This window comes from Eulemur rufifrons, chromosome 16 (assembly GCF_041146395.1).
Source record: "Eulemur rufifrons isolate Redbay chromosome 16, OSU_ERuf_1, whole genome shotgun sequence".
NCBI lineage: Eukaryota > Metazoa > Chordata > Mammalia > Primates > Lemuridae > Eulemur > Eulemur rufifrons.
In genome coordinates this window covers 9094079-9160383 of record NC_090998.1, presented here as the reverse complement: position 1 = coordinate 9160383, position 66305 = coordinate 9094079, and the positions used below count along the sequence as shown (strand labels likewise).

Here is a 66305-nt window from a genome sequence, read left to right as displayed (position 1 = left end):
GTTAAAGTAAATTAAAATGGAGACCAGGCCTGAAGAACCCCCGAGCAGCAAAAGCAGTTAGGTTTCAGAAGTGCTTGGTTTGGAAACAAAATTGAAACTTAACTGGAGCTGTTTCTTGCAACAGCCTATATTAAAAGAAAACAGAACTTAAGCTCAACCAATCAGAAGAAGCCAACAACGCAAGGACGTTCCAATGGAATAAAATAAGACAATCAATCAAATAATTTTTCTTTTGCTTCCACATTTACCCCATAAATACTTGCTCCTGTAGAGTGAAACATTAAACCTCTTTCAGTTTGGTATTTCCCAATCCATGAACTGTTTCTTACTCAAATAAAGTTTTAAAAATTGTATTGTGCCTCAGGTTTTTCTTTAACAAGGTACGTAATAAATCTATGTACTCTACCAATTATACTGATTCATAATTCAACCAAAAACATCTGAGTCCAAACAGGAGATAAACTTGGTATTCATTTTTAAATCAAACATTGTACTTTGATATAATTGTAAAGCCTCATACAATTTTAAGAAATAATACCTGGGACATCTGCAGGAGCAGTCTGGACAGATTTTCTAGAATTACACAGCCAGGGTGGATAGATGGCATTTATTTACTTATTGTATTGATTTTTTTTATTTCAAAATATTAAGGGGGTACAGATGTTACATGGATACACTGTGTAATGCTGAAGTCAGAGGCTTTCAATGTAAGGGATGGGCAAATTTTAAATAGATTCTGATTATAGAATACAAAGAGCTACCAGCAGTATCTTATGAAAATAGTGGCACATCTAGTTTAAAGACAAGTCTCCTCAAGAAAGTTGGGGTATTTATGTTTCACAAAAATAAGGGGACTCAGGCCAGTTTCAAATGGATCCCTATCTTCCAATTTAAAATACCAAGATTTCTTGAGGTCATAGCTTTCACGAGTCTCCACCTTCGGCAGGGCAGATGAGTTGGTGCAGTGGGATGGGGGGACAGCGGGTGAGTGGCCCTGCACCAGCACACGGGGACCAGGACCCGGGGAAAAGCCAGTTTCCTTCTCTAGGCTTTTCCAAAAGCCCTCGAGCCACAGACCAAAAGGAATCTCCCACTCGCACCCCTCAAAGTTCTGCAAACTTTGATGAAGCGGGCAGGTCACATGCCCGTGACATCTGTCGAAGGCAGATTTTTCTTTCTAATGGCCTGGCGTGGACAGATACTCACCCCTAGGAAGGCCTCCGTGTGGTCGCCCTGTGGGTGGCTCGCGGAGAAGCTGCTTCCTCTTTGGCGTTTTCGGTTCCCCAGGTGACGGCTCCTCCTTCACGCCGACCCGGGAGCGCAGGGGAAGGCGGAGGGGCGCGGACCGGGAGGCCCGGAGCTGCCGGACCCTCGGCTCCTCCTAGAACTGCGCCCTCCGCGCAGCCCGCCCCGGCCGCTCCGCGTCCCTACGGTCCAAACCCTGCCGAGCAGCGTCAGAGCCCGCAGTCACACTGGCAGGAGATCGAAGCCGCGCCACGCAGAGATCAACCTTCACTGCGGCCGCCCGCGCTGGCTTTGACTCTTTGTTTCTCTTCCAGGGGGTTTTGGCGGAGCAGTTGGCGCCAAGACCGTTAAAGGCGGGAGGGGATTCACTGGCTTCTTCCCCACGTCTGGCGGAGAGGCGCCCCCCCGCATCGTGGGGAGGTGGTGGACCCCTTATCCTGCCATAAGGACCCCGTGGACGCCCTTATCCCGTGTCCCCGTTCGGGGGCAGAGCCCAGGGCATTCAGGGGAACCAAGGGGGGAACTAGACCCCCGCCAGACTCCCAAACTGGTGGGCCCCGGGGCTGGGCGTGTGGCGGCGAGTAGGCGGCGCACAGGGACTTTTAGGCTGGAAAACCATTGTGTATTGATACTGTAATGGTGGATACGTGTGGTTGAACATTTGCCAAACCTGTTACCGACAACTCGGCCACTTTTCCAGGAAGCCGAACCTGAAGAACCAGGACAAGCGCTTTGGGGAGGAAGGAAAGAGACATTTTTATTCCTTTGCCGGCGAAGGGAGGAAAAATGAAGACTATGGTCTCACAATCCAAATTTTTCCTCAACATAGGCAGAAATACAGAGCTTTTAAAGTAAAGGTTCTCTCTCACCTTCAGGCAATTACTGCGGTTAACTGTGCTAATCTCCCATCTGTCCCAGAGACAAAGCCTGTGAACTCTGCCAGCTGCCTACCTGGGGGCGCTGGCGCCACCTGGGAGTTTTAACAAAAGACTTTAACAAAAGACTTTAACAAAAGACTTTAACAAAAGACTTAACCTGGGGTTGCGGGCCAGAATGCAGGTCCCAAAAAGAGTGGGGGAAGTTTTAAAGAGACAGAATTTTTTTTTTTTTTCCTGGCCAGTCCCTGTTACAAACCCATAGAATATACAACATAAAGAATGTACCCTAAAAGATGGGCCTTAGTTAATAATAATGTATCAATTTTTGTTCAGTTGTAAAATTGCAGTACACCAAATGAGAGATGTTAATAGGAGTGTCAACAGAAAAGAAGCCAAACTCTGTAAAATAATTTAAAGAGGTTTATTCTGAGCCAAATTTGAGGACCATGGCCCAGAGCCACACCCAAGAAAACTTGAGGAAGTGGACTGCTGTGGGTGGGTTACAGTTTGGTTTCATACATTTTAGGGAGAGAGGAATTACAGGTAAAGTCATAAATCAATACATGGAAGGCATACATAGGTTTGGCCCAGAAGTGGGACATCTCAAAGGGGGGAGGAGGCTTACAGGTTATAGGTGGATTTAAAGACTCTTTGACTTGTAATTGGTTAAAAAAATGAAGCTTTGTCTAAAGGCGTGGAATATTTTAAGATAAGGAAGTCTGTTAGTCAGTGACAAGTTATCAGCCATATATTTGTTGTGTAATTTGAGGACCTGCAGGTTTGTCTTACATAACCTTAGCCTGTTAAATGAGTTAAAAAGGATGTCTCTAAGAAGGGAGGGGGGCATGATGAGGCATGTCTGACCTCCCTTCTCCTGGCTAATAACTCAGTTTTAGGGTATCCCCTTGGCCAAGAGGGGGTCCTTTCAGTCAGCTGGCAAGGGAAGAGGGTGCTTAAGATTTTATTTTAGTTCACAGGGGAAATTGTGTGGGAGGAAGAAAAGGTAAATGGGAACTCTGTACTTGACACTCAATTTTTCCATAACCCTAAAACTCTAAAATATAAAGTCTATTCATTTTTTTTAAAAAAAGCAGATGACTTTTAGTCAGTATTATAGTTGTTTTTAGCTCAGTGACATAGAAACCTATATTCATCCTCCATTTTAAACTTATAATTTGTTGCTGCTTATAAATTTAAAAATATGTCCTCTGCTACAGGGTACAGTGATGTTGAGCATTTTTTTCATATATTTTTTGGATATTTGTATGTCTTCTTTTGAGAAATGTCTGTTCAGATCATTTGCCCATTTTTAAATTTGGATTGTTTGTTTTTTGCCATTGAGATATTTCAGCTCCTTTTGTATTCTGGATATTCATACCCTGTTGGTTGAGCAGTTTGCTAATATTTTGTCCTTCTGTAGGTTGTATTTTCATTCTGTTTATTGTTTCCTTTGCTGTGCAGAAGCTTTTTAGTTTGACATAATCCCATTTGTTTATATTTGCTTTTGCTGCGTAAACTTTTGAAGTCTTAGTCATGAAATCTTTTCCCAGACCAATGTCCTGAAACATTTCCCCTGTGCTTTTTCTAGTAGTTTTATATAATAGATTCAGGTCTTACATGTAGGTCTTTGATCCATTTTGAGTTGATTTTTGTATAGGGTGAGAGATGGGAGTCTAGTTTCATTCTTCTGCATATGGATATCCAGTGTTCCCAGCATCATTTGTTGAAGAGACTATCCTTTCCCAATGAGTGAGTGTTCTTCTCACCTTTGTCAAAAATCTGTTGGCTGTAAATATGTGGTTAATTTCTGGGTTCTCTATTCTATGTGTCTGTTTTTATGCCAGTACTGTGCTGTTTTGGTTACTATAGCTCAGTAATATATTTTGAGGTCTGGTAGGGTGATGCCTAAAGCTTTAGTCTTTTTGGTCAAGGTTGCTTTTACTATTTAGGGTCTTTAGGGTCAAGGTTCTATACAGATTTTAGGATTTTTTTTTTTGTATCTCTGTGAAGAATGTGAGTAGTAGTGTCATTGTATCAATATTAATTCTTCCGATCCATGAATATGGGTGTCTTTCCATTTGTTTGTATTCTTTTCAATTTCTTTCACCAGTGTTTTATAGTTTTCCTTGAAATGTCTTTCACCTCCTTGGATAAATTTATTTCTAGGTATTTTTTTTTTTTTGGTAGCTATTGTAAATGGTATTGCCTTCTTGATTTATTTTTTAGCTAGTTCAGTCTACATTTATAAAAGCAGTACTAATTTTTGTATTTTAATTTTGTATCCTACAAATTTTACTTATTTTGTTTATCAGTTCTAAGAGTTTTTTTGGAGTCTTTAGGTTTTTCTGTATATAAGATCATGTCATCAGCAAACAGGAACAATCTGACTTTCTCCTTTCCAATTTCGATGCTCTTTAATATTTTCTCTTGCCAATTGCTCTGGCTAGGACCTCCAGTACTATGGTGAATAAAAGTGGTAAGCATGGGCATCATTGTCTTGTTCCAGTTCTTAGAGAAAAAGCTTTCAGCTTTGCCCTGTTCAGTAAGATGTTAGCTATGGGTTTGTCATATATGGCCTTTATTATGTTGAGATACTTTCCTTCTATAGCTAATTTATTGAGAGTTTTTTTATCATGAAGGGATGTTGAGTTTTCTTAAATGCTATTTTTGTACCTATTGAGATGATCACATGGTTTTTGTCCTTCAGTCTACTGATGTGATATACCACGTTTATTGATTTTCATATACTGGACCATCCTTATATTCCTGGGATGAATCTGAGTTGATCATGGTTTATTAACTTTTTTATGTGGTGTTGTATTTGGTTTGCTAGTATTTTCTTGAAAATTGTGTCTGTGTTCATCAAGGATGTTGGCATATAGCTGTCCTTTTTTTGTTCTGTTATTGTCTGGTTTTTGGTATCATAGTTAGGCTAGCCTCATAAAATGAGTTAGGAACAATTCTCTCTGCTTTATATTTTTTGAATAGTTTGGGAATTGGTATTAATTTTTCTTAAAAGGTGGAATTCATCAGTGAAGACATGTAATCCTGGACTTTTCTTTGTTGGGAGGCATTTTGTTACTGATTCAATCTCATTACTTATTATTGGTGTGTTCAGGTTTTCTATTTCTTCTTGGTTCAATCTTGGTAGCTTGTCAGTGTCCAGAAATTTATGCATTTCCTCTAGGTTTTCAAATTTATTGGCATACAGCTGTTCATAGCAGTATCTAATGGTCTCTTGTATTTCTGGGGTATTCATCGTGACATCTCCTTTTTTCTGATTTTATTTATTTGGGTCTTCTCTCTTTTTTTCTTAGCCTAGCTAGTGGTTTGCCGCTTTTATTTATCTTTTCAAACAACCAAACATTTTGTTCCATTGATTTTCTGTATGTTTTTTAGTCTCAATTTTGTTTATTTCTACTCTGATGTTTATTGTTTCTTTCCTTTTACTAATTTTGGGTTTGTTTTTTTCTTGCTTTTCTGATTTCTTGAGGTGCATAGTTAGGTTGTTTTTTTGAAATCATTCTAGTTTTGACGCAGGCATTCATTGCTATAAACTTGCCTCTTAATTCTGCTTTTGTTCTGTCCCATAGGTTTTGGTATGTTGTATTTCTATTTTCACTTGTTTCAAGGAATTTTTACATTTCATTCTTAATTTCTTCCTTCACCCATTGGTCATTCAGGCACATGTTATTTGACTACCATGTATTTGTACAGTTTTGAATGTTCCTCTTGTTATTGATTCTAGTTTTATTCCATTGTGGTCTGATAAGATACTTGATATGATTTTGATTTTTTTTAATTATTTGAGACTCATTTCTTATCCTAACATATGGTCAATCCTGGAGAATATTCCATGTGCTGATCAAAAGAATGTATATTCTGTAGCTACTAAAATAAATGTTCTATAAATGTCTGTTAGATCCATTTGGTCTATAGTGCAGTTTAAATCCAATGTTTCTTTGTTGATTTTCAGTCTAGATGGTCTGTCCAATGTTGAAAGTAGGTATTAAGGTCCCCAACTATTATTGTATTAAGGTCTATCTCTTCCTGTAAATATAATAATATTTTCTTTATATATCTAGGTGCTCTGGTGTTATGTGCATATATATTAATATTTACAATTGTTGTATTCTCTTGTTGAATTAATTCTTTTACTATTATATAATGTCTTTGTCTCTTTTTACAGCTTTTGAGTTGAAGTCTGTTTTGTCTGATATATGTCTAGCTACTCTTGCTCACTTTTTGTTTCTGTTTGCATGGAATATCTTTTTCCATCCCTTCATTTTCAGTCTGTCTTTATAGATGAGGTTAGTTTCTTCTAGGCAGCATATAGTTGGATTTTGTTTTTTTGTCCATTCAGCCAGTTTATAGCTTTCAAATAGGAAATTTAAACCATTTGCATTCAAAGTTATTGTTGATAGGTGAGGACTTACTCTTATCATTTCATTGATTGATCTCTGGGTTTTTTTTGTCTTATTCTTTGTAACTTACCACCTGCCTTATTGTTTATTTTGTGATTTGGTGGCTTTCTGTAGTGATAAGGTTTGATTCCTTTCTCTGTCTCCTTTGTGTATCAGCTCTATGGGTGAGTTTTATAGTTTTTTATATTTTTGTGAGATGGTTATTATATTTTCGCTTCCAGATGCAAGACTCCTTTGAATATTTCTTGAAAGGCCAGTCTAGTGGTGATCAAATCCCTTAGTTTTTGCTTGTCTGTGAAAGACTTTATTTCCCTTTCATTTCCGAAGGACAGTTTGTTGGATATAATATTCTTTATTGGCAGTTTTTTATTTTTAGTGTGTTAAATTTATAATCCCATTCTGCTGAGAAATTCTGTGTTAGTCCAGTGGGTAGTCCCTTATATGTGACTTGACACTTTTCTCTTGCTATTTTTAGAATTTTTTTTCGTTGATTTTTGACTATTTGACTATAATGTATTTCAGAGAGGACCTATTTGGGTTGAGTCCATTTGCTGTTCTTTAAGCTTCCTGGACCTGGATGTCCATCTCTCTCCCAAGAGTTGGGAAGTGTTCTGCTATTATTTCATTAAATATGTTTTCCTCATCTTTTCTCATCTCTTCTCCTTCTGGAATACCTGTAGTAGTATGAATATTTATTTGCTTAATGGTGTCCCATAAATCCTGTGGGCTTTCTTCATTCTTTTTTATTTTTTCACTCTCCTTTTTATTTTATTTTATTTTATTTTTTTGGTCTGTCTGTGTCATTTCAAAAGATTTGTCTTGGAAGACAAGTCCAGAAATTACTTCTACTTACTCTAGTCTGTTGTTGAAGCTCTTGATGAATTTCGTTCATTTTCAAATTTTCATTCCTCTCAATAAATGAATTTCATTCATTTAATTCTTCAGCTGTAGGATTGCTGGTTGATTCTTTTTTATGATATCTATTTCCTTGTTGAATTTTTCATTCAAATCATGAATTGTTTTCCTGATTTCATTGAATTTTCTATCTGTATTCTCTTGTATCTCACTGAGTTTTCTTAAGGTTATTATTTTGAATTCTTTTTACATCATCTCATATATTTCCTTATTATTGAGGTCTGTCACTGGAGATTTATTGTTTTCCTTTGGAAGTGTCATATTTCCTTGCCTTTTCATGGTTGTTTTGTCCCTACATTGGTTTCTACACGTCCAGTGGAAAAGTCTCCTCTTCCAATTTTATGGATTGGGTTTTTTAGGGAGAACTCTATTTTCATAAATGGGTCTTGGGGTATCAATTCAGTGGGGTGCATTGGTCTCGGTTCTAGGTAGATGCAGTAGTGTAGTTTCTTCAGCTGTATCCACATTAGTTGCACCTGTGAGTTTCTCACTGGGCTCAGCTGCAAGGGTTTGTGATGACAGTGATGCAGCTTTGCTGGGGTTGACTCACTGAGCTGTTTCTCAGGGTGGGGTTGCATGCTTGCACACAGTGGGTCAGCCAACTTGGGGTCTGGCTCACTGATTTGTTACTCCGACTGGGAGAATGGAGAATTACCACACAGTTGCTCAGCTGGCCTGGGGGGATGCTTTCCCGAAGTGACCCATGGGACTATTTCTCAGGCCAGGGATGCAGGTGCAAGCCTGCTTGGCTGGCCTGGGGGGTGTCTGCTGGAAGAGGCCCATAGGGCTGTTTTTAAGTCTGGAACACAGGTACAAGACTGCTCAGCTGGCTCAGGAGTGCGACTGCCAGGGGCACCCATTGGGCTGTGTCTGAGGCCCAGTATGCAGGTACATTACTGCTTGGGAGGCCTGGGGCTTCCCCCCCCCCCCTCCTCAGGGTGATTTCTCAGGTCCTGGACATGGGCTCTTCATTGCTTGGTCTGCTTGGGGGCATGCCTGCCAGGGGCTGCCTGCAGGACTGTTTTCCAGGCTCTTATTGAGGGAACAGAGCCATTGGGCAGGACAGAGGTGTGTCTGCAAGGGGCAGGAGCACAGAATAGCTGTTTTTCAGGTCCTGAGCATGGGCACACAGCCACTCTGCTGGCCCAGAGGCTTATGAGCTGCTTAGAAGCTTGGAGGCCTCTCCCACTTGAGGGATGCTGCATAACTGTTTGGCTGCCTAAAAGGTGAGTTTGCCCTTGGGCGGGGCACTCTCAGACTGTTCCTGTGGCTAGAAGTGAGATGGAGGGGGAAATTGGTTTCCCTACTGACTGGTATTAGTGTCATAGCTGATCCTAGGCCCAGGCTTTGCACTGCTGGGGTTGTGGTATTCAGCCACCCATGGGGGCTTAGTGTAATGAAGATGGAACTTCAGTGCCCTGCAGAAGAGGGCCCACTCCAGTGGTGGCTCTGGTCTCAAGATGGCATTGCACTGTAGCAGCTTGGTTCACAGGGGCCTGGTGAGGGGTGAGGAGTGCACACCTTGTGTTCCTAATCTGGGCAATGCAGCTGCATGAATTCCTGGAAACTCTCCAAACTGGGCTCCGGGCTTGTGAGGACTTGTGATTCTCCTGTGTTAAGGACTATAGGTGTTTGCAGTGGCAATGGGGGCTGGTGAAGATCTTCTGCTTACCTTTTCCACACAATGGGAAGTCCCTCCTGACTCTGGGCAGATCCAATCCAGGTGGCAGAGACAAGACTGCAGAGGACAAGTGCCTCCATGCTGCCCTCTTGGACTTCCAGTCACCACAGGTGTATCTGCACTCCAGCAAGCTGCATCACTGTCACCGCAAACCCTTGCAGCTGAGGCCACTGAGAAACTCACAGGTGCAACTAATGTGGATTACAGCTTAAGAAACTACACTACTGCACGCCACTGCTCTCCCTTCAAAACTCCAGTCAAATCTTAGCTGTTTATTCATTGCTTTGGTCATTTTTGGACTAGAGCACTAGGTGTCTCTAGTCAGTCATCTTGCTGACATCAGTTACAATTTTAGAATGGCAAAGTTCAGAATGTAATAGTGATTTTCTATGACAGTTATCTATAAGCACAAAGTTTTTATAATTCTTTCCTTATTTCCTATATTATACTTACTCTGATTATATTAATTGTCATATAATTTTATGACTGTGGAATCTAATTTTAAAATGTGCTTGTATTTGTATGTCTTTTCTTTTTAATTTATTTCTATAGTAATTATTTTTATTGTATTTTACAAAAATATCAGCCTCTGATGGATTGAGGATAATACAGATATTTTATTACATATTGAAATGTAACAGTGCTTCATTTAGTGTTCATCATAGTATTCTTATCTCTTATTTAATTCTCACATGATTCCCATTTCATTAAAGAGAAATTGATGCTTGACATAATAAGTTTAATAACCTTCTCATCATTACATAGATAACTGTGGCAGGGCTGTGGACCAAACCTAGGTCTGACTATAAAGCATATATATTCACCATTACGATGTGATTCACCAACAATACCACAAATGGAGTTGTACATTTCCCTTTAGTTTCAGTCCAGTACAGCAGGTTTCAAACAAATTCAGGGAGAGTGGAGTTCCCCTGGAAGCTGTGGAGCTTTTGCAAAGCAAAACTCTCTGTTTAATAGCATGGATCACTCTCGTTAAAAAAATCAACTCTTGTTAACGAAATCTAGATATCTATAAGAATTTTACCACTAAGCTGAAATATATCAAACATTCACAGGACAAATTATTAATGTACTACCTTATACCTCAGCAGACAGTGTTATCATTGCATTGCTTGGAAATGCATGCAATCTTTTATTCGGTGAGTATTTACTGTGTGTCTTCTAGGCTCTGGGCACTAAAGGGCTGTGAAGAAAAGTGTTTGCTGTTGTAGACCTCTCATGTTAGCAGGTTTGAGAGAGGTAATGAATAAATAGGCAATAAAGTGAAAGTAATTTCAGATAGTGTTAAGCATTATGAAGGTTGATGGGTTGGAGTATCTGGGAAGCTACTTAGAGTGAGTCATCAGGGAAAGCTGCCTTGAGAATGTGAAGATCTGAAGAATGAGGATTCCACACCTTGAGACTAGCAGGAACAAAGGGCCTAAGGAAGGAAAAACTGGCCTGTGTTAGGAACAGAAAGTTTTCGTGGCTCTAATATGATCAACATGGCAGCAGAGGCGGAGAAGGATGAGTGCTCAGACTTGAGGTTGGAGACACATAAAGGTGCAGGATCCTATTGGACCTGGTAAAACAGTGGCGGGAGTTTGGGTATTTTTTTCCTCTAACTGCAATAGGGAGCTATTTAAGAGTTTTAAGTAGAGGAACATGCTTTTTTCATTTTTATATTTTAGAACATAACTCTGGCTGCTAGGTGGAAATGGTTTGTAGAAGGGTAATGGCGGAAGCCACAATGACAACTGTTAGTCTAAGATGAATGTGTAAATACAGCAGTGAAGAAAGCCTAAAATAAAATCTTAAAGTACTTTGACATTTAGAGGAAAACAGATAAAAATTGAGCAAATGAGTAACTGTGGCCCTTGAAATAGGAAGGAAAGTAGAATAATGTGCTGCTTTGGGGAAGACATTGAACAGGGGCTACTTTGTTTATAGGGTGGTTCTTCTGCAGTTTCCAGTAGAGGGAAAAATATCTAAATCTCCCAGTTATTATTTTCTAGTAATGAGCCATAAAGAATGCCAGTAGCTCATACAATAATGTGATTGTTATTTGTGTCATGGCAGGCCATTATGAAAGAAAAATTGTACTGGGCAGAGTTAAACAGGCAAGGAAGACTTTACGCAAGATTGTTGCAGTAGCGATCGGGCCTATTCCTATAGGGGAGAGAGACTGAATTCAACTCTGCTAAACTAAAGGCAGGAGAGTTTGTAAGCACTCCTGGGCTGTGGAGGGGAGGTGGGTCCACATGATTAGACTCCTACCCTCCCACAAAGATGGGGAGACGGGAAGTATCTTGATGATTATATTTCAACGAGATGGCCCCAAGGTCCTCAAGAAAGATATTCCTGGGTTGTAAAACTGGTAAGAAGCTACAGAAAGACTTAAATCTCAATGGGAAGAGAGAAAGAACTTACAATGGCTAGTTTTCTAAAGTAAATGCTCTAAGAGAGGTCAAAAAGCTATAGTCAGGAAGAAATCTATTTAAAGTTTAGTCAAGCTGAGGGGAAATTAGTTGTCCTGATCATCATATGCATGTATACAATCTTGTTCACAGGTACCTTGATACTAACTCACTTTCAAAATTTTTAATAAAAGACATAACAGAATAGAGTACTGAAGTTTGCAAAATCTAAACAGTATGGTTTACATTTTGTGTTACAAGCAGCTAAAAGACCCTTAGCAAAGCAACACAATAAATACTGGTTTAATCTACTAGAATTTACTCAGACTACTTAACCAAGAGCAGAGCTACCTTTTTAAGTATCAGGCCCAGCCACAGGAAATACTTTGCTTTAGTTCTTCTTTCTGAATATGTCTTGGTATTTCTGGAATTATAACAGCAACCAGTGATACTGTAGGTTGTGAAAGGAGCCTAGACTTTGTAGTTTGGAAACAGAAGTTCAATCTTGCTCTTACTCACCTATAAAGCCAACAAAATAATACCTGGAAAATGTAGGTATTGGTGCATCAAGTGAAATAATGTGGATTTAAACATTTTACCACTAACTTTAACTTTCTGGCTTCAGTGTGTAGAAATTGTGTGGACAGAAAAGTATTGCAGCGCCCTCTGTTGGGAATTGTTGGTAAATTAATTTGGAGAGGTGAGAATACGGATTTTTGGAGTGTCTACAAAAGAAAATTTCACTGTAGGAATAAGTACTCCATTTCTCTCTATATAAATACCTTCAAATGTGTGAATAAACATCAAATACAAACTCTTAATGATCAACACCAATATTTATCTCCTCCTTCTCTCCCCTAACCCATGCACCCATGTAGGCAGCCAGGGGGACCTTGGAATGAAAACCTGAAAATAGTTTATCAGGGAGCTGTGTCATTCACATTGGTGGTTCTAAAACTTTAATACACATAGGACTCACCTGGAGCTCCTGTTAAGCTACACATTTGTATTCACTGGGTCTGAGATTCTACATTTCTAACAATCTCCCAGGGGAGGCCTTCACTGCTAGTAGCATGACCTTCCAGAAACTTCTAGTCCTGGCATTCAGACAGAAATACCCACTGCCAGGTTGGGAAAGGGGGCCAGTTCCTACAGTTCATGGGAGAGTCACTTTTCAGCATGGTGGGGAGATCAGTAGACATTTTCTTTGGGTAAGAAAAGAGTACAGCACAGTATAAAGGGGGAAACCCACCCCCAGGAGCAGACAGCCTACGTTTTCAGTTCCTCTCACCCTCCCCAACCACCAATGCCTGGAGGTTGGACTGTGGAAAACCCAGCCCCAAGAAGGGTCTCAGACCACTGACCTGGGACAGATTTAAGAATCTCCCCTCAGACTTCTTTAAAACCCAAGGAATTTGTCTTCCTATGGAGCAGCTAACTGGCTTTGAAGGTGACTGAAACATGGGAAGGAAATTCCCTGATTTGGAAAGCAATATTTTTAGGAAAGTGGATTAGGTGAGGAGGGATGGTTTGCTGTTCTGGGTACTTCCCTCCTGCCTCTGGTGTAGCTGGTGGGTGGAAGAAGAAAAATTCACTTCAAGAGTAGGTGGAGGGAATTAGGAGTTCATGGAATGGTATTCAATGGACGTTGTCTCCAGGGAGCAGGTTACAGGAGAAGGTAGGAGTTTTAGTGGCCAGAATAATGTGTCTATTTAACTACCTGACTCTATATCATACAGATAGAAATCAAGTTCTTGACAGCTCAGACCCTTATGCTCTGTGATAAATTTTAGTGCTTCCTATGCAAAACTGAAAGTAAGAACCTTTTCAAGGTCAAAAATCTGATATTTGGAATAATAACTTTCCACACTACTTCACAAATTACTTAAAATAAATAATCCTTTTTGAATGACTAAAGTGTGCCACTATACTTTGTACATATAATTTATTTTTTATTTTATAGTGACCATCTAAAATAGTATAGCTAATATATATTGAGCTTACCAGGAGTTAGCAAAGCTCTCTTAAGCCTACTACATAGATTATCTCAGTCCCAACCAGGCACTATTACCTCTAGATTATTCTGATTAAGAAACAAATTTAAAGAATTTAAATATCTTGTCCAAGGTAAGAGAATAAGTAAGTAGGAAAGTGCATACTGAAATACTTAACTATCACATACTGACAGTCGATGTGGTAGTTTACCATATCTTATAAACATTTGTTTCTGTGGAGAGTTTTGTGGTAAGTATTTCCTATGCAACTGACCTAATTTTGTTTGCAGTGGAAATTTCTGAACTTTGAACATCAAAAACTTTTATGCAGTATCTTTTTCTCATCATAATTTTGAAAAATCTTGTGAATATTGGTATAATCTATTGTGGAACAAGTTTTAGAAAGTGCACTTACTATTCGAAATAGTTTGTATTTGATGTTTTATATTAATCAGTAGTTTTGGGTTTTAAAAATCATGAAATTTGTCGTATGATCTGCTATATTAACTATAAATTCAGTTATAATGCCAAACCACACACACACACACACACACACACACAAAATCATCTTTTGCAGACAAATATAACCATTAGCCTGGATTAAATGTGGAAAATTCATTAGGATGTTATGGACTGAATGGCCCCCCACCCCCAATTGATAGGTTGAAGTTCTAACGTTCACTGCCTCAGAATGTCAGAATGTGTCTGTATTAGAGATGGGGTCTTTTAAGAGGTAATTAAGTTAAAATTATGTCATTAGAGTTAGCCTTAATCCAACATGATAGCATTGTTATAAGAAGAGATTAGTACAAAGACACATACAGAGAGAAGACCATGTGAAGACAGAAGATGGCCATCTACAATCCAAAGAGAGAGGGCTCAAAAGAAAGCAACAATACCAACACCCTGATCTCAGACTTCTAGACTCTAGAACTCTTGAGAAAATCCGCTTGTATTCTTTAAGCCACCCAATCTGTGGCAGTCCATATGGAAGCCCTAACCAACTAATACAGGGGGCTGTACATCCCAGATCTATATGCCAGTGCAAATGTGAAGCATAAGATAAGCACAATAAGTACATCACATATTCATTTTTCCTTCAATATACATTCACATATTCATTCTCTGGCATTATAAAAATAGTCACAATTCAAGGGAAAATTTCCATTTCACAGCAGAAATAGGAATAAATTGATATTACCACATTCAAATATATTATAAATATGTTTTATGCACAAAATCTGTAGAAACACAGGCACAAGCATACAAGGTACCTATTTTTATAGAACACTGAAGAATTAAGACTTAAAAAAAATGAAACTTAAGTAATACAACTGGACTCTAATAAATGAAAAGGCCTAGCAAAGAGATGAGTTCCTTCTGTGGTTGGAATTTATCTACTTTAATTACCGGAAACCATACCTAGTCCTCTTAATATTTTAAAATTTTCTTAGACATCAATAAGTATTTTTGTTTAAATTTAGCAAGAATAATTTTGTTCATAATTCTGTGTTTGAGTGAGCTAGTTATGGTTCACACAGGCTCATGTGTCAGTGACAGATGAAGTGGAACAGAGTGGAGTGGTACTGCTACACACTCTTTAATCCTTAGAGGCTTTTACTCACTCTCCCATCCTCATTGTCTTACTGAATTTCTCCAGTGATTGACCATTTTCCAATTATGTGGGTGGGGAGAGAGAAGATACTTTATTGAAAACACTGTCCTTACATCTTCAACCTTTTCAGATACTATGCCTCTCTTCCCTTATTTGTCATCCTTGAACATTCGATCTTCCCTGGTTACAAAACTTCTCTTTCCTTTTTTATTGTGGTAAAAACCATTTAACATAAAATGTATCAGCATAACCATTTTTAAATGTACAGTTTACTAGTATTAAATATATTGACATTGTTTTAAAACAGTTCTCCAGAACTATTTTCATCTCGCAAAATTGCATCTGTGTACACTTTAAACAATATTCCTACCGCCCCCCTTCTCCCAGACCCTGGTAACCACCATTCTATATTTTGTCTCTATGAATTTGACTTCCCTGGGTACCTCATATAAGTGGAATCATACAGTATTTGTCTTTTTGTAATTAGCTTATTTCGCTTGGCATAATGTTCTCAAGGTTCCTCCATGTTGTAGCATGTGTCAGGATTTCCTTCCTCTTTCAGGCTGGATAATATCTCCATATTTCCTTGTATGCATAGACCAGGTTTTAGCCCTATGCCTGCCAATGGAAACTTGTGATGTTTTTACCTTTTGGCTTTTGTGAATACTACTGCTATGAACGTGGGTGTGCACATATCTCTCTGAAACTGACTTAGTCCATTTGTGCTGCTATAACAAAATACTCAAGACTGGACAGTTTACAAAGAACAGAAATTTATTTCTTATAGATCTGGAAAGTGGAAAGTCCAAGATCAAGGCACTGGCATTTGGTGTATAATAAGGATCTTTTTGCTGCATCTTTACGTGGCAGAAGGGGCAAAAAGGGCAAAAGAGATGAGTGCTGTGTCCTCCCCAGCTGGAAGGCAGAAGAGTAAAAAGGGTCTTAGCTAGTTCCCTTCAATCCTTATGTAAAAGCACTAATTCATTCACAAGGATGGAGCCCTCATGATTTAATCAGTTCACAAAAAGCCTCACCTCTTAATACTCCTAAAATGCGAATTAAGCTTCAACATGAATTTGGAGGGATCATATTCAAACCAAAGGAGAGAACCCACTCTCAATTTTTAAGAAAAATATCCAGAAGTGAGATTACTGGATCATATGGTAGGTATATGTTAAGTTTTTTTGAGAAACCTTCATACAGTGATAGCACCATTTTATAATCCCACCAATAATGCACAAGGGTTCCAATTTTTCACATCCTTGCCAACATTTATTTTTTGTTTTGTTTTATTTTGTTTTGTTTGATAGTAGCCATCCTAATGGGTTTGCGGTGATACATCATTGTGGTTTTAATTCTAACATCTCTTTCATGTCTAGTTCTGATGCTTGCTCTGTTTGTTTCTTCAAATTTTACTTTTTGTCTTTTGAAATACCTTGCAATTTTTTCTTGATAGCCAGGCTTGATATACCAAGAAAAAAGGAACTGCTACAATTAGACCTTTAGTAATGTGATGGTGAGGTGTGAGGAGAGGGGAAGTATGATTAGATCTCAATTCTTTAGTGAGACTATGCCTCTGGACTGTGAAATTCACAAGCATTTTCTAATTTTTTTTCTCTCCCCTTAGGTGATAGAGGATGGCTAGTATAGGCTGCAGCTGGGTATTTCATTTCACCAACATTTAAGGTTAGAGTAGGCTGAAGTTGAGTATTTTCCTTCTCCCATGTGGAAGGCTAGAGCTGACAGTAGTTGGTATTGCCCTTCTTCCAAGCCAGTTAGGCTCTAATAATACCCCAGTAGATTAAGTCCTGGTTTACTAGTTTCTTCTGAGGGAATACTTTGTTAAAAGGAACAGAGTGTTCTGGCATATTTCAAAATTATTCCTGTTGCTTCCAGCAAGAGAGGATTCTTCTCTGATGTATGAATCTGGTGAAGCTCCTGGAGGGAAATCTCACAAAACTCTGGGGATCTCCTTATGACTGGGTCCCCCTGGAGTTTTTAGCTCTCAAAGTTGTCCACACTGAGCCTCTAGCACCCCAACAATTACAGTTTAGGTTTTCCTATACTGGCATTGGCTGCCATGGTGAATTCCTCTGCTGAGTCTCTATATTTGTCTCTTTCTCCAATCCTAGGGACAATGGTTTCTCATTTCTTCATTTCTCCTCCTCCATATCCTAGAAGAGTTGTTGATTTTTTCAGTCTGTTCAGCTTTTTACTTGTTGTTAGGATGAGGTGGCAACTTCCAAGCCCCTTACATAGGGAACTGGAAATTAGAAGTCTTTCCTCATTTTGGTTTTGATTTGAATTTCTATGATGATTAGTGATGTTGGGCAACTTTTCATATGCTTGTTGGCCATCTGTACATTATCTTTGGAGAAATGTTTATTCGAGTCCTATGCCTGTTTTTTCTATTAGGTTATTTGATTTTTGATGTTGAGTTGTCAGAGTTCTTTATATATTCTGGATATTAATCTCTTATCAGATATATGACCTACAAATCTTTTTTCCTATTCCATAGGTTGCCTTTTCACTCTGTTTATTGTGTCCTTTGTTGCATGAAAGTTTTTAAGATTCACGTAGTCTCTTTTGTCTATTTTTGCTTTTGTTGCCTGTGCTTTGGGTGTCTTATCTAAGAAATCATTGCCAAGTGCAATGTTATGAAGTTTTCTCTATATGTTTTCTTATAGGAATGTTATAATTTTAGGTCTTATGTTTAGGTCTTTAATCCATTTGAGTTAATTTTTGTATATGGTGTAAGATAAGTGTCTAAATTCATTCTTTTGCATGTAGCTATCTAGTTTTTCCAATACAATTTGTTGAAAAGACTGTTTTTCCCCATTGAGTGGTCTTAGAATCCTTGTCAAAGATCGTTTTACCACATGTGTAAAAATTTATTTATGGGCTCTGTATTCTATTCAATTAATCTATTTTTCTGTCTTTATGCCAGTTCTACATTGTTTTGATTACTGTAGATTTGTAATATACTTCAAAATCAGGAAATGTAAGTCCTCCAACTTTGTACTTTTTCAAAATTGTTTTGACTGAATACTGAGAGTCTCTTGAGATTCCACATGAATTTTAGGAAAATTGTTTTTTACTTCTTCAAAAGATTCCATAAGGGTTTTGATAGCAATTGCACTGAATCAGTGGATAACCTTGGATAGGATGGACATCTTAACACTATTATTTCCTTCATCCATGAACATGAGATACCTTTTACTTATTAATGTCTGCTCTAATTACGTTGAGCAATGTTTTGTAGTTTTCAGTGTACAAGTCCTTCATTTCCTTGATTAGGTTTATTCTTTAGCATTTTGTTCTTTTTGATGATATTGTAAATAGAATTATTTTCTTAATTTCCTTTTTATACTGCTAATTGTTAGTGTATAGAAATGCAACTGATTTCTATATGTTGATTTTGTATCCTGAAACTTTGCTGAATTCATTGATTAGTTCTAACAGGTTTTATTGTGTGTGGACTCTTTAGGGTTTTCTACATATAAGATTATGAACAGAGGACATTTTGCTTCTTCATTTCCAATATGGATGCATTTTATTTGTTTTTCTTGCCTAATTATTTTTGCTAGGATTTTCAGTACTATGTTGAATGTGGTGAAAGTAGGCTCCTTGCCTTGTTTCTAATCTTAAAGAAAAAGCTTTCAGTCTTTTCACATTGAGTATGATGTTATCTGTAGATTTTTCATAAATGGTATTCATTGTGTTCATGAATGACCTTCTTTTCCTCATCATGAAAGGGTGTTTAGTCTTGTCAAATGATGTTTCCGCATCAACAGAGATGATCCTGTGATTTTTGTCCTAGTCTGTTAATGTGGTGTATAACATTGACTTTCATATGCTGAACCATACTTATATGACAGGAGTAAATCCCACTTGGTCATAGTATACAATCCTTTTAATTTGCTATTGAATTTGGTTTGGTAGTATTTTGGTAAGGATTTTTACATCCACATTTATCAGAGATTTTGATCTATACTATCTATGCTTTTCTTTCTTTGTAGAGTCTTTGGCTAGCTATTGTATCAGGGTAATTTTGGCCTGATAGAATGAACTTGGAGTTCTCATCTCTTCAATTTTGTGGAAGAGTTTCAGGAGGATTGGTGTTAATTCTTTTTTAGAGTTTGGTAGAATTGTCCAAAGAAGCCTTCTGGTCCAGGGCTTTGTTTTTTGAGAGGCTTTTGATTATTGCTTCAATCTCTATGCTAGTTACTGATCTGTTCATATTTTCTATATCTTTGTAATTCAGTCTTGGTAGGTTGTATGCTTCTAGGAATTTGTACATTTCTTTTAGGTTATTCAATTTGTTGACATACAATTGTTCATTATATTCTCTTATGAACCTTTTTATTTCTGTGATATCAACTGTAATATCTCTTTTTTCATTTTTGATTTTAGCTATGTAAGTCATCTCTTTTTCATAGTTAATCTAGCTAAGGGTTTATCAATTTTGTTGATGTTTTCAAAACATCAACTCTCAATTTTTGTTGATTTTTTCTATTATTGTTATTTTCTATTTTGTTTTTCTCTGCTCTAATCTTTATTTTCCTCTTTCTACTAAATTTGAGTTTAGTTTGTTCTTATTTTTTAGTTTCTTGAAGTATAAAGTTAGGTTGTTGTTTGAGATATTTCTTCTTTTTTAGTCTATGCATTTATAACTATAAAATTTCCTTAGCACTGCTTTTGTTGCATCCACAAGTTTTGGTATGTTGTGTTTTCATTTTCATTTGTCTCCAGGTATTCTCTGCTTTCTATTGTGAGTTATTTCTTAATCCACTGGTTGTTTAAGAGTTGTTTAATTTCCACATATTTGTTGATTTTCCAGTTTCCCTTGTGTTATGATTTCTAGTTCACTCGATTGTGATTGGAAAGGACACTTTTTAAGATTTCAGTGTTTTTGAATTTGTTAAGACTTGTTTTGTGCATTAACATGCAGTCTATCCTGGAGAATATTCCGTATCCACTTGAAAAGAATGTATATTCTGTTGCTGTTGGTTGGAATATTTTGTATAGGCCTGTCAGGTTCAATTGGTCTGCCATGTTGTTCAAGTCCTCCATTTCCCTGTTGATCTTCTGTTTGGTTCCTGTGTCAACTATTAAATGTAGGGTATTGAAGTCTCCTCCTATTATTTTGTTGTTGTCTATTTCTCCCTTTAATTCTTTCAAAGCTTGTTTTATAAATTTGGAAGCTCTTAGGTTAGGTGCATAAATATTCATAATTGTTATTGGTGACTTGACCGTTTTTTCACTATATGATGTCCTCCTTTTTCTCTTATAACAGTTTTTAATTTAAAGTCTATTTTTTCTGATATTACTATAGTCATCCCTGCTCTCTTATGGTTACTATTGGCATGGAATAAATTTTTCCATTCTTTCATTTTTAGCTTATGTTCATTCTTAGATAAGGAAAGATTTGCTTTACCATTTTGTTATTTGTTGTATGTCTTGTATGTGTCCTTCATTTCTTACTGAGTTCCTTTGTGTTTCATTGATTTTGGGGGTAATCATGTACTTTGATTCTCTTCTTATTTCCTTTTTTCTATATTCTATTCATATTTTCTTTTTGCTCACCATTGCAATTACTTAAAGTATCTTAATGTTATAGCATTCTATTTTAAATGAATAACAACTTCAGTCTTATACAAACATTCTACTACTTTGTAACTCTATTCCCCCAACACATTATGTTATTGATGCCACAAATTATATCGTTACATATTGGATACACATTAACATAAAATTATACTACTTTGTTGTATGTTTTATCATTTAAAATGTATGCAACAAAATTACAATAATATAGATTTACCATATCTATTCCTGTATTTACCTTTATTGAAGAACTTTCTATTTTCTTACAGCTATATTTTGCACTCTACTATCCTTCTGTTGCAACTTGACCATTCCTTGTGGAGCATGTCTAGTGATAATGAATTACTATCCTTTTGTTGTAACTTTACCATTCCTTGTAAAGCACATCTAATGGTAATGAACTCCGTTGGCTTTTTTGTATCTGGGAAAGTTTTAATTTCATGTCCATTTTTGAAGGATAGTTTTGCTAGATGCAGTATTCTTGGTTGATAGGTTTTTTTTCCCCCCCAGCACTTTACATCATCCTACTCCCTTCTAGCCTGCAAGGTTTCTGCTGAGAAATCCACCAGTTATTTCATGAAAGCTTCATTTCATATGATGAATCACTTTTATTTTGTTGTTTTCAAGATCCTCACTTAAAAGTCTCTGATTTCAGATAATTTGATTATAATATGTCATGAGGTGATTCTCTTCAGATTTATTCTAGCTGGAGTTCTTTTAGGTTGCTGAATATGTATATTCATTTCTTTCCTCAAATTTAGGAAGTTTTAGGGACTTTTCCTTTACATAAAATATCTGCCTCTTTCTCTCTCTCCTTTCTTTCTGAGATTCCCAGAGTATCTATATTGGTCTGTCTGATAGGACCTGATAAGTCCCCTAGGCTATCTTTGCTTTTCTTCATTTTTAAAATTTTTGCTCCTCTGATTCAATGATTTCAAATGACCTGTCTTCAAGTTCACTGATTCTTTCTTCTGTTTGATCAAGTCTTCTATTTAATCCCTCTAATAATCTTTTCAGTTTAGTTATTGTATTTTTCACTCCAGATTTGTTTATTTGTTTTAATAGTTTCTATGTCATTTTACATAACTTCATTTTGTTCATGCCTCATTTTAAAATTTTCCTTTAGTTCTCTGTGCTGTCTTTTAGTTTATTAAGCATCTTTGTGACAATTTTTAATTTTTTTTGTCGAGCAACTCATAGATCTGTGTTGCTTTACAGTAGGTTTTATTTTGTTCTTTTGATTGGGCCATGTTTCTCTGTTACTTTGTATGCCTTGTAATTTTTTTTTTTTTTTTTTTTTGCTGGGATTTGGTCATTTGAAAAGACAATCATCTCTCTTAGCCTTTGAATGCTCTCTTTCTGCAGGGAAAATCTTCACTAATCAGCCCAGTTTGAGGTGATGAAACCTCTCAAATCTTTTCTCATGTCCTGTTCTCCATGGTGTCTGCCAGTGAAACTACAACTCTGATGTTCTCCTTGCCTCTGCTTTCAGTGGCTTCTGAACTCTGCCACCAGTCCCATCACCACTCTGAGTCAGGCAAGACAGAAACCAGTTCCTCAGGAAGCCCTCAGACAAGCCAGAACATTGGATACACAGTCCACTCTTTTGTTTCCTTGAGGAGCAAGGAGCCCTGTGTGGGTTGTTTCCTCCTGGTTGCTTCACAGTATGATGCATAAGGAAGGGACATGAATGAGCATGCCAAATGTCACAAATTTTGCTACCCTTTCCTTGTGATTCCATCTTGGCTTTACAATGGGCTGATGCTACAGCTTCCCAACTAGTCTCTAGAGTTGTCACTGGGTACTCTGGTCTGTAATTTTTGAATGCAATGTGTCATGGAAGAAGGAGGTCCTGTAGTTTCTTACTCTACCATCTTGTTGATGTCACCTCTTTCATAAAGTTGGAGTGGATTCTCTCTTAGCTCATGATTAGCACTTGCTGACTCTTATATTTTCACCTTCTTGCAGAAAATTATTCTCTTATCAGTTCTTTTTGTAGCCATCTTCTGGTCTCTATTGTGCTTCCTCACATTTCAGAGTAGCACTGTTTTTATTTTACTCTATTTTCTTATCTATCTCAACTTCTACTATTCACTTGGCAAAGTTCAATGTCAAAAATAGTTGATCTAGTCAAGAACCTGTCTTTATTGTTCCTTTATCTACTCAATATTACCACTACTATTACTATATTCTAAATCTCAGAGTTACTTATAATCATTCACCATTTGAATTATTTAGCTTTAATGTTATACTGTGTGCGTGTGTGTGTGCAATCTCTCTCTCTCTCTGTCTCTCCATTTTTTAGTGATACATTATCCTTGAATTCTGATAGGTCTCATTTAGGTGATTAGATGATCAAATGAATACATTAGCACAACTATAAAAATTTTTCAAGTGTGTATTTTCTTGAGAGTTTATATATATATATGTATATATACATATATATATATAGTAATGATTGTATAATAAGGATCTTTTGTAATGGAAGATAATTGTGCAGGTGGTTGGTTGTTGCTCTCCATACTTATATAAGCAAAATATGTTTTGTGCTACATATAGACAAGTGAAGACTCCACTTGATATTTCTATCTAGTTTATACTTTTCCAGCTTGTAAGATTTTGCAAGCATCTGTTTGAAGGGAGTATCTTACCTTAAATCAGTTATTTTTGATGTGGCCATTATGTATTCCTAGCAGTCACAGTCATGCTTCAGGACGTGGAGTTAAACTTCAGGGCAGTAAAGCACTCTTTTAATATCCTGATTACATCATCAGACTTCTATTCATTCCACTGACCTTTCCAAGATATCCCCACACTTTTTACTTCCTTCATGATTGTTCTAATGTGGTCCATGAACCATATGAAATACCTGGAATGATTTTTGGCACATTTCTCACCTCAAGCTAACTGTGTTTTGAGGGGAAAAAGGATTTATGTTGCAGGAATCTGCATTATTAACAAGTTTTCAGATGATTCTTATGTATACTAAAGCTTGAGATCCTTATGGGCACTAAAGCCTATATATATGAAACCTTGAGAATAGTTCTATAAGTATATAGAATTATTCTATTTAGGTGACCCAGGGTACTGATTGATAATTCTGGTAGGTGTGTGTATCCTAAAAATTTAGATAAGGCATGTGGCAGAACCAAATATCCTAGCACCAATAAAATGACTGCTAACTATCAGATAGTTGGAGAACACTTCAATTGAATCACTAAACAGTGGATTGTGTAGCTCTCACAAATGGATCCATCTCACTTCATAATTATCAGTGATCTTTAGGGAATAAGTGTGTGCTCCCATGACAGATACATGAAAATGTAAATTTTCTTCCATGAATAAGCACTTCCTATTTTTTGGGTTCAAAGCCAGGAGACTGGTCAGGCACCATGGCTCATGCCTGTAATCCTAGCACTCTGGGAGGCCGAGGCAGAAGGATAGCTTGAGGCCAGGAGTTCAAGACCAGCCTCAGCAAGACCCTGTCTCTACCAAAAAATATAAAGATTAGCCAGGTGTGGTGGTGCGTGCCTGTAGTCCCAGCTGCTCAGGAGTCTGAGGCAGGAGGATCCCTTGAGCCCAAGAGGTGCAGTAAGCTACGATGACCCCACTGTACTCTATCCTGGGCAACAGAGCAAGACCCTGTCTCAAAAAAAAAAAAGAAGAAGAAGAAGAAGCAGCAGCAGCAGCAGAAGAAGAAGAAGAAAGAAAAAAAACAGCCAAGAGACTGCTTCCACTGTCAAGTAATTTTGAGCATCTGGTACTATATACTCCAATCATAGAACGTGACTTTTAGAAAGTTCCTCATTTTGCAATTTTTTCACGTATAATGTGAGTATGTCAGACTTGATGGCATCTGAGGTCCTGCTCTAAGGTTCTACTGAAAATCCTTGAAAGAAATAGGAAATTCCAAGGCCTTCACTTTCTATAATTCTGCAGATTTAAAATTCTTCTAATTTTGTGGAGACTCTATTATATCCATGAGCACCTACAGAACTAAGCTAAGAGTAATCTATAAATCTTTAGCTCATTGTTTTTTCAGTTATATAATTCAGTGGCCTTTCTTACATTTATGCTCTGATTTTTCACATTTTATAACTTTCTCTGGAGCACAGGTATTTCAGGACAATTTTAGAGTTTTTGAATAGCATCATGGACTTTTTTGCATTAATTTTTATTTTCTCAACATTGTATTAAATATTACTTATCTTAATTACTGGGTTGTTTGGGGCTCTTAAATTTGAACCCCTAGGTGAGTGTTTCATTTGCTTCACCCTGATCCTGGCCCTGAGATAGAAGCTCAGAAGGGATGGTCAAGAGGAACAAGAACAAACAAATCCTTCCAGAATTTTGTCAAAAACAGATCAATTGAGAAAAATAGATATTACATATTGAAGTATAATGGACACATAATAAGTGGATCATCTCAATAATTGGTGGAGAAACCCCGCAACTAGAAGTGTGGGAGGGTGGGGACAAAAGAGAGACAACAAAGCATTTCAGGCAGGACACTTCCTTTCGCTGATTTTGCCTCATAGAATTGGGGGTTTGTTCTTATACACAAGTTTAATGTCACCTTCTCCTGTCTACAATGGACAGACAAGTGATATATGCTGATTTAAAAGTATCCACGTATTCAGGTCCTGAAAGTTCATCACCCTCATCTCTTCCTCGGGGTAAGTGGCTTTAATTTTCCTTTTGGCATTTGTATATCTTCCAGAATTAGATTTTCCTCTTATATTTATGGCTTTAAATCATTGCTTTGAAGATAAGCAGCAATTCTATATTAATGTTTAATTTTAGGTGTAACATAGCTTGACTGTGGATAATCACAACTTTGGAGAAAAATTAAAAACTTCATAAATTTATTTTTTATCAAGATAGCATGGAAAGTGAACATCACTTCTCTTACTGAACCTTGGTTAAAAGACTCCAAAGAAACGTTTTACCTATATGAACAAAAGTATATTTTCAGAGACACATTGCAAACTTACTGTAGTAGCAACTTACCTTATTCCAAATCCCTCCACAAAATGTCAATACTATGATTAAATTCCAGTGCATTTGCCTCCATAACATTCATTTCAGAATACAAAGTGTAGACTTAATGATTAGCATCCTCCACTCTCCAAAGTGAGGGGAAAATTTTCTGGGAGATAATCATATTCAAGATCAAAGACTTGAGTATAATTACAACCTGATAGTTTCTAATTTGAAAAGTATCACAGTTTAGAAGGAGATACATACAACTATTGTGTACCCAGAATTAAAAGTTAAAATTTTTTTTAAAAAGGAGGAGATAAGAAACTGGACCATATCAGTAATGAACCTCTTTGACATTTGTTGAAATTGGCACTTTTCAGTGTGTCAGAGGAGTTAGTATTCTGAGTCAAAGGAATGGGGAACACCAATGTGAGGTAGTATGTGATGGATAGCACAGCTTGGGGATGAATAAGAGACCGGAGACTGAGGCAGAAAATAAGTATGAAATTATTATGACATAGTATTACCTCCTGAAATCTAACTGAATTTACTGACATTGATAACATTATTTAATACAATTGTTTCCAATCTGATATTCGTTCCATATTGTGCCAAGTATGTGAGTTGTGCTTTTTAGGGCCATTTGTTATACATTTCAAACTTTTAAATTATCAAAGTTTTAGGTCAGGAAGAAAGTCTTAGGGTTGTCAAAAAATTTTCACTATAATCTTCATATAGTGGCCAGAGGAAATTGGAAGATTTTGATAACTACAGGGAGGATTTGGTTGAGCCACTTATTCTTTCTTTTTAAATGGAATAAGGCTAGTCTTTTTTTTCCTCTGTTCAGATCTAGCAGAAATATGTGGGGGTGGGTGTTGAAAGGTGTCAGAAAATGAACATACAGAGAGATAAAGTTTCCCCAAATGCAACTACCTACAATCCCAAATCAATGTATCCAGAAAATTTGTCTACTTGGATTATAACCATTATCCTACAGAATATCACCTTAAAAGTAAATCTAAAAGAAAAATAATAGAATAAAGCCAGAGCAAAATATGCCACTAGAGAACACTGATGTGGTATTACGATGACTGTGAAACCACTACTGGACTCTTTGGCTAAGACATTCAGGCTGTGGTAACTATGTGGCACAGTGATTGTATCTAAGGCAGCAGCAAAACCAGAAAGAGAGATGTGAGTGATAACGTTAATTTTGTTTATGTCCAAATGGCCAAGGATTTGGTCTGCTAGAAAAGTGGATAAAGTGTTTGCAAAATGCTTCTACAGTTTATTCATTCATTCAAAAATAAGCACTTACTATGTGCCAAGCATGCTGAAAATATAGCAGTAAATAAAATAGAGAAAATGTTTTTGCTTCATAGAGTTTATATTACCATGGAGGCATACAAGCAATGGAGTAAATAAATAACTAAGTATGTATAAAAGATTAGATGGTTCTGGTGCTATCAAGAAAGAATTTAGCCTGAATTCTTTTTAAAACAAGAAAGAATTTAAAAAAAAAAAAAAACAGGAACAAATTACTTCTTATTAGAACACATTATCCTCTATTAATTATTAAGTGTTTATTTTCCAAGCAACCTCACCTAGTTCTAAGAACTATTCACATTGTCTTTTAAATCTTTGTTTCTACTTGTAAGTTTTTTCCAAAACATTAATCTTTAGCCAAATGATGTTAAACTTTTATAATCCTCCACATTCTCCATTAGTCAATTCTCTAAGTCAAATTAAAATGTATTTAAACTAATTTTTCTTGTATTTCATTCAAAAGTTAAAGTGCAATTATATGAGAGAAAAAAAAAAAAAGAAAGAATTTAGGCCAGGTGCGGTGGTTCACACCTGTAATTCTAGCATTCTGGGAGGTCAAGGTGGGAGGATCTCTTGAGCTCAGAAGTTTGAGACCAGCTTGACCAAGAGTGAGACACCATCTGTACTAAAAATAGAAAAATTATCCAGGTGTGGTGGCACACACCTGTAGTCCCAGATACTAGGGAGGCTGAGGTGGGAGAATTGCTTGAGCCCAGGAGTTTGAGGTTGCTGTGAGCTATGATGATGACACTGTACTCTAGCTGAGGTGACAGAGTGAGACTCTGTCTCAAAAAAAAAAAAAAAAATTTAAAATGGAATTGAAATTTAGCTTTGAGGGAGAGTTGGTACCATATCAAACAGAATAATAATGGAAGGCCTCCCTGAGAAAATGATGTGTGAGTCAAGTCCTGAAAGAAGTGAGGGACAAAGGCATGATCTCTGAGAAAAGAACCTTCTAGGAAGTTGGACCAGCAAGTGCAAAAATCTTGAGATGAGCACATCCTGCCATGTTGTGGAAGGAGTATGCATGCAGAGTGCACGCATGGAGACCAGGTGGAGATGAAAGCAGAGAAGTAACAGGGAGCCAGATTGAACAGGAATTTGTAAACCATTTCATAGACTATGATTTGCACGAAGGAAAGCTATTGAAAGGTTTAGAGCAATGAAGTGAGATGATTTAACACCCTGTTTATACCCAATCAACAGCCCTAAGTAGGTATGTCCAGGTCATTAAAGTTCACCTGACCTCTTCAGTGATCTATTGTTAACTCCATTAATTGTAATCTCATGCAGTGCAGCTGAAAACAGTTAGTACAGGAGAGCATCCCACCTCCCCAGGTGCAGAGCAATGCTCCACTCAATTCCTTACATTTTAGCATGAATGAATAACAATTTTTAGAAGTCACCAAATTGCCTTTTATCTATAGTTTAATAAACACTTTAAAAAAACAAAAACAAAAACTACTATTTATCGAACAGTTATGTACCAGACACTATGCCCAACATTTAGGAGAATTGTTTCATATAATCCTCTCCAAAACCTTATAGAGTAAGGTTTTATGAAGGTTGGACATATTGCCCCAAAATAACTTGTTCAAACCCAAATCTGCTCAATTCGAAAGGCTGTTCCACTGATGCATGTCCTCAGTAGTATCTGATGATAATCCACATGTCACTACCTTGACTCTAATGTATTACATATTTCCCACAATCTTTTAACACATTTAGCTATACTAAATTATATCTTCTCAGCAACATTTCAAGGAGAGATAACTCACTTATATGAATGTCAGCATCCTAATGCTAGAGACCATTATATCTGTGAACTGGCTTGCACAACTTAATTCTCAAATGTAATGCACACACAAAAAAAGTCGAAATGGCTTTATAGACATTCTGGAACATATAATGAAAATAAAAGACAGTATTGTAATCATTTATATTGAGAAATATTAGAAAAAATTTAAAAAGGAATAGATAATATAAATAAATCAATAGCTGCAGATAAATTAGAAAACCTTTACTTATAATAAAAGCCCTTGGCTTTTTTTTTTTTTTTTTTTTTGAGACAGAGTCTCACTCTGTTGCCCAGGCTAGAGTGAGTGCCGTGGCGTCAGCCTAGCTCACAGCAACCTCAAACTCCTGAGCTCAAGCGGTCCTCCTGTCTCAGCCTCCCGAGTAGCTGGTACTACAGGCATGCACCACCATGCCCGGCTAATTTTTTCTATATATATTTTTAGCTGTCCATATAATTTCTTTCTATTTTTAGTAGAGATGGGTTCTCGCTCTTGCTCAGGCTGGTCTCGAACTCCTGAGCTCAAATGATCCACCCACCTCGGCCTCCCAGAGTGCTAGGATTACAGGCGTGAGCCACGGCGCCCGGCCAATCCCTTGGCTTAATACTAAAATTTAGACAATAATTTATAATTGTGATATATCTAACATGTTATAAAACAAATGGGAACAAAAGGGGTCTTATTATTAAATCAGAAATATAGGAGCTGTCTAAACACAAATTCAAGCAGTGTAACTGAGACATATCCTACCAGAGTAATTTCCTGCCAGAACTTATTTAATTTTGGAAGCTGTAGCCCAGTGTTTCTACAGAATATTTTTATAAATAAATCCCTTAATTGTTTTCCCTATGAAATTCATGTTTTAAAGCAAACTATGTAATTATATAGTTTATATAGTTCATAACCTCTGATGAGCATGATATATACATTATATAGTAATTACTATGATTACAGAGAAAAGCAAAGATAGCTGACATTTTGTTTAGACTATGCAATGTTGTAGACATAAATGCATGTTATGTTTTACTAGTTTAGTACTGAAAATAATATGCAGTCTGACAAAACATTCTTCCTTGAATGCCATATATTTGGTCCAAGTTGGAGATGATTATTTTAGATAACAGTAAAGCAGAGTATTCTGTGTCCAAGAATAGAAAATAGAAATGTTTTATGTCACCAGTCTTTAACATGGTGCTTGGCACAAAATAGAGACATAAAATATCTTGAATAAATGAAGATCTTCCTTCTTAGACAAAATGTCTTAACTTCCTGTAGTAGGGCATGCACTTCATTTCTGTATAGCACTTGGCAATTTTCAAAACGTCTTCTCATCTACCTCATTTGATTTTTATCCTTTGTATACAAGACATGCATAAATATTCCTATTTTACCAATCAGCAGACTCTCAGCTGTATCTGAAAATCTGTCTTGTGGGACTCTACTTTTAAGCTGTCTGGTAAAGGTTCTTCCCTCCCTGCAGCCTCTAAGCTGAATCTCATTGTCCATATGTTATCCAAACCACCTTTGATTTCTGTACCAGATTTACTCAACTGAGTTCATTGAGTAGTTTTTTTTTAACATCTCAGACATCTGTCAGGGTCCACGCTGGCATCAATTTGCTCTGAAACTTGGCTGTGCTGGAGTTACTCTTCTTGTCTTAGCTGTGATCGGGTTGACTATTACAGGTAAGTAAGGCAAGATCATTTGTTTGGGAATATTTACTCATCATAAACATCAGAGAATCTTAACATAATCTGGCCACCCCAAACCTAGTGAAAGACAAATGAAATAAAAAGTTAGAAAATATTGCTTCTGACAGTCAGCTCATACTCACTTTGAAAAGCTTTAGCCTTTCACATTTATCTTCCTAATTGCTCTGAGAGTCCGCTATGTATGTACTCTAAGAACTTTTAAAAAAAAAAAAAAAAAAACTATTGTGAAAAAAAATGACAATAACAAAGAAAAGTAAAAATTCCAGTTATTTACAGTTTATCAAGTACCTACTAAATTCCATATTGCAATAGACCATGTCCCCCTTGGAATAGGCATAAATACACTCATGCTGAAGATCAGAGAGTTCAGACAAGAGTGTGAGCAATTTAAAAGTTTAAGTAATGCCCTTAGGTTGATTTATCTACTAGATAATAGGTAAGCTAATATCTGTGTGAGTCTACTTGTTACTTTTTGTCTTATTTATGTCTGCAGCCTCTTGACTAGACCTTTTGTTACCACGTTGCTATCCTTCTGTCCACAGTCAAGCTTGTTGAAATAACTTAGTTTCCTAAACTGATAAATATAACCTGTCCACTCTGCCACATATTTCAGCATTTAATCTTCTTAATGGTGTTTCCTTATTTATAGTAATGTTCTTAATACAAAAACCATCAATAGAAAAAAGCAGTGTGGATGTTCAACAGAACAGGAGTGAAACAACAGGTAATTCTGTGGCTTGAATTTCTTAAGAATAATAGTTAATATTTGATAAATAGCATGCATGGCCTTAAAGTTCACAACAAACTGTATGTTTAAATACTGTTATCACTGTACTTTTAAATTTGAGAAAACCGAGGCATAAAAAGGTTAAGCAACTTGCTGAGGGCCACACAAGCAGTAAGTGATGACGCCAGGAATTGTACTTGGGTGGTCTGACTTCAGAGCCTAAGACTTTAACCGTCTTAGGCAGCAGGGCATGCTGCCTCATGAGAAGCCTCTGCTGGGATATTTGATTGTAAATAGCCAAATATCCAGTTAAAAAGTAAAATATACCTTTAAGTGAAATATTTGATTATTTTAATGAACATGTCAAACAGTTAAGTTTGGTCTCAAGTTAATTAATAGAACTCAAAACATAGAATGAATTCTTTACTATTTATTATACTTCCTCAGTATGTAGCAACATTAATCTTGTTCCAGTGTGTGTGTTAATAAAGACGACTATTGGGGCCCTCTCTGGTGGGCCCACCCTCCGCCTGCCCCGGGGTCTCTGTCCACCTTCCCCCTTCTTCTTCTCCATCCCCCTTAAAAAAAGGGGACTATTGTTGAGTAACTGTAGTAGAATGTGATCTGTTCGCACATTCTCACAGAACAGAAAGTTAAAGACGCTTGGAAAATCTGTCTGGAAAATACTATCCAATAAATCAAATGGGCAAATTGTCATTTGGCAATTGCAAATTTTCTTATGATTTTTTTATTTGCAGTACTTATTAATTTCGTGAAAAGAATTATTATTTCCTTTGCATTTTGCATGTTGTTTAAAGTCAGCATTTTTTAGATGAGTTTGATATTGCTGTCTGTGTGGTGGAATAAGCCCTGGTGGTGAATTTAAGGAAACAGAAATAGTCTTTTTTGGTTTTTTATTTTTTTAGTTTGTGGCAAATTTATTATTTCATGATTCATCCCCAGTGTCTTTCTGGTGGCTGTATTTAAAATCTTCGGTTGAGAAATAGTCTTGACTCTATCACCCATCAAATCCATTGGGTGGATTTGAGCAAGTTATTCTGTCTCTCAGTGTTTTCAAATGTAAGATGTGTCTGTTTAAATTATTTTGATGGTATCTTCCTATTTTAATATTCTATGATTTCATTTATGCTCAGTATAACTGGCCACTAATTTCCAATTCTTGGTTTCCAGAATAAACAGGTCTCATAAACCTCAAAATTATAATAAATTCATTGTTCTCACAGTGATAATCAAAGACTTTCAAACATTTATAATGATGTGTGTATGTTATTGCGTGGTGTGGTGGGGACAGGTTAGAAATATAACACATTTATTTCTTCTTTCTGTTTCTTATTTTAGAGAGCCCGGGTTTGTCAGAGTGCCCAGAACCTTGGCAGTCACTCCAAAAGAAATGCTTGCTTTTTTCCCAAGATGTCAACCCTTGGAATTACAGTCTATCCTACTGTTCCACAAAAGAATCCAGTTTGCTTCTTATTCAAGATCAGGAAGAATTGGTAAATCTTTAAATAAAATACCTTAGTAAAACTTAGCATTTCCTTTAAAGCATATTGAGATCTCTGGGCTTTAGCCCAAAGCTTTTATGCAACAGAAGTGGGGACTTTCAATTCAAGATGCTCACAATTTGAGAGATTAAACAGACATGTAAACAAGTAATTAAATAGAAGGTGATGAATAAAACAAAATAAATAAAAATATGTAAGGAGAAATATCACTCTATATAATTACAGAGAAGCAACACTCAACTCTGATGAGTCATCAGCAAAGACTTCAGTGAGGGGGTGATGCTTGAACTAGGTTTCAGGGAATGAGGAGAAGAATACAAAACATGAATAGATAAGCAGATTCAATATTCTGTCATTTCTTCTGTCCCATTTATAGATACTCATACAGAAAGAGATAAAGGATAGAGGAATTAACTTTTGGATTGGATTACATTTTGCATTACCAGAGAAGAATTGGAAGTGGATTAATGGCTCTTTTTTAAATTCTGCTATGTGAGTATTAGATGAGCCAATTTTAATATTTAATTCACATCACATTTACATTATAATGTAGTAACATTGTTGAAGATTGAGTTTTGTAATTTTGATGTGGTTTAGAAATTCTCAAGAGGTTCAGAATAGGCTGGGAAGATGGATGATTCTGAAGTTGGTAGAACAGTTCCATGTATGAAAAGACATCAGCCCTTTATAAGAATATATGTTTTTATCTGCTGTAGAGTTTTACGTGACAAGGAATAGACTAAATCCTTTGGGGAGGGCATGTGAAATTTTAAAAAATGTCTAGCTGGAGGCTATTGGCACACAGAATTTCTTAAGTAGTGTTTTTCAAACTGTGGGAAAATATATCTTAGTGGACCATGAAACTACTTTAAAAAATTGAAAGGATGACTATAAATATCAGAACATGGAACTGAAACACTGGAGGTTCTACCCACATTATGACAAATGTTGCAGCATATTTTAACCAGTGGTGTGAAAGAGACATTTTTGAGAGGCTGTGATGACTACGTGGTTAAGCCTCAAAAAAGCCATTTGCTGTTTTCTCTTTAGTGTTTCATTATTATTTCTTGTGTAATATGGTTCAGATAACCATAAATGTAAGAAGAGGCTTGATGCCACACAATTACATGTCATATTTTAGCAGATTTCATAGTTGATTGTACAAGAAAGGGCAGGGTGTTGTTTCCCCTTGCAAGCCAAAGTGTGCAGGCATTCAATTAAGATTCTGTTGAGAACTTTCAATGAGTTTTTCAAAAGAGATGATAGTGAGAGTAGCATTTAATGAGTCTGTGAATGAGTTAATCAAATTTGCATAATTCACACTTAAAATGTATTTTTTATCATTCAAAAACAAGAAAACAAGAGGTTGAAATTTAAAACACAGGAGCATGTTCAATTTTATCTAAAATATAGGGACAATTTATTAAATATGGAAAAGTGTTAAACACTGAAAGAAATGTTGGCTTAATTAGAAAATTTTGACATTATTTGAGCCATATTCTAAAACATTTTTAAGTGTGAGAATTCAAAATGAAGATTATTTAAAAATAAGTGTTTTGGACAGAATTAATTTATGAAAAAGCAAACATAGCCATTTTGTTTAATAACATCATTACTAATTTTCTATAATACTTTCTGGAGATTATTTTCTATATTTTACTTATAAATAAAAATCTATTTGATATTAACTTACTTTTATCTTTTCATACATAGTAAGGGTTAATTTGTTTACTAAATATAGTATGTGTGTGTTTCTCAATTTGGCCATCATATAAAATGTTTATTTTATTATGGTTTATACTAAAAATAAAATTGGAAAACATTGAAGTGTCTATGAGCAGAAATATGTGTAATATGAATGGATTAAATTCAGCTGAACCTCCCATTTTATTCTGAGGAGAAAAATGATGCTTAAGACAGTAGTAATCAGATAAACCTGGAAGGTATGTTATGGTGAAAAGGGCACCAGTTAGACCCTGCCTTTATTTGAACTCTCTGAGCCGTGGTTTTTAGGCACAGAAAAAGGGAAGGTAATAATGTGTTTCACAGGATTTTTTGAGTATTAAAGGATACAATGTTAGAGAACTGGCCAGATATATCAGCAAGGAAGGTCAGGGAAGCCATTGAGGGCCTTTTGGAAAGGCAGTCGTTGATTTGATCAAATTGGCATTAAAAAAAATTAGCCTGAAAATTGAAGAAAGAATTAGAAGAGTGAAAAAGATAAAATGTAGGGGCGTTTTGCAATAGCCCAGTTGAGGGAAGTTGATGGTTGGACTGGAATATTGGGCAGTAGGAAGAAATCAGACTAGCAGCTCAAGCCCAAGAAGCTTCATGAAAAAATAAAAGAAAGGGAAAAAGAGAGGCTGTGATGGAGCCCTGCCCACTGTCACCAGCTCATCTTCCCTTTGAGACTATTAGGTGAGTGTTGAACTCACCCTATCCTTGCAACCCAACCCTAATACTGCCCATCCATCACTTGAATTCTAGCTCTATTTCCACCTGCAGTGAACCACAGGATTCATGCTTGTTTGAAACAAGTATGTTGAAGCAGACACCCACTGACATCTGTTTGGAATGAGGATAAAAGGGGGCTCTGACTACATATCCCAGGAACTGAGCCTCTTTTCCTCACTGCTTCCAAATTCTACAGACCCTGTATATCCACCACTCCTCAATACACTTATTACATGAGCACATACTTTGTTTGAGCATTGCCACACTTTCATATGGATCGTCTTAACACCTTCCCCAAATATTAGGTGGTTATACCCTATATTTGGTGAAGGTAGGAAACTTTTCACATTAAAGTAGTAAAATAAGGAGATTTAATTCCCAGTTGCCAAAGCTTCTTTTTTAAAATATCACTATGAAGTTTCTTGTTAAAAGGATTCTTTTCCAGTGAAGATGAATGGAAAGTTCCAGAGGTTTATATTATTTTTATCTTAAAAGTACTTACCTTTATATTTATGACTGTGTACTTACAATGCTTAATAACTTAGCCTTCCCCTATTTTCTAAAAGACCTAAGAAATAATGGCTAAATGATGATAATTATTAGAAAGTACTAAATACTGAGAGGCTTTTCTTTTGCTCCACAGGTTAAAAATTAAAGGTGATGCCAAAGAAGACAGCTGTGCTTCCATCTCAAAAGAAGCTGCTTATTCTGAAGAATGTTCTACAGATAATAGATGGATCTGCCAAAAAGAATTAAATCCTGTCATAAATAAAGTTTGTCCTGACTCTTGACTATGAATTCCATCTCAATTTCTTTACTCTCTGTGACAGATATCTGTACGTTTAACTGCATATACTCTTGCTACTGCCTAATGTACATCTAGTGGCACAAAGTGAACAAGAATTCTGTAACTGTCATGAATCTCACAAAAGTTTGTGTCAAATGTATTCATTCCATAAATGAGGAAACGGAGAAATAGAGAAAACATGTATCATTTTAAGAGACAGTGATGTTCTATGGAAAAAAGCCCAGACCAGCTGAGGGGAATTGGATTCTAACCCTGTTGTACATTAGGGCTCAGCTCATCTCCAAAAAAAGTTGTAGTAACTGTTTCTAAAGTCCTGTGTGTCTAACATAGTGTATCATTTTTTATACCACCACACAACTGGGTTGCAGCAGAACATTGATTAAAGTCCATTCTCTCAACTCTGACAACAGAGAGCCATAACTAACGGAGTTTGGGAAGGGAACTTAACGCTTCCCATCATTTCACAGTGATTCCCATTTTAACTTTCTCATTTTTTCATTTTTCTTCCAAATCTCCTTCTTTTATGACTCACACACAAGCTGTAGGAAATATGTAATTAAATCTTTCATTATTCTAATGGAAAATAAGTGGTATCTTTTTAACTGAAGCTGGGGAAACTAAAGTAAAAAAAAACAGGTGTGTTTGTTCTGGTAGATTTCTTGAGTGTCCACTTTTCTTAAAAACATGCCAAATTTTCCATAGAAATCAAATTAATTATAATATTGAATTTACCTTATAAGGAAACTTATAATAAAATTTCGGTAAAGTAGATGTGCACTTACTGAAAGGGTGAATGAATGACCCAAGGGACACATTTCACACCCAGGCTATGTGGGAGCAACATGGCTGGTTTATTCACCCAGTGCGGGTGGGCTGAGTCCGAAAAGAGAGTCAGCACAGAAGGGGGTTTGGTTGAGGGTTTTTATAAACGGAGATAGCCGACTCCCTCCCACCTGCCCTGTTCAGTTCTTTGTTTCTGGGCCAAACTGGCAGGTGAAGAATTGCTTCCTGCTATGTGCAGTAGAGGATGGCGGGCAGAACAGCTGTTTGTAGTAAATTCTTCTTCAAACAACCAGCTCCTACTACCCCTTTGCCGCAGTCCAGTCGCATCCATCTTTCTGTTCTGGCGTCATCCTTAGCAGGAAAGCTAGGGGGGGACAGCCCTGGTCTCTCTCAGGGAGGGAGGGGGAAGGAACGTTGGCTGTAGCTGTCAGATCTACAAAGTCCAGGGACTCCCCAGACTCCAGCTATTGTTTTACAAACCTAAGTTTTGCATTAGCCACATTCTGTCCTATACATACTTTTCGGGTTCCCACCTGGAATAAACCTAACACTTACCCGGATAATTCAATGCCAAATTGAATTATATAAATTCAAGTACATACTCTAATGACCAAACTAACATCTCAATTCCTGTCCGTGCATGAAGATTTACAATACTTGTTAATGACACATTTTAATACATCAAAAACCAAAGTATAATTCATTTTGTGCCAATAACTTAGGAAAGAAATTACTTAGAAAAACAATATAGATAAATGCATCATTACAAACTAATATATAATAACAGTGAAATTTTGAAACATATGACACTTTGCGGGGGAAGACATGTAACGACACTAACAGAAGAGAAATCTGAAGAAAATAACACCACAATGGACAATATACATTCCCACCTCTTTGGAATAATATTCAGAGCAGCCTTCTAAGATGATTCAGGGTAAGGCTAAGTCCAACCAGTTAGTACAGAATTCATTCCAAACATGGACGTTTTCCTCCTTCTATATTTATTAGATCTGAAATCAAGCAATCTTAAAGCACATAATCTGTAAGAAAGTTTTACAATGAAACTGAGAAGTTAGGTTATATGTCACTGTCATTTGCTGTTGCAATATTAGATAATTAAATAAACTTTCTACATATTGGATATGATTCTGCTGAGATCAAGGAATTACATGCCTAACCATATTCTAGGCAGCTTAAAAAAAATATTGGTTCTACAAATCGAAGTCATGGCAAAAAAATGATACTTAGGAAGGCATTCAAGATCTACCATCTACTTATTATCAAAAAGACAAAAGGTAACAACAAGTGGCAGAAGTATGGAGAAAAGGAAAATAAAATCTTATTCACTATTGGTGAGGATGAAAATTGGTACAGCCAGTATGAAAAACAGTATGGCACCTCCTCAAAAAACTAAAAATAGAACTATCATGGAAAATATCATCCAAGTTTTGCATATATAATATATCCAAAGGAAATGAAATCAGCATTTCATAGAGATATCTGCACCCCATGTTTATTGTAACATTATTTATCATAGCCAAGATATGGAATCAACCTAAGTGTCCATCAGCAGATGAATGAATACAAAATGTATATATATTACATAATGAATTATTATTTAGCCATAAAAAGGAAGGCAATCTTGCCATTTGTGACACATGGATGAACCTAGAGGGTGTTAGGGTAAGTAAAATAAGCCAGACACAGAAAGACAAAACCATATTTCACTTATATGTGGAATCTAAAAAAGACAAATTCATAGGGGCAGAGAGTAGAATGGTGGTTGCCATGTGCTGAGAGTGGGGGACATGGGGAGATATTAGCCAAAGAGAACGAACTTGCAGTTATAATATGAATAAATTCTGGGGATCTAATGCACAGCATGGCAACTATAGTTAATAATATTGCACTGTTTACGTGAAATTTGATAAGAGAACAGATTTTATGTGCCCCATAGACACATGTATACACACATACACACATGCATGCACAAATGATATGGGTGGTGATGGATGTGTTAATTTGTGCTAATCATTACACAATGCATGCGTATATCAGATCATCACATTGTACACCTTGAATATATGCAATTTTTTTCAATTAAATAATTTTGAAATTAAAAAGGAAATTGATCTGCCATCTGTTTCTGATGTTACCATCGTCTATGTGCCTCTGTGAAGCCCTTTCTGCATGCACACTGACTCCTTATGATTGTCCAAACAAAACTGGACTCCTTCATTCCTTGCCTAGAAAACTCCTAGTAAGAATAGAAGTACTGCATTGAATGTTAATTCCCTTATGAATTTTTCCCCAAACCTCTTGCTCCTCATATTTGTAATCTACTTCTTCCCACTTTTCTGAAATATGATTTCATTCTTTGCTATATTATAGTCAGTTGTTTTTGTTTGTGAAGCTTGTTCCACTTCTCTCTTGACTGAAGTTGGACAAGTACCAAGACAGAAAAATTAAAGGAAGAAAAGAGACCATCCCTAACTTCATTTTAACAACACAAGCTAAGAAGTTACTCTTGGCAGAGTAATGATCTATTTATGTGGTAATAAAAGGATCTTGAGGCTGGACCGGTGGGATTCCTTCTGTTTATTTTCTATGCTACATGCTTGGATTTGAAATCTATTTATCTCTGCTTTACCTCCCTGCCCCACCCATTCCACAGAGTTCTTCAATATACATGGTATGAGCTAAAAGTAGGTATAGTAGAAAAGCATTTGTGGTGTGAAAACTAAAAATTTAAATATTCTGAATGCATTGGGTTAGGTTTTTTGTTTGTTTGTTTAACCAGTCTTTCCAATCCACTTATGTTTTGGTAGCCACCAATCAATTCTTCTCTTCATAATGCAGGTAAACGAGAATAACTTTTGCCTTTTATATCAAGCAGTTTGGGAAAGGGAAAACCCAAGAAGTATAAGTAAAAATATAATTCCAAAAAGTAATTTTGGGTTTTGAACATATATGAAACAACTAACTTATACTTGTCTGGTGGGATAGACTAACCTATGCCTTGGGAGCAATTCAAGTTTACTTCTGCAACCGTTTGCAATGAACTCCATTGTGCTACCTTATAGACTTATTATTTTTGCCCTTGTTTTTGTTTTTCTTTTGTGACTGCTTTTGTTTCCTTCCAACTGAGCAAAACAGCATAAAGGAACAAAAACAGTTCTGTGTCAATCAGAACAAGTTTTTCCATTTTGTCCCTTTGCAACACTTTCCTTCATAATAAATGATATTGGATAATTTATTTATTTATATGATTACTATTAACATTTTGTTACTGTTGCTACTGCTACTGTTATTATTAGGTCCTCTCTATGGGACTATGAGCTCCAGAGAGCAAGGACCTTCTTAGCATCATTAACCAACAAATGATTCTGGCACATAGTAGATGCTCAGTAAATGTTTATTACAGCTAAATAAATTATTACGTAATCAATTTTGTTTATCAGCTGGGCTCAGTGGGTGGTTCTTGCTCACGGTCTCTAATGTAGTTAGACTGAGGTGGTGATTGGGGCCGGTGTTATCTCAAAGCTTCCCCCAGTCACACATGTGACTGTGGGTTATGGCTGTTGCCTGAATCTCAGCAGGTTGACAGGAGTGGTTTTTCCAAAAGGCTTATTTTTCAAATAATAAAGTAGGAATACTACATGATTGGCAACATTTAGGAGGCATCTCACTAATAAAGCTAGAACTCAAGCCTGATCTCCAAGGCTTATGAAATCCATTGTACTGTTTATCGCAACACAATCTATCAGGGCCCTTTCAAAATAAACATTGGGACACTGTAAAATCAGAGTGCACTTTAGATTTGTTCTTTGCACTTCATGGAAAATTTCCAGTATTCTTCTTTGGGAATTGGGTAACTGACACATAGTTACCCAATTTCCAGACAAAGACATTCAAATAAGCATAAATGAAATTTCAATTCTGACTCAAATTGCTCTCCAGATAGCTTGCTTTCTTCATAAATTTATGTTCCAATATTTTTATTCATCAGTTTTGATTTTTAGGCTCGAAAGACAAAAAGCAATATTTAATTATTACTACTTTATTTGAATTTGTTGTTTGGTTCTAAATGAAGTGAAGACTATCAGATGATTGAGAATTACTTTATAGGGTAAGTGATTTTGTCCAAATGGCAATGGAGGGGTGGATTTAAATATAGAATGAAAGTACTGTGATAACAATTATCTTTGCCTATTTTTTCACTGATGTATCCTAAGAACCTAGAGAAATGTCTACACGTGGTAGGCACGCAGTGAACATTGAATGAATGATGATGCTAAAAGAAAAATAAATATTCCTTGTCAGAGTTTAAACTCTCTAATAGGAAAATGGTAGGTATTTAATACAACCATTTTTCAGTAGACGCTTTTGTTCATTTTTTTTCTGATAGAATGCCCTCATTTTACTCTTTATCTGTTGAAAGCTATGAATATGTTTTAAAAACTCAAATTGTCTGTCTTCTATGGAAATGACTGTGATTGCTTTAGATTTCAGTAAATGCTGTTTCTGTGAAATCTTATTGCACTCTCAATCTTAGTCATAAATTTTGTATTAAATATATTTCCAATTTTCTATTTCAATTTTGTTATTATGCTAAGACAAATGTGTTACTGAAAGCTCAGCCACTTGTCCAGGAAGCTCAATCAGAACAAGGACAAGTGATTTGAGGAGGAAGGAAAAAGACATTTACTTCAAAAACAAAGGAGGAAATATGGTAGGCCTTCTTGTCTCAAAATCCCAAATTTCCCAAACATAGGCAGAAATAAAGAGCTTTTAAAGGAAGGATTCTCAGCTTCAGGCAATTACTGTGGTTAACTATTCTAATTGCCCCATCTCTGCCAGAGACAAAGCCTGTGAACTCTGCCAGCTGCCTACCTGGAGGGCTGGTGCCACCTGGGAGTTTTAACAAAAGACTTAACTTGCCTCGGGGATGCAGGCCAGAATGCAGTTCTCAAAAAGAGTGGGGGAAGTGTTAAGGAGACAGAAAATCTCTTTGCCATATTTTTTTCAGGCCATTCCCTCTGTTATATATTCCCCACTCTCAATATTTCCCTTCCATATCTATGGGAGGAGGGACGACATAGTCATCCAGCTACTTCCTGCTGAAATGGGGGCAACATTTAAGATGGAAGGTTTATATTTATGTATGTCATTGCAAAGCTTTGGCAGTATATTTACAACAACAGAAGAAAAAGAAATCACTATAGCAGTGATGATTGGCAAGGCAAAATGGACTGACACCTTGTACACGATGTCCAATACAAGGCTGGGCAGGAAAGCACCCTGTAGGCGATCGAGAGACCATCTTCTGCAAATTCAGAAATCGTATGCAGATGGCAAATACAGATCAACAGAAGAGGTGACAGCCCGGGGAAATCCTCACTAAGGAGTTGTCTCTCCATCCTATAGAGAGAACAAATAATCAAAGAAAGGTTAGCAAAAAAATTTTCATTTTTTTCCCTCCCTTAAACAGTTACTTTAGATTGCCTAAAGGCTGGTCCCTCCACTGGGGGTTTGGTTCTCTTCTTCCATGGGACTCCTCTTTACTATGGAATGATGGATCCACGGTTTCATCTCTGACAACTTCAAGGAGGTGTGAGCTGTTAGAAGCACTTCATAGGGTCTCTTCCACTTCTTTGTTTCCAACCAGGGTGAAGGCCTGAAAGAGGCAAACTCATACACACTGGTTAGTACCTGACCCACTCATTTGGCGTATTGTTTTACCCTGTTTTTTTTACTCATAGTCGTATTACCATACTTACCTCAGGGTGCTAGGAAAGGTCTCTCATAAACTATGTCTTAGAGGCTTAACTTAAGCCTGCTTCTGAGGGATATCCTTATTCAGAGGGGGACAAACAGCAATACCCTATTCTACTTTTCTGACTTGCTGAGTTATCTCTGATTCCAAAGCATGCCCATTACTGCTTTGTATGGAGGAGGGAAGCCTAAGAACATCTTGAAGGTTGAATCTGCTATATAGAAAAGGCTCATCAGGTTCCCACTGAGGCTCCACTCAAATTTCATGGGCAACCACAGGACATTGTGCAGTAGATCCAGGTACAGACCACAGGAAGCAACACCACTATGGAGTAGCCAGGAGCACCTTGGGCTCCTGGGCCTTGTTGATAATGGGGCTGTCTGAGCCTGGATGGTTTCTAGGTTCCTTCGTTCTTGGCTGTGGAGCTTCCTCGCTGTAAAAGGAAGGGCTGTTGAACTGTCTCCACAGCTGCCTGTCTATGGTGTCCATCACCAGCATGCCCTTTTCTATCTACTTGGCCTCTTTCCCAGGACTGCTGATGTTCATCATCTGTTGTCCTCCAAGGCTTCATACATGTACAGGAACCCAGCAAAGGCCATGTCCCAGGCCAGCAGCTCCTAGTAGGAGCCCATCTTGGAGCTTTGGATGCTCTGTCCATTCGCAGCCTGAAAACATATCTACTAATACCAAGTGAAACTGTCAATCGTCAAAAGGATTGAGCCCCCTACATGTTGGGCTCCCTGTGCAGTGGGTCGCCTTTCTGTCCTTGGACCATCTTGAGAACATCAACAGTTTGTTGCACACAGGATCTTTCCAAAGTCTCACCAAATCTATTAAAGGAAGTACGTGAACAGTCCCTTGTAAATGAGGTTTTCCCAAATGAGTTTCCCCAAATCCATTAAGGCATCACACCTCTAATGTGTGTGCCTCAAAAGAGGCCAGACCAAGGTTCCAAGCAGGAGAACAAGGCCATGAGAAATTTGTCTCCACTTAACTGTGCTATCTTGAACAGCACAGAGTCTCAGTCTTTAGCTTTAAATGGGATCTAAATCTTAGCTGGGGAATCAATAGACATACTGTATCAATGACAGAGTGATTTCTCTACATGCTTCCACTTATCATCATCATTTTACTGTTGACGTTCTATGGTCTTCTGTTATTCAAGGAAAAATAAATTTCTCTTGTGCATTTTCTTCAGCCCATATCTACCACTTTGAATTAAATGAGTGTTGGGTCTATCATCCTCCATCTGATCCTGCTGTCAAGCATTTAATAAGTATTCCTTTAAAACATACGTTCTCAGCAGGAATGACATCTGTTGCATCTCAGCAGGTGCAAATCTGTTCTTAGGAAGAGAAAATGTCTTATCCTTTTTCTGTATAAACGTGATTCTACACACAGTACATAAACAGCTATGCATCTAAGTGGTATTAAAATTTCTTGGCAATTACAAACAAAATGTCTAAAAAAGCTCTTTAGGGAATAATATTGAAAAAAGGTTGACAAATGTTGCTTAAATATTTCAGAAGGAAGGTTTTCTTTTAGAGGCCCTATCTGGTACTTAAACTATCTTTACATTATTTATTCCAACCTTTACTCATATGAAAATTGGGCCTTAACCCCACTCAACCAAATGCTTCTATTGAAGTCATTATTATATCCTTATCTGCTATATCCAGCCCATTGGAAGTGGGTACTAATTTCAAGACTATCATTGCTTTAGTAGCCTGCCTTTTATTATTTCAGAAACATCCCAGCCTAGTTTGCAGGAATTATCTGACAGTACTCAGAAAATCTGACCACCTGAGGCACTGTAGAAGTGAGGGGAAACTTACCCTTTCCCCCAAAAGTTTGTCGAAGGATCAGCTCACAATTAAGGCAGATTAATGAGAGAAAGGTTTATTTACCGCTCACACGGGGAGAATCACAGAGTGATTATCCAATATCCCAATGAAGTGCAGATATTTTTATACCTGTCCTTTTGGAGGGGAGAAGAAGATAAGGAGATGAGGAGATAAGGTAATCCTGTTTAGGAGCAATAAATGATTACTTGGGAGGTTAAATGGATGGGGAAACAGATTGACTTGTAAATGATTCTCTTTGTAAATTAAATTAACCTGAGACACAGGTATAATAAATTATTTGGGCCAGGTCTAGTTGTATTTTTGATCTTCTTCCCTGTAATATATTGAGATAACAGGGTGAGGAAAGGAAGTCAATTGTTCTTTTTATATTTTGATCGGTCAGTCTGGTTTATGGAGGTAGAGGGAAAGCCCCCTTCCAATGCTTTCCCCACCCCCAGTGCTTTTTCATCTTCAATGGCCTTTAATTCGAAATATTCTTTATACCAAGGAGTCATATTTTGGGGTGAAATTTTCTGAGCTCCTTGAGCATCAGTGATTGACTCACTCCTGTTAAAATGAAGGATACTTATACTACCAACGGGGGCTGTGTCCTTCTGCAGTATTTCTGAAACCACCCTTCAATAACAGTGTGCAAGGCAAGAACTGTGGTAACTCCCTAGCTAAAAATAATGATAATAATTAGTAACTCTCCCCTATAATTGCCACTCTGGACCCACTTCCCCCTGTAGCTGATGTCCATAAAGATTCTTAGCGTTCTCCATAGATAACATCACCTTTTCAAAACCTAAAGGTAGTTTTTAAGATATTTTCCAGGCCCCACATTCCAGTGGATTGATTGGCCCATGCAGACCAGTGACTCCACTGGAATTATGACCCCAGGGACTGGAGCAATGCAAGTTGATGATTTCTACATCACCATAATTTTGCCCCAGTTAACAGACCTAATTGCCTAATCCCTTGCCTGCCAAACTATCCTTAAAATCCCTGTTTCCCAAACGACGAAAAATGGCAAAGTAAAGGTGACCTCCTGGTTCCCTGCTCCCAGAGAAAGAGGTGAAAAAAAAAGGGTGAATCGGAGATAGGATCACAAAGTCTGGAGAACGTGAGATAAACAATAGAAAATAGAGCATGGGACAGCTGTGCCTGCCGGGCCAGCGAGTGAGGTGGGATCCGACACACAGGAGAACCTCCTGCTTCCCCACTGACCACCACACCCACTCAGACAGGGACCGGCCTGAAGTCGGTGCAAAATCGTGGCAGGAGACGGACGTTGGGCCCTGTGGAGAGGAGACAATAGTGGGAAACATCTTGAACTCCCTGGAGCTCTGTGCTAGGACTGCACTGGGCGGGGGGAGCTGGTCTGAGCTACCACTTGAGGGAGTTAGGAGACAGGCACCTCGCCTCTGGGGGTCAGCGGGACCAGAACAATGGAGGTGAACACTAAAAAGCGGACTCTATCCTGGAAACCACTGTGGGTGATTAGGCCAGCTCAGGGCGGGTCAGAAAGTGCGAGACCTCCTGCCAGACAGGCATGAGATTGTGGGAGGGCGACACACAAGAGACAATGGGCATCCTGTTGACTTAGCTCCCTGATCCGGGGGCGTCTGCCAACTCCTGAAGAGTCGCCCCCAGCACTAGCGCTCTGAGAGTCTGTGGCCTCCATTTTGGGGTCCACAACCCAGACGCTGTGGCGCGCTATGGTTTGGGGCAGCACCCTTCCTCCAGCCCAGGGACTCTCGCGACAGGCTCTGCCCTTCTGCGACCCATTGTCAGCTAGCTGGGCCTGTTTACATGGGTGAATTTTGACTGTTTCCCCGGTCGTGGGAGGCTCCCGCCAGTGGGATTCCCAGGCGCTGGGGCGCTGAGTGGTCTCGGGCATTACTCCTCCCTGTAGTGCAGTGACTTTCCCACAGAAAGTGGTGGGCTCCACCCCTGGAGGTAGGAAAACGAAAGAAAAGCCACTTTCCCTGTGTGACTGGCGTGAATCTGCGGGGCCTTGGTACAGATCAATAGTTGACAGCCCAGAGATTTGGCCTATCAGACTAGCTTAGGTCATCTAGTAAGATCATAACTCTGGGGCCTGCTCTCTGCATCTGGGCGACTGCCAACAGTGGGGTTCGAGATCAGGGAAGGAAAATCCTGGCCAGAGGCCGCAGCAGGTGCACCAAGTAACCCCGCCCATCAGGAACAGCCTCCCAAGTGTGGTGGAAGAACCCTGAATAACATATTAGTGGCTCCCCCTAGCGGCAGATCAAGCAACCATAGAAGCACACTCATACAGCCTGGTAGGCAGCAACTGGGATCTGCCTTGCTCCTCCCACCACTTTAGGAGGGAATAGGGTACAAGTAACTGTTGAGAGGGGCAAGATCCTTCCTAAAGATAGGGGCATTAGTATTCCTCACCTAGGGACCAGAAACCAACACAGAGGCATCAGATTACCTCCATATCTGGCTCCTCCACACAATCTACAATGAATGACAGAGAGGATAACCCCATAGCTCAACACAGTGCCCTCCATCTCAAGCTATTAGAGGGCAGTGGAGTTATAAATACAGGTGCAATTCACTACATGGGAGCTTAAACTGGAGGAACAAACTCACTAATCTCCACTGGCAAGAGGTGAAGACAACAGGTCAGAGATAACACAACTTGCCAAAATACCTCTAAGGCAATATAAGACCAGCATGCCTCCTCCCACCACTGTTAAGGAACGTCCCTTGGGGGCTTGAAGTTAAGGACACAAACCAGTCCTAGCACTCCCAGTTCTCAATCAATTACCCTGATGAGAAAGAACCAGAGAAAGAACACAGAGAATATGAAAGAGCAGAGAGAAAAATCACCCTCAAAGAAATCATGAGACCCTCAAAATCAGATATTAATTTAAATGAAGTGATTAAATTGATGGAGGAAGAATTCTGAATATGGATTGTAAAGAAACGCAATGGAATTGAATGGAAAATAGAAACCCAACACAAAGAAACCATGACAAAAATACAGGAAATGAATGAAAAATTCTCTAAAGAAATTGCAATGTTACAAAAAACCCAAAGAGAAATCCTGGAAATGAAAGAGGTATTCAAGGAACTTCAAAACACAGTGGAAAGCCTTAAAAATAGAATGGATCACACAGAGGAGTGAATCTCAGAGCTTGAAGATAATGCCTATGTGCTAAATAAATCAGATGAAGAAAAAGAACACAGAAGCAAGAGACAAGAACAGAACATACAAGAAATATGGGATTATGGAAAGAAACCAAATATAAGAATTCTAGGCATCTCAGAGAGGGAAGAAGAAAACACACAAGGGCTGGAAAATCTATTTCTTGGAATACTGGAGGAAAATATGCCTGTCCTGGCCATAAACCCAGATATCCAGATACAAGAAGCACACAGAATTCCTGGGAGACTCAACATGAAGAGGCAAACACCAGGTCACATAATTATCAGACTGGCCAAAGTAAACATGACAGAGGAAATCCTTCACACAGTAAAACAAAAACAACAGATAACCTACAAAGGAAAACCTATCAGACTAACTGCAGACTTCTCAAATGAAACCCTATAAGCCCAAAGGGACTGGGGACCCATGTTCAATCGTTTTAAACAGAACAATGGCCAACCTAGAATTCTTTACCCAGCAAAACTGAGCTTCATCTATGTGGGAGAAATAAAGACTGTTCCAGACAAGCAATCACGGATGGAATTTGTGAAGAAGAAACCTGCTCTGCAAGAAGTACTCAGACCTGCATTATACACTGAAGAATGCAATAGACACTCACCAAATTAATGACATTCAAAAGTTAAAGTCTAGAATCCAGATTCCACAATGGCTTGACAGAACTTACCCAACAATATGAACAGAAATCTACCACAAATATCAATCCTCTCTATAAATGTGAATGGCTTGAATTGTCCTTTGAAGAGACATAGACTGGCTGAGTGAATAAAAAATTATAAGCCAAGTATTGGTTGTCTCCAGAAAATGCATCTAACTCACAAAGATGCTTTCAGACTCAAGGTCAAGGGTTGGAAAACAAACTTTTAGGCAAATGGAAACCAAAAGAGAGCAGGGGTAGCAATTCTGATTTCATACAGCATAAATTTTAAAATAGCAAAAGTGAAGAAAGACAAAGATGGTCACTATATAAAGGTGAAAGGAAAAATCCAACAAGAACACTTAACAATTCTTAATATCTATGCACCCAACACAGGATCACCCAGATATATAAAGCAAACCTTGTATGAACTAAATAGCATGATACACAGTAATGTCATAGTAATGGGGGATTTCAACACCCCACTGTCTGAAATGGACAGATCCTCCAAACAAAAAATAGGGAAAGAAATAATGGACTTAAACAGAGCTCTAGAACAAAGGGGTCTAACAGACATCTGCAGAACATTCCACCCAAATAAAGCCGAATATATATTCTTCTCATCAACTCATGGAACTTTCTCCAAATCAACCACATCCTAGGCCATGAATCAGACCTCAACAAATTTAAAAAAATAGAAATTTTACCACGTATCTCCTTGGACCATAGTGGTATAACACTGGAGATCAATTTGACAGAAATGTTCACTACTTCACAAAGTCATGGAAATTAAACAATCTATTGCTGAATGACTGCTGGGTGAAGGAAGAGATTCAGGCAGGATCAACAAATTCTTTGAATGAAATGATAACAGGGACACAAGCTATCCAAACCTGTGGGATACAGCAAAAGCATTCCTGAGATGAAAACCAATAGCATTAAATGGTCACATCCAAAAGACAGAAAACTCACAAATCAACAAACTAATAAACCATCTCAAGGAACTGGAAAAGGAAGAGCAAATTAATTCTAGACCTAGCAGAAGAAAGGAAATAACTGAGATTAGAGCAGAACTAAATGAAATTGAGAACAAAAGAACTATACAGAAGACCAATAAAACCAAAAGTTGGTTTTTTGGAAAGATAAACAAAATTGACAGCCCTCTTGCTAGATTGACAAGAACTAGAAAGGAAAGGACTTTAATAAACTCAATCAGAAATAAAAAAGGAGAGATCACTACAGACATCATGGAAATACAAAACCTTATATTTGAATGCTATAAAAATCTACATGCCCAAAAGCTACAAAATATGGAGGAAATGGACAGACTCTTGGAGACACACAACCTCCCTAAGCTCAATCAGGAGAAAATAGAACTCCTGAACAGACAAATATCAAGTGCAGAAATTGGAGCAGCAATAAAAAATATTCCAAAAAAAAAAAAAAGTTCCGGACCAGATGAGTTCACACCTGAATTTTACCAAACACACAAAGAAGAACTCATGCCTATACTGCAGAAATTATTCCAAAACATTAAGAAGGATGATATCCTCCCTAACTCATTCTATGAAGCCAATATCACCTTGATACCAAAGCTGGGAAAGGATGTAACAAAAAAGAAAACTACAGACCAATATCCCTCATCAATATAGATGCAAAAATTCTCAACAAAATTTTAGCAAAGCGAATCCAACAGCACATGAAAAAAATAATTCACCACAACCAGGTGGGCTTTATCCCAGGAATGTAAGGCTGGTTCAACATATGCAACTCTATAAATGTAATTCACCACATAAATAAAAGCAAGAACAAAGACCACATGATTCTCTCAATAGATGCAGAAAAAGCATTTGATAAAATCCAGCACACATTTATGATAAAAAACCTCAACAAAATATGAATAGATGAGACATTCCTTAAAATTATTAAGGCCATATATGATAAACCCATGGCCAATATTATATTGAATGGGGAAAAATTTAAAGCAGTCCCACTTAGAACTGGAACCAGACAAGGTTGCCCACTATCTCCACTTCTATTCAACACAGTGCTGGAAGTCCTTGCCAGAGCAATCAGACAAGAGAAGGTAATTAAGGGTGTCTGAATGGGGGAAGAAGAGGTCAAACTCTCACTATTCACTGATGATATGCTATTATACCTAGAAAATCCCAAGGATTCATCCAGGACACTCCTGGAATTGATAAACAAATTCAGTAAAGTCTCAGGATACAAAATTAATGTACACAAATTAGTGGCATTCATATACGCCAATAACAGTCAAGCCAAAAATCAAATCAAAGGTGCAACACCTTTCACAACAGCATCAAAGAAAACTAAATATTTAGGAATATATCTAACAAAGGAGGCGAGAGATATTTATAGGGAGAACTATGAAACACTGAAAAAGAAATTATAGATGATGTGCACAGATGGAAATCCCTACCATGCTCATGGATTGGTAAAATCAATATTGTTAAAATGTCCATTCTACCTAAAGTGATCTACAGAATTAACGCAGTCCCTATCAAAATTCCACCATCATTCTTTACAGATTTAGAAACAATAATTCTATGCTTCATCTGGAATCAGAGAACACCTTGTATAGCCAAAACAATCTTAAGCAAAAAGAACAAATTAGGAGACATCAGTCTGCCAGACTTGAATCTTTACTACAAGGCTATAGTAACCAAAACAGCATGGTACTAGCACAGAAACAGAGATATAAACCTTTGGAATAGGATGGAGATCTCATATATAAAACCATCCTCATATTGTCATCTAGTCTTCAACAAAGCAGAAAAAAGTATACATTGGGGAAAAGAATCTCTATTCAATAAGTGGTGCTGGGAAAACTGGATATCCACATGCAGAAGATTGAAACTGGATCCCCACCTCTCACCTCTCACAAAAATCAACTCATGTTGGATAATAGACTTAAACCTAAGGCGTGAAAACTTAAGAATTCTGGAAGAAAATGTGGGGAAGACTCTTTTAGACATCAGCCTAGGTAAAGAATTTATAAAGAAGACCCCCAAAGCAATCACAGCTACAATAAAAATAAACAAATAGGACCTGATCAAATTAAAAAGCTTCTGCACAGCCAAGGAAACTGTCCTTAGAGCGAATAGACAACCTACAGAATGGGAAAAAATATTTGCTTTGTACACATTTGATAAAGGGCTGATAAAAAGAATCTGTATAGAACTTAAGAAAATCAACAAGAAAAAATCAAACAACTCCATCAATAAATGGACAAAGGACATGAACAGACACTTTTCAAAAGAAGACAGACTAATGGCCAACAAACATATAGAACAGTGCTCAACATCTCTAATCATTAAGGAAATGCAAATCAAAACTACAATGTGATATCGCCTAACTCCAGTGAGAATGGCCTCTATCAAAAAGTCCCAAAATAACAAATGCTGGCATGGATGTGGAGAGATTGGAACACTCTTACACTGCTGGTGGGACTGCAAATTAGTACAACCCCTGGGGAAAGTAATTTGGAGATACCTCAAAGAGCTAAAAATAGAAATACCATTTGATCCAGCAATCCCAATACTAGGCATCTGTCCAAAGGAAAAAAAGACATTCTATAATAAAGACATCTGTACTCAAATGTTTATAGCAGTACAATTTACAATTGCAAAGATACGGAAACAACCCAGATGCCCATCAATACATGAGTGGATTAATAAAATGTGGTATATGTATACCATGAAATACTACTCAACTACAAAAAACAATGGTGTTCTAGCACCTCTTATATTATCCTGGATAGAGATTGAGCCCATCCTTCAAAGTGAGGTATCACAAGGATGGAAAAACATGCACCACATGTACTCACCATCAAATTGGTACTAATTGATCACCACCAAGGTGCTCACATGGTAGTAATACTCACTGGGTGCTGATCAGGTGGGGCAGTGGGGGGATAGGGCTTAGAGGGATGGGAGAAACCCACAGCTAACGGAAATGGGGCACACTGTATGGGAGAAGGTCACGCTTGTAGCCCTGGCTTGAGCGAGGCAAATGCATTTCATGTAACCAAAATATTTGTACCTCCATAATATCCTGAATTAACAAAAAAAGAAAAAAGCATTCAAATTGGTAAAAACAAGAAAAAAAAAAAGAACCCTGTCTCCCAATTTCTCAAGGAGGTGGATTTGAGAAATTTCTCCTGTGTCCCCTCTTAGCGCTATACAGAATGAAGAGACTTTCTCGTACATAAAACCTCCTGACTCAGGATATTGGCTGTTTCTTGAGCAGTGGACAAATGAACCTAGTTGGGTGGCCACACTGCTTCTTATGTGGACATTGCTTCTGTTCTGGAAACTCAACAGACCTTTTAAAATCCATTAGCCAAATTTGATATAGTTCTTTATTTCCCCTTAAGGAACCCCCAAGGGAGTGTTTATGCTATAGCAAACACTTGTTTTGGCACTTCATAAATACAAATAGTCAAGTAAATAGACCATGATGTAAGCTAAAAGGAAAAGCCATCTGATTCTCTGAAATAGTCCCAGAAATATGCTGAGCTGTTTTAATGTCCTGGGTGTAGATATCTAGGTCCCTGGCTTCACGGTCTATTGAGAAGACTAAAACAACTTTGAAACTAAGTATCTGTGTTGCAGTTGGCTGTTTTCATCCTACCCAAAGTCTTAGGTGCTATTGCCCAGACATTGTCACATTACATGATTCAACAACTTGTCTTGTTCTTGTGACAAAAGTCGAATGAAAGACTAACTCTAGTCCAATTACAAACAACATTTTTTGCGAAATATCCTAATTCACAGAATGTGAGCAATGATGAAGATCTGGGTATCACAGATTAATGTCCTGTGGCTTGAATTCATCTGCCTTTTACCCACAACAGGGGGATTGAGAAAAAGTACCACATTTGAGAGTTCTTAGCTGATGTTCCCTGCTGAACATAATAATTTCACAGAAGACAAACATTACACAAGGTCACTCTGGGACTATGATGGAGTGAGACAAATGCAAGGCTTATATATGCTTAATCATATCTAAGCACAGACATAAATCAGAACATTGTGCAAACTGCAAAAATAACCAAATATCTCCCTCTCCTGGTGACTGTTGTTTCTTTCCCAATTACAGCTTTGGTCCTGCTACATTCTTCCTATATTAGAACTATTAAGAAACCTTCAGTGGCTGGGCACGGTGTCTCATGCCTGTAATTCTAACACTCTGTGAATCTGAGGCAGGAGGATCGTTTGAGCTCAGGAGTTCAAGATCAGCCTGAACAAGAGCGAGACTCTGTCTCTACTGAAAATAGAAAAAATTAGCTGGGCATTGTGGCATGTGCCTGTAGTCCCAGCTACTTGGGAGGCTGAGGCAGGAGGATCACTTGAACCTAGGAGTTTGAGGTTGCTGTGAGCTAGGCTGATGCCACAACACTCTAGCCCAGGGGACACAGTGAAACTCTGTTTCAAAAAAAAAGAAAGAAATAAAGAAAAAGAAACTTTCATCAATTGCATAGGCTCATACATGCGAAAGGGAAAAAAAAAAAAAAACCTCCACAAAGTTTACTCAAGTGAAGTTTTAATTATCTTTATTATTTCTTTTCCTCTAATTTTGAGTTTGGTTTGTTCATGCTTTTGTAGTTCCTTGTGGTGCATCCTTAGGCTGTTTATTTGGAATCTCTCTACTTTTTCAATGTAGGCATTGATTGCAATAAACTTTCCTCTTATCACTGCTTTTGTGGTATCCTATAGGTTTTGGTATGTTGTGTTTTGATTTTCATTTGTTTCAAGAAATGTTTTGATTTTCTCAATTACTTCATTGACCCAATAGTCATTCAGTAGCATGTTGTTTAATTTTCTTATATATGTTCAGTTTCTAAAGTTTATTTTGTTATTAATTCTAGTTTTATTCCATTGTGGTCTGAGAAGATACTTGATATGATTTCTGCTATTAAAATTTGTTGAGACTTATTTTGTAGCCTAACATATGGTCTATTCTGGAGAATGTTCCATGTGCTGATGAAAAGAATGTGTATATTGTGGCTGTTGGATGAAATGATACATAAATATCTATTAAGTCCGTTTGGTCTAAAGTGCAGTTTAAATCCAATGTTTCTTTGGTAATTTTCTGTCTAGATGATCTGTGTGATGCTGACAGTGGGGTATTGAAGTTCTCAACTATTATTGTATTGGAGTATATGTCTCCCTTTAGATCTAATAATATTTGCTACATATATCTGGGTGCTCCAGTGCTGGGTGCATGTACGTTTAGAATTATTATATCCTCTTGCTGAATTATCTCTTCATTATTATGTAATGATATTCTTTATCTCTTTTTTTCTGTCTTTTATTTGAGACAAGGTCTTCCTCCGTTTCTTGGGCTAGAGTGCAGCAGTGTGATCATAGCTCACTGCAATCTCCAACTCCTGGGCTCAAGTGATCCTCCCACCTCAGCCTCCTGAGTAGCGAGGGCCACAGGCATGTGCCACCACACCTGTCTAGTTTTTAAAATTTTTTGTAGAGATGGTGTCTTTCTGTTGCCTAGGCCTGGCATCAACGGATCCTCCTAGCTCAGCCTCCCAAAGTGCTAGGATTACAGGCATGAGCCACCACATCAAGTCTCTTTTTTCTGTTTTAGACTTAAAGTTTGTTTCTTCTGATATAAGCATAGCTACTCCTATTTGCTTTTGTTTTCCATTTGCATGGAATATCTTTTTCCATCCTTTTATTTTCAGTCTGTATAGGTCTTTACAGGTAAATTGAGTTTCTTGTTGGCAGCATGTAGTTGGGTCATGTTTTTCTTTTTTAAATTCATTCAGCCAGTCTATAGCTTTTAAGTGAAAAGTTTAATTCATTTACATTCAAGGTTATCTTTGAATATGTGAGGGCTTATTCCTGTCATTTAATAATTGTTATTGGTTGTTTCATGTATCCTGTGTTCCTTTCTTTCTCTCTTACTATTTATCATTGTGGTTTAGCAGTTTTCTGTAGAGGTAACATAAGTCCTTTCTCTTCCTTATTTGTGTGTTTGCTCTACCAGTGGGTTTTATACTTTCATGTGTTTTCATGACAGTAGACATAGTCCTTTTGCTTCCATGTGTAGAATGCCCTTAAAGCATTTCTTGTAAGGCTAATCTAGTGGTGATGACCTCCCTCAGTTTTTGCTTATCTGGGAAAGACTTTATTTTTCCTTCATTTAAGAAAGGATAACTTGCCTGGCAATTTTTTCTTCTAGTACTTTAAATATATCATCTTATGGTCTCCTGGCTTGTAAGTTTTCTGCTGAGAAATCTGCTATTAGACTGATGGGGGTTCCCTTAGAAGTAATTAGATGCTTTTCTGTTGCATCTAATTCTTTCTTTGTTTTTGACTATAACATGTTGTGGAGAAGAACTTTTTGAATTGTATCTGCTTACAAAGGTATTTAATAACATTCTCAGTGAAAGGTAGCTCTCAAAATAAGCAAACAATGACCAAGCATACCATTAATAAAACATGCATATTATTTGTATAAATGTTGATATTTCTTTTTTTTTTTTTTTTTTTTTTATTTTTTGTTTGTTTTTCAGCTCATCAAGGGGGTACAAAAGATCAGGCTATATACATTGCCCATGCCTCCCCATCCCCCCGAGTCTGAGCTTTAGTTGTGTCCATTTCCTAGACAGTGCACATCACTCTCATCATGTAGGTGTGCACTCCTCCCCTCCCCCCACCCCATCCCCCCCAGAGAGAACTTCAAACGTGTCCATTCCCCAGGCAGTGCGCATCGCACTCATCAAGTAGGTATACACCCATCCCTTCCACCCAGCCCCGACCTCTGTCCAATACCCAATTGGTGTGAATCCCAAATGTGCTCTCAGGGAAACCAGTTTGCTGGTGAGTACATGTGGTGCTTGTTTTTCCATTCTTGGGATACTTCACTTAATAGAATGGGTTCCAGCTCACTCCAGGAGAACCAAAGAGATGCCATATCGCCATCATTTCTGATAGCTGAGTAATATTCCATGGTATACATATACCACATTTTGCTAATCCATTCATGAATCGATGGGCATTTGGGTTGTTTCCATATCTTTGCGATTGTGAATTGTGCTGCTATAAACATTCGGGTGCAGGTGTCTTTTTTATAGAATGACTTTTGTTCTTCTGGGTAGATGCCCAGTAATGGGATTGCTGGATCGAATGGTAGGTCTACTTGAATCTGTTTAAGGTATCTCCACATTGCTTTCCACAGGGGCTGCACTAGTTTACAGTCCCACCAGCAGTGTATGAGAGTACCTGTCTCTCCACACCCACGCCAACATGTATAGTTTTGGGACTTTTTGATAAAGGCCGTTCTCACTGGAGTTAAGTGATATCTCATTGTGGTTTTGATTTGCATTTCCCTGATGATTAGAGATGTTGAACACTTTTTCATATGTTTGTTAGCCATTTTTATATCTTCTTTTGAAAAATTTCTATTCATGTCCTTTGCCCACTTTTTGATAGGGTTGTTCGATTTTTTCTTACTGATTTTCCTGAGTTCTAAATAGATTCTTGTTATCAGTCCTTTATCTGATGTGTAGTATGCGAAAATTTTTTCCCATTCTGTAGGTTGTCTATTTACTCTTGTGACTGTTTCTTTGGCTGTGCAGAAGCTTTTTAATTTGATCAGGTCCCATTTATTTATTTTTGTTGCTGCTGTGATTGCCTTAGGGGTCTTCTTCATAAATTCTTTGCCTAGGCCAATGTCTGTAAGAGTCTTTCCTACGTTTTCTTCTAGAATTCTAATAGTTTCTGACCTAAGGTTTAAGTCTGTTAACCACCGTGATTTGATTTTTGTGAGGGGTGAGAGCTGTGTGTCCTGTTTTAGTCTTCTACATGTGGATATCCAGTTTTCCCAGCACCATTTATTAAATAAGGAATCTTTTCCCCAGAGTATGTTTTTTTCTGCTTTGTCAAAGATTAGATGGCTATATGAGGATGGTTTTATATTTGGATTTTCTGTTCTGTTCCACTGGTCTGTGTCTCGGCACTTGTGCCAGTACCAGGCTGTTTTTAGAACCACAGCCTTGTAGTAAAGTTTGAAGTCTGGCAAATTAATACCTCCCATTTTGTTTTTGTTGTTTAATATTGCTTTTGCTAAACGGGGTCTTCTCTGATTCCATACAAAGCGTAAAATTATTTTTTCTATGTCTGTGAAAAAAGATGTTGATAATTTAATAGGGATTGCATTGAATCTGTAGATAACTTTGGGCAGTATAGACATTTTAACAATGTTGATTCTACCGATCCATGAGCATGGTATGGTTTTCCACCTATTTACATGTTCTGCGATTTCCTTCCTCAGAGTTTCATAGTTCTCCCTATAGAGGTCCTTTACTTCCTTAGTTAGATATATTCCTAGATATTTTATTTTCTTTGTTGCTATTTTGAAGGGTATTGAGTCCTTAATTTGGTTCTCCGTTTGACTGTTATTGGCGTATATGAATGCCTCTGATTTGTGTGTATTGATTTTGTATCCTGAGACTTTGCTGAATTCATTAATCAATTCCAGGAGTCTCTTGGTTGAAATCTTGGGGTTTTCTAGATATAACATCATATCATCAGCAAAGAGTGAGAGTTTGATCTCTTCTGTCCCTATTTGGACTCCCTTGATTCTGCTCTCTTGCCTGATAGCTCTTGCAAGGACTTCCAATACTATGTTGAAAAGTAATGGGGACAGTGGGCAGCCTTGTCTGGTTCCAGTTCGAAGTGGGAATGCTTTCAATTTTTCCCCATTCAGTATGATGTTGGCTGTGGGTTTGTCATATATGGCTTGTATCATTTTTAGATAGGCCCCGTCTATGCCTATTTTTTCGAGTGTTCTTATCATAAAAGGGTGTTGAATTTTGTCGAATGCTTTTTCTGCATCTATTGAGAGTATCATATGATCTTTATTTTTGCTTCTATTTATGTGATGAATTACATTTATAGATTTGCGTATGTTAAACCATCCCTGCATCTCTGGGATGAAGCCCACTTGGTCGTGATGGATTATTTTTTTGATAAGCACTTGGATTCGATTTGCTAGAATTTTATTGAGAATTTTTGCATCTATATTCATAAGAGAAATTGGTCTATAGTTCTCTGTTTTAGTTGCATCCTTTCCTGGTTTTGGTATTAGGGTTATGTTGGCTTGGTAAAAAGTGTTGGGGAGAATCCCATCCTTCTCTATATTGGAGAATAGTTTATGTAGGATGGGCACCAGTTCTTCTTTGTAGGTATGGTAGAATTCAGGTGTGAACCCATCTGGTCCAGGGCTTTTCTTTTTGGGAAGGTTTTTTATTGCTGTTTCGATTTCAGATCTAGATATCGGTCTATTTAGGAATTCTACTTCTTCCTGGTTGAGCCTGGGAAGGCTGTGTGTTTCTAGGAATTTGTCCATTTCCTCCAGGTTTTCTAATTTGTGTGCATAAAGATTTTTGTAGAATTCATATATGGTATCCTGTATCTCTGTGGCATCCGTCATGATTACTCCTTTTGTGTTCCTGATGGAGGTTATAAGAGATTTTTCTTTTCTGTTCTTGGTTAGTCTAGCCAGAGGTGTGTCAATTTTGTTTATTTTTTCAAAGAACCAACTTTTGGTTTTATTAATCTCCCTTATGGTTTGATTGTTGTCCTTTTCATTTAGTTCTGATTTAATCTTAATAATTTCTCTCCTTCTGCTGGGTTTGGGATCGGTCTGTTCTTCCTTCTCCAGCACTTTGAGTCTATTCATTAGATTGTCTAATTGTAAGTTTTCTGTCTTTTTGGTATAAGCATTTATGGAAATAAATTTTCCTCTCAGGACTGCTTTAGCTGTGTCCCACAGATTTTGATAGGTTGTATCTCCTTTGTCATTTAATTCAAAAAATCTTTTGATTTCCGACTTGATTTCTTCATTTATAAAATGATTGTTCAGGAGAAGGTTATTTAGCTTCCATGACTTTGAGTAGAAGTGAGGATTTCTGTTAGGGTTCATTGTTACTTTTATTCCACTGTGATCTGAGAAGATGCATGGTATAATTTCTATATTTTTAAATTTTTTAAGGCATGCTTTATGACCTAAGATATGGTCAATCTTGGAGAATGTCCCATGAGCTGATGAGAAGAAAGTATATTCAGTGGTTTTTGGGTAGAATGTCCTGTAGATATCAGTCAGGCCCATTTGATCGAGCGTTGTATTTAAGTCCACTATTTCTTTGTTTATTTTTTGTTTGGAAGATCTGTCCTGAACTGTCAGTGGCGTGTTAAAATCTCCGGCTACTAATGTGTTGTTATCTATCATTTGGTTGAGATCAAGTAGGGTTTGCTTTATGAATCTGGGTGCACCCAGATTGGGTGCATATATATTAAGTATAGTTATGTCTTCTTGTTGAATTGTACCCTTCACCAGTATATAGTAACCATCTTTGTCTTTCTTTACTTTTGTTGATTTGAAAACTACGTTATCGGAGATTAGAACCGCCACGCCAGCTTTCTTTTGGGTTCCATTTGCTTGGAATATTGATTTCCAGCCTTTTATCTTCAGCCTAAATGCATCCTTGCAGGTTAGATGAGTTTCCTGAAGACAGCAGATACTTGGCTTATATTTTTTTATCCATTGGGCCAGTCTATGTCTCTTGAGTGGGGAATTCAATCCATTCACATTTAATGAGAGAACTGATAGGTGAGACAGATTGCTTTTCCTCAAGTTGGGTTGAATTTCATTGATCTGTTTTCTCTCTTGAGCCATTATGATAACTGGGTTTTTATATTTATCTCTTGATTAGTGTTACATTCGAGGGTCCTTCTTGTGCTGGACCATGTGTAACTCTGTTTTGAGTACTTCTTGGAGAGCTGGTCTTGTCTTGGTGAATTCCCTAAGTTTTTGTTTATCTGAGAATGTCTTAATTTCACCTTCATATATAAAACTGAGCTTAGCTGGATACAGGATTCTAGGCTGGGCATTATTCTGTTTCAGAAGAGTGAGAATGGGGCCCCAATCTCTTCTTGCTTGTAAGGTTTCAGTTGAGAAATCTGGCGTGATTCGGATGGACTTTCCTTTGTATGTTACTTGATTTTTTCTCCTTACAGCTCGAAGAAGGGCCTCTTTAGTGGATATTTTGGTCAGTCTAATGACTACATGATGTGGTGTCTTCCTATTTGGTATGAATCTCCCAGGGGTTCTTTGAGCTTCTTGAATCTGTATATCTAGAGATTTGGCTAGGCCTGGGAAATTTTCCTCAATTATATCTTCGAATAGTTTATTCAACCCTTGCTTATTGTCTTCTTCACCCTCAGGAATGCCGATAACTCTGATGTTAGGCTTCTTCACATAATCCCACATTTCTTGTAGACTGTGGTTAATTCTCATGTTTGTTTGTTTCAGCTCTGTAACTGACTTATTTAATTGGAAAGTGTTGTCTTCGATCTCTGAGATTCTTTCTTCTGTTTGATCTACCCTGCTCTTGAGACTTTCCACTGTGTTTTGTAGCTCCTTGAATAAATTCTTCATTTCCAGGAGTTCAGTTTGATTTTTCTTCAGTATTTCAATTTCTTTGGTGAATTTTTCTTCCAAGTCCTGGATCTTTTTTGTGGTTTCTTTATGTTGATTATCCATTTTTACTTGCATGCTGTTCAGCGTGTTTATGATCCATGTTTGAAATTCTTCCTGTGACATGTTGCTATTTGGAATCTGGTTTGTGTTAATTGGTGGTGAACTAGTAATCCTCTTTGAGGGTGAAGTTTCAGCTTGATTCTTTATACTTCCAGAGTTCTTTCGCTGAGCCCTTCCCATCTGGATGAATCCTTAAGATTCCTTCTTTCAGCTTTAGTCTGGAAAGGGGCAGGCCGTGAGCGCCAGGTAAGCTGCCTCCTCTGTCGCTAGGGGGAGCCCTTCGCGTGTTGTTCAGGGTTTTGCTACCTCCGCTGGGGGGGCTGCTCCTCTTCCTCTCCCGAGGTGGTTTCCGTCTCTCTCTGAGAGAAAGACAGTGGATAGGGGGAGGGGAGCGGCGCCCTCGTTCGCCCAGCGCCCCAGCTGCTGCAGTTCCCGTGGGCGATGGTCCTCCCCGTCCCAATGTCCGCAAGGTCCACGCTCGACTCTCTCGTGACTGGGGAACCACTCAGTGATCACACAAAGGCTTAGCTCCTAGTCGGTCCGTGGACTAGGGAAGGGAGCCGCCTGGTACCCAATCACTTCACCGGGTTTAGGGTGCAAAACCCAACAATGGCGACCGCCCGTCTGCAGCACTGTCGCTGGGGTTGAACGCTCAGCGACCGGCAGAGGCCAGAGGAGCCGAGACCGGGAGAACCCAGCCCCGCCTAAATGAGACAGATCGGCGTCTGCTTGAGCCGGGAGGGAGGCAGCCCCGCAGCCCGCGTATAGGAGACAGTTGCTAGGCGCCTCAGCCGCGCACAGCGCACAGCGTTCTAGGGTCCCAAATGCCTCCCGCCAATGTCTCCTCTGCAGAGCTCACGTCTCCCGCGGCAATTCTGCGCCGACTTTGGGCAAATCCCCAATTGAGTGGGTGTGGAGGTCAGAGGGGGAACAAGATGCTTTCCTGTGGGGCTGAACCCACCCCACTCTCTGGTGGGGTGCGTACAACCGTCCCGCGCTCCCTTCTCTGATGACCCTCCGCACTCTCTAGTTTTTCGCGCTGTATTTCCCGATCACCTCAGTCCTTTCTCGTTCTCTCTCTGTCCCACGCTGATTCTCCATGGGTTCACGCCGCCGTTCTTGTGGGGGAGTGAACCTCTAACCCCATGCCTTCCACTCCGGGAGCACGAATCCAGGAGGTCACCACCATTCCGCCATCTTCCCAACTCCTTGATATTTCTTTTTACATGGAAAGCTCAGACAAGGACAAATCATTTAGTCAAGTGAAGTTGTTACCAACAGTTTGGCACTTGTCCTGGAGGCTGCTTCAGAAGAACAAGGGCAAAGAGAAGTTTATTAATTTGCTGGCAAACAAGGAAAATGGCAGAATTGTGTCTTAAAGTTCCATTGTCCTATCTATAAGCAGAAATACAGAACTTTTGAAGGGGGGTTTTCAGCTTGGGGCTATTGCTATTTATAGTTGTTGGTCCTGATCAACCTCATCTCCCCCAACTCCAACGAAGATAATCTCCTGCCCTCTGCCCAGACAATTCCATAGGCCATCACCTGTGGTACAAAAAAACAGAGAACATTCCCCTGCCCTTCTGATTACCGGCCTCCAGGGCAAGGATGCAGGTTTTAATTCTCAGAAAGAGTGTGTGTAGGGGTTTGTTTAACAAGACAGCTCCAAGATTGAATTTAAATCTGTAATTGTATAGCCTGCTTGATAATTTCGAGTTTTTAAGTGTAAACCATTATAAAACAAAATTAAATTGGGATTATCCAAGGGACTCTAAAAAGGCATGTGTAAAATCTAAATAATTTTTTTACAGAGCTTAAACCATTGAGGGATTCCCTTTTCTTTAGTGACAGAAGGAATGCTCCTGGGTTCAGCATGTGAGAGTGGTGGATTGTGATATGTGTGGAAGAGAGAAATGATATGAGAACTTCAAGGTAACTATAAGCAGATTAATTTATCCCATAAAGAGTAGCAACAGTGCCCCCAATTGACAAGAGTTTTAAAATCTAGAATCTTAAAAGCAAAATCTTTGTGTAAATGATTATTATAACAGTCTTTGTGCTTAAGTGTGAGTATGCTTCTTTTAATCTGAAAAGTATATACTCATTAAAACATATTTATGTTATTAGTGAACTTATGTGTAACAAATCTAAAAAGATGTACTTTTTTCCTAGAATCATCAGTTTTTTCTTTTGACATAGTGTGTTAGACAAATGTATTCTCATAGCAGCTGTAAAATAATAAAATTTTGAAGACTGACAAACAAACTTGATTATTTTTACTATTCTTTCCTCATTTCTTTGAATAAAATAAAGGATCAAATGTGTTACTTTGAGGCCTTTCAAAGAAACCTGAAAATTCATTATACATAAAAAGATATCTTTACAATTCTATTATTTCTAATTTGGAACCTAAATTTGAAAAAAGAAAAATTGAATATTGACAAAAGAAACAAGATATAAATACAATACTGTGTTTTGTGAACACAGTGCAACAAAAAGCAAAGATTAATAGGAACTTTTAACATTAAAAAAAGAAATTTGAATTAAAATACATCAACAGCAATATTAACAGAATAGATTGCTAAAAAAAAGAATATCTATGATCTTAGTACAAAAAAAACTTATTTTACAGAAAAAAGAATAAATTGTAATTTCACTCATGTTATTTATGTAAAATTTTGAAGTAAAGAATTTATTAACATATTTCTATGTATGCATTTACACATATAATGATATTTAAATATAAAAATAGTTGATAAACTTAACTAAAGCCTTAAAATATAATTAGTATATCAGTACATGAAATAGAATAATATCTATATTATATTGACTTTACCATCCTAATAAAGTTTAAAAATATCCTAATTAACAGATAAATAATATTATCTTGTGTACATATTCATATTTCTCTGTAAGCATTGAACCAAAAATGTCCAGTCATTTATATTAATTACCATGTTCAACCATATTGATAATTCTTTATATAAATTTTTCTGTTCAATTGTTAGTATGATTTCTATCTCTTGACTACACCCTGGATAATACAAACATCAAATTAATTCTATTACTAATTCAGCATGACTGTATTAGGTAGTACCAATATATATTGTCAGAATTTGAATGGGGAATAAACACTGTATTATAAAGCTTACTCACTATTCAAAAACAATCACAATCTACAAACCCCAAGCCTGTCTGAAAAATTAAAATTAAATATTTATGTCTTCAGGCTAAATTTTGCATTTCTACTTAAAACAAGTATGAAACTAGATTTTAAGACAATAATTAAACAGAACATCTCCAACATTGGTTTATTTAATTCTCCAGGGATCAACTAGATAACTATTACCAATATCTGAAAACAGAGTAATACTTAAACCCCTGCAAACCAATAGTCCTCTGAGTAGAGTCTAACATTTTACCTACATAGATGTAGTGTCTTACCTTTAAATTCTTGATAACATGGCACCGGTGCTCACGGTGGGCCCTGCTGTGGGCAGCGCTGTATCATCATAACATGCATAGCCCTCATTTTTTACTCTCTCAAGACAATGCTTTGGTTGTGATACTGTGGAAGAATCAGAAATCCTAGAATTCAGTGTTATTTGGACTTCCTTTCTCACATTGATATTAAATAATCTTGGCCAAAGAGCAAGTTTTCATTAACTAATTTAACAGTCCCTCTAAATATTCATTATCAACAAATGGATATTAAATATATATGATTGAGAAGGTGCATATTGAGCACTTAATGGGTTGCAGGGTATGGCCACAGCTGGTTACAAAGATATATAGCATATAGTTCATGTTCACACATCAATTTCAGTACAAGTATTTTGTGAGAATAAAGGGTTTAAATTGCAGTTTTCCTTCCGTATCCCAAGGAACCCCTCTCTACCTGAAATCTGAGTTCAACCACATGCACAGACTTTTATGTTAATTAAATTTTAAGGAGCTAGAATTGGAAATGTACTTAGAGACTAATTTCACCATAAGAGACTGAATCAACTGAGGAAAACAAGGCTTGGGAGGTAAAGTAATATGTAAGTATTACAGAGGTATTGAAAACTTCAAGATTAGAATATAAATATTTGAGTATTAGAGCAGACCATGTGACATATACAACCTGAGAAACCAATATTCCTTAGTCGTTAAGAGATATGGTCCCTGGAGACAGTTTGCTGACATCTTATCCTGCCTCTGCTATTTATTAGCTATGTGGTCTTGAATAAGTTAACTGATCTCTCTATGCCTTGGTATCCTCATCTGTAAAATGGGTCTAATAGCAATAGTAACCACATCCTAGAACTGACAGTGAGCTTCAAATGAGGTTCACATGCAAAGCACTTAGAAGTGCCTGGTACATGGTAAGTGCTCAGTAAGTAATGACTTCAGCCATCATAGAACTTTGCTTTAGGAAACATCTTAAAGGACATCTTTTCCGATCTTTTACCACTGTCAACAATTTTTTAAAAATTTTCACCACAAATAAATTATTCAGCGTCTGTTTAAGCACATATAATGGGGTGTTTTGATTTCAGGATTGCTCTGCAACAAATGAGAGTTTTAACATGATCGAAAGTACTTGGTTTTTAATGCATGTCTTCAGCCAAGAATTTAGAGCAGTCTTTCTAACTGGGTTATATGAAAGAATTAAGCTCCTCAGAAAATGATTTAAGTGACTATTTAACGAATACTTTCAAGGATGGTGCATGCATAATACTATTCTGGATGCACAGGAAAAAAGTGAATTCATTACATACAGTGGATGCATTGGGGATTTAAGGATTAATTCTGTTATAGAAATCTGAATGAGAAGGGCAAATTTAGAGCTCTGAGCTTGTCATATCTTTTATTTAATTTTCACAGTACTATTAGAAGTGGTCAACCCAGTATTATTCAATAACAGCGGAAATTTTTGCAATGAAACATCTTAGTCATAGATCATAGCATGAGTAAAAGTCTTGTGGTGAGAAAGTCCTTTGCATTTGAGAATTAAAAGAAGTCTACTAGGTCATTTTTTTAAAACCATTGGCTTTGTTACAGAATTTGTTGAGTTCAGATTTTGTTATTGTAAACTAGGGCTTGAAAAATGAAAGCAAGTTCTAAATAGAAAACTTTACTATTTTCTCAGCTTTAGAGGAACGCAAATAGTAATTATTTTCTTATATTAGTATACTGATATATTAACTTATATTGTTATTTGTGTTCCTCTAAATCTGAATAAATAAAGTCCTTATAAAGCAAAGAGTACCAGTTCCCCAAAACATCAAAAAGACCAACTTTGTGTCTTTAGAATGTTGACCTTTATCAATTCCACAGGCCCCATGAAAATTGTCCTTGTTGGTACCACCAGCCTTGGGTTTCATG

The 66305-nt window shown here is 37.4% G+C and overlaps 1 protein-coding gene across 1 annotated transcript; it reads left to right on the top strand.

Annotated features, from left to right (window-relative positions):
* The first annotated feature begins 25346 nt into the window (after window positions 1-25346).
* KLRB1 (killer cell lectin like receptor B1) lies at window positions 25347-36088 on the top strand. The gene is made up of 6 exons (XM_069491302.1): window positions 25347-25452; window positions 30468-30566; window positions 31243-31317; window positions 32680-32834; window positions 33220-33335; window positions 35941-36088. The coding sequence occupies exons 1-6, from the start codon at window positions 25368-25370 to the stop codon at window positions 36086-36088; spliced, it is 678 nt and encodes a 225-aa protein (XP_069347403.1). The 5' UTR covers window positions 25347-25367.
* The last annotated feature ends 30217 nt before the right edge of the window (window positions 36089-66305 follow it).

Excerpts from the sequence above, each read along its gene's own strand:
- KLRB1 (XM_069491302.1), top strand. The coding sequence starts at position 25,368 with ATGGACAGACAAGTGATATATGCTGATTTAAAAGTATCCACGTATTCA. Across the intron at positions 25,453-30,467 it reads ACCCTCATCTCTTCCTCGGG|ACATCTGTCAGGGTCCACGC; the intron begins GTAAGTGGCTTT and ends TTAACATCTCAG. Across the intron at positions 31,318-32,679 it reads GAACAGGAGTGAAACAACAG|AGAGCCCGGGTTTGTCAGAG; the intron begins GTAATTCTGTGG and ends TTCTTATTTTAG.